We start from the raw sequence: 72,089 nt of genomic DNA, 5'->3' as shown, positions 1-72,089 counted from the left end.
TCTAATATTACAACTCCTAGTCGGCTAAGGCCTGCGTGATGCTCTCATATAGTTCGCGATCACAGTCACATTAGGAAGATTTCCTGCTCGTTCTAGGCCATCCTTGTACATGTGAGGGATCTTGTAGTCGTTGCCTCCACCTCTCTTCATGACCTCAATTAAGCAGCTTTGTAGTGTTAGGAAAATTCTGTTTATCTTATCGGCATCATAGGCATCATATTCATGATGCACATTGTTTATTAGCTCATCTAAATTGTTAGACACCAGCCTATCAGACATTGACTGTAGTGAAGAAAATAGGCCAAGGTCTAGGATATTCATATCCGGTGAGTTCGAGGGCTGTTGCATGAGGCGAATATCAAGCCTAGTTTGGGCAACAACATTAAGAAAACCTGGATCATTACTTGGGACATGTGAGGGCGCATTGTCTTGTTGGATCCATATGGTCTCACCTGCGAGCTCTTGAGGCCAAACTGCATGAATAGCTGGTAGCACCTTTTGAATCAAAAAGTGCCTGGACGTTTCTGTGTTAACTTGCAAGTTTGCCCTCGACTCCCAATTGGGTCCATAGTTTTGATGTTAGTTTTGTTTAGTTGTCCGATTGCAAGTCCACCCTTGACACGCAACTTGTATCATAGTTTTGTGTAGTTGTTCTAGTTATAAGTCCACCCTCAAGTCGTAACTAGGCCCGTAGTTTGTTTCATCCTAGTTGCAAGCCCACCCTTCACTTGCAACTCGACCTATGTTTTATATTTCATCTCATTTGCAGGTCCACCCTTGACTCGCAACTGGAATTCTAGTTTGAGTTAATCCCACTTGCAAGTCGTTCTTGAATTGCAACTGGGCTTGTAGTTTTATAGTTATCTCAATTGTAAGTCCACCCTCAACTTGTAAATGGAGCATTTGTTTTTGTTTTTCATCAGAGTTGCAAGTCCATCCTTGATTCGCAACCATGCTCATAGTTTGTTTCATCCTAACTGCAAGTCGATCCTTGACTTGCAATGGGACCCGTAGTTTCGTAGTTGTCCTAGTTACAAGTCCGCCCTTGACTCACAACTGGGTGTGTGTTTTGTTTTCATCCCAGTTGCAAGTCCACACTTGAATCGCAACTGGGCTTGTAGTTTTTTAACGTGTTAGTTGTAAGTTCACCCTCGACTCGCAAATGGTATCGTAGTTTTGTGTAGTTGTCCAAGTTGTAAGCCCGTCCATGACTCACAACTTGGCCCTAACTTTGTATTATCCCAGTTGCAAGTCCACCCTTGACTCACAACTGGGCTCGTAGTTTCCTAGTTGTCCCATTTGCAAGTCAAACCCTCGACTTACAATAGGGCCCATAGTTTTTTTGTTGTCCCAGTTGTTCATTGTTTTGTGTAGTTGTCTCAGTTGCAAGACCACCCTCGACTCGCAACGCATATAGTAGTTTTCTGCAGTTACCCCAGTTGCAAGTACACCCTCGACTCACAAATAGGACCGTAGTTTGTTTCATATCAGTTGCAAGCCCACTCTCGACTCGCATCTCGACATATGTTTTATTTTTCTTCGCAGTTGCAGGTCCACACTTGACTCGCAACTGGGCCTATAGTTTATTTCATCCCAGTTGCAAGTCGACCCTTGACTCGCAACTGGCCTCGTTGTTTTATAGTTGTCTCAGTTGCATGTCAACCCTCGACTTGCACCTGGGCTCGTAGTTGTCCCAGTTGCAAGCCCACCCTTGACTCGCAATTGGAGCCTGTGTTTTCATTTTTACATCACAGTTGCAAGTCCACCCTTGACTGACAACTAGGACCATAGTAGAAACATTATTTTCCTGTTACGATGACTTTCCACTTCACTTTGAAATTCCTTGAACTTTTCAAATGTTTCAGACTTGTGTTTCATTAAGCCCATATCTACTCAAATCATCAGTGAAAGTAAGAAAATAACGATATCCACCGCGTGCTTCAACACTCATCGGACTGCATACATTGGTATGTATTATTTTCAATAAGTCACTTGCCCGATCCATTGTACCGGAAAACGGGGTTTTAGTCATCTTGCCCATGAGGCATGGTTCACATGTTTTAAATGGTTCATAATCAAGTTACTCCAAAAGTCCATCAGCATGGAGCTTCTTGATGTGCTTTGCACCAATATGACCTAAGCGGCAATGCCACAAGTTTGTGGTACTATGATCATTAATTTTGCATCTTTTGGCATCAATATTATTGATACTTCCATTTTGCATCATGTTTTCCTACTGTTATTTATATTGTTTTTATGTAAAATAATGCCTTTTGGAGTAATTCTAATGCCTTTTCTCTCATAATATGCAAGGTTCACACAAGGAGGGAGAATACCGGCAGCTGGAATTCTGGACCTGAAAAAGCTATGTCAGGCTACCTATTCTACACAGCTCCAAATGAGCTGAAACTTCATGGAGATTTTTTATGGAATATATAAGAATTATTGGAGCAAATAACTACTAGAGGGTGCCCATGCCGGTGTCAAAACCGGCGGATCTCGGGTAGGGGGTCCTGAACTGTGCGTCTGAGGTTGACGGTAATAGGAGACAGGGAACACGATGTTTACCCTGGTTCGGGCCCTCTTGATGGAGGTAGAACCCTACGTCCTGCTTGATTAATATCAATGAGTATAGGGGTTACAAGAGTTGATCTACCACGAGATCGTAATGGCTAAAACCCTAGAAGTCTAGCCTATGTGATTATGATTGTCTCTACGGACTAAAACCCTCCTGTTTATATAAACACCGGAGGAGACTAGGGTTATACATAGTCGATTACAGAGAAAGGAATCTTCATATCCGAACGCCAAGCTTGCCATCCACGCCAAGGAGAGCCCCATCTGGACATGGGTGAAAGTCTTTGGTCTTGTATCTTCATAGCCCATCAGTCTGTCCCATGTCCAACAGGCCGGACGCCCGAGGACCCCTTAGTCCAGGACTCCCTCAGTAGCCCCCGAACCAGTCTTCCAATGACGATGTGTCCGGCGCGCAGGTTGTCTTCGGCATTGCAAGGCGGGTTCCTCCTCCGATTACTTCAAAGTCCCTGACTTAAAGAGCAATATTCGGCTTTCCATTTAATATCGCGCCCATCGGCTTCCACGCCTTCCCGACTTCAGCCTCCACGTGTCGAGCGAATATGAGAGGTCCACCCTGACCATACACCTATTTGAAGAGATTAGATCTCAGATCCATTCCACACCCTATGAAAAAAATCCTCAGAGCTTGCTAAGAGAAACCACTCCAACATGGCTAGCGCTCCCAGCTCTTCCTCTGGCCTCCACGGCTCTGAAAAAGGTGATTGGGAGAGATGTTCTGTATCTCACGGTCAGCTGACGAAGCTGCAAAAATAGGGATTTCTTCCCCCCGCGGATCTAGTCCCCATCCGAGCAGGATCGACGTCCTTCAATGGCGGGGTTCAGGCGGAGAATTTCCCCAATCCATCCGGGGGGAACGAGTGTGCTTCGTTCCCTACTTGCTAAGAGGCGTCGGATTTCCAATCCACCCAATCCTCCGAGGACTTCTGGAGTATTATGGCCTCCAAATGCACAATTTTACTCCTGCCTCCATCCTGCACATTCCGGGTTACATTGCTCCTTGTGAGCTATTTCTGGGTTGTGAGGCCCATTTTGAATTATGGAGGAAATTGTTCTGCCTCGTCCCTCGTAACCAAGGGGATCAATATTCGAAGTGGGGGGAGCCGAGGTATGGCGCATCGCCAGGACCGGATACCTGTCCGTCACGCCGAAGAAGGCATCCGAAGAGTGGCCTTCTGAATGGTTCTATATTGACGACGCCGCTCTTCCCGACCCAGTCTGAATGGGTCTCCCTGAATTTTCAAGTGCTCCATTGAAGAAACGCCACAGCTGGCGCCCTCGGAGCCTCGAGGAGGAGGATAGCACGGAAGTCAGTCAGTTGATGGGCAAGATTAAGATGCTCGCCCAGTCCGGATCATCAATAATTGAGGTAATGGCGATTTCTATAGTGCGGGGGGTCCAACCACTCCAATACAGAGGGCTTCCCATGTGGCACTATAATGGGGAAGATGACGCCTCACGTTGCGGTTGGAAGGGTCCGAAAACCCCCGCCGCTTTGGCCAAAATATTGGCCGAACTGTACAAAGGGGAGAAGGAGGAGTTCACTCGTCTCCAATGTCGAGATGGATTTTCCATGTATAATCCTCCTAGCTGGGTAAGTTCCACTCCCACCATTTTACTCAATCCTCTCCCCGAATCATTTTTAATGGATAGTAACATATCCACTCGCAACAGGAATGGCGAAAGGCTACCGAGGGGATCCATAGCCCCGCCCCCAGTCGAAGGGTCACAATCGGGACCTTGACCCCAGATTCGAAGAAGATCCAGACATATTTGTGGAGCTCGAGAATGGAGTATTCTACTAGATGAGCTATGATGGTACGGAAGTGCCCATCATTGCCGATTATCGGCCTCCTTCCTGCTTCGCATGTAAGTAATTTTAAGAGACACCTTCTTCGAAAGAGCTTCCTTATTATGCCTCACCCACCGCACCGTTTCATGCTCCAAAGGGGAGGCACTTGACGCCGCAATGCGCACGAGAAGCATCTCCAAGGAGAGCGGTGCCTGCGCCGAGCACATCTTTGAAGAGAAAGGCAAACAACGATACGGCAGGACCTTCATCAAAGAGGTAAGGCTTTCTTTTAAAAATATGCCTCCTGGTCGTCATATCAAATCATGATGTCATCCGCCGCATTCTATCAGGAAAAGTGTCCGCCGGACTATGTCCGGGGATCCTGTCGATCATGCCTCCACTAGTCAGGTTCGAGATCCTGCCCTAAGGACGGGGGTTGACACAAGAGTGGTGCCGGACTGTCCTTCCGTAGAGGATTCAAACGATATGTCCGTCATGAACTCTGAAGTGGAGAGCACCATGAATCATCGTCGTCGGAGGTCCGCTCTCCGTGACCCCGACTTTTCAAAGGAGGCATTTGATGCCTTCAGCTCGGCCGATGCGTGTACATCCAAGCTGCTCAGGATAGACTTGCCAGAGCCACGGACCAACATCTAAAAGATATGCGGGTAAGCGTAGATTTAATAATCATATACCAGTAGCCCCCGAGACTTAAAGCAGTTGATACAACTGATTTAAGGATCATTGTATAATCAGGCACTTATGGAGAAGAATAGCCTGTTGTCTCAAGAGATGGCAAAATGTCAGACTCAGCTAACTGCGGCTACCTCCGAATTGGAAAAACCAAGGAGGCACTTCCTGGTAATGCTTATTCCCGTCAGAAAAAAAGTATAATCATATACCAGCTGTATTAATACTATTGTGTTTCTGCTGACAGAATCAGTAGAGCAACTGAGAGGGAAACTGAAGGAAGCCCAAGCTGGTGAACAAGAGGCCAAAAGGCAACATGCGGCAGGCAAACGTGTGCTGACGCGGGTCAGGGATGAAAAGAACAAGCTGCAGGATTCCCATACCCAACTGGGCGAAGAACTAAAAGATGTTTGAGCCCAGCTAGCTGATGCCGTCAAGGAGAATAGGAGGCTACAAGGCGGCATATTCAGTATGCTTTTCAAACTTGCCTCCCTATAATTAGGTGAGGGCTGAAACTGACAGATTTACGTCCGCAGGTATGTTGACTGGCCGCCCCAAAGAGGAAATGTCCGGATCTCAAGGTGACCTGCTACAAGAGCTGTTCCAGATGCACAGGCGAGTTCGGCAAGCAATGTGGAGTGTTGCCAAGGCTTTATGGCCATCCGCCTCTCCTCTAGGAGGTATGGCGGAGCTCGTGGAGCTGTTCAAAGGGGCACATCGGCGTATTAGATTATGGAAGATATCAGCCTGCCGGGAAGGTACGCGAGAGGCCCGGGACATGGTAAAAACACGGTATACCAAGCTTGATCCAAATCATATGGCCCAGGTCGGACCTCTAGGGTCAGATGGGAAAGAAATTCCTGTTAATTTGGTATATGACCAAGTAGAAGTAGCCGCCAAATATTTCCAACAGGATTGTAAGCTAGACAGCCTGTTAGACGGTATAGAGGAGGAAATTTTTGAGTCCAAGTGACTATGTACTTTCCTTGACATATTTGTCCCTAGCCAGATTGTAAAACGATTGTCATGGCCGACCTTTTCGCTTCGACCTTTGGACCCGAAGGTTCGGAGTGTTTCCGAATACCTGAGCGCAAAATAGACCGAGGTATGCGTGGAAACCAGGCGTAGGGGTCATAATTGCTTGAACAGACAAGTTGTATCCAGCTAGCTATGTTATATTACATTGTGATTGTAAGAAACATCTTCCAGAGAGAATAGTTCCGTTAAGGGTTTGTTTCCCTGGGTGTACATGCGTTGATGTGCATGTCCAAACTGTGATTGAAAAGATCGTAGTATACGTAACATCCGGGGGTTCATAGTGGGAGAAATATAAAAACATCTTTAGTCCGCCGACCGAATATTCCCTTAAGAATGCTTGCTTTGGGCTTCACCCAGTCTGAGGTACACATCCGGATGACCCGGCAGTAGCAATCGCAGAGGTGCTCCCTTTATGCCCTAGCCGAACTAACGGGAACGTAGGGCATAAGCACAGGAGCCAGGCAACCCAGCTTGGCCAAAATTTAAGTCATATCGATGCATATAATAGCGAAAAAGTACATATGAGGAGAAAACACATATGTGATGGGCTTGATGCTCAAAAAATAACAATAATAAGCTTCTGTGCAAGAAGCCCCCAGGTATAATGGACGTTTACATTTGAATATGTGTACGTCATATGTGCATGTTTTGGTCGTACAAGAGCTTTAAGGCTAAAAAAGAACAAGCGAAAAGAGAGGAGAAGAAATAATGGAGACAATAGGGAGAAGGAGACGAATGAAGAGTTCGGCGCTAGGCATAGAATCTTCGGAGTCTGGCCACGTTTCAGGGGTTCGGCTCTAGGCGATTGTCTGATGCATCACACAGGCGGTACGCTCCTCCAGTGAGAACTTCGTCAATGATGAAGGGACCCTCCCACTTGGGCTTGAGTTTGTCCTTTTTCTTCTCCGGCAAGCGTAGAACTAATTCGCCAACATTATAAGTCTTGGCCTGCACCTCTCTGCTTTGATATCTGTGGGCCTGCTGTTGATAAAATGCGGAACGGGCTTTTGCAACGTCGCGCTCCTCCTCCAGGGCATCTAAGTTGTCCTACCGATCAAGCTCGGCCTCTCTCTCTTCGTACATGCGCACTCGAGGTGTGTCATGAATAATGTCGCAGGTTAGCACAGCCTCTGCGCCGTACACCATGAAAAAAGGTGTATATCCGGTAGTACAATTAGGCGTGGTCCGCAGCCCCCAGAGTACGGAGTCTAGCTCCTCAACCCAGTGCTTGTCTGATTCTTTCAAAGACCGCACTAGTCTGGGTTTGATGCCGCTCATAATTAGACCATTAGCCCGTTCGACTTGACCGTTTGTTTGCGGATGATAAACGGAGGCGTAATCGAGCTTAATGCCTAGATTAGCGCACCAAGCTTTCACCTCATCGACTGTAAAATTGGAGTCGTTGTCGGTGATGATACTGTGTGGGACACCATAACGGTGCATGACACCGGATATAAAGTCTATCACAGGTCTGGCTTTGGCCGTTTTAACTGGTTTGGCCTTTATCCACTTAGTGAACTTATCTATCATAACCAGCAGATATTTTTTCTTATGGCCGCCTCCTTTAAGGGGTCCGACCATATCCAGCCCCCAGACCACAAAAGGCCAAGTAATGGGGATTGTTTGTAGAGTGGTGGGCGGCATATGGCTTTGGTTGGTGAAAAGCTAGCATCCAAGGCAACGTTGGACAAGGTCCTGTGCATCTGCCCGGGCCGTCGGCCAATAGAAACCTGTACGGAATGCGTTGCTTACAAGGGCCCGAGCTGCAGCATGGTGACCACCTAGACCAGCATGAATTTCAGCCAAGAGCTGCCGCCCCTCTTCCTCGGAGATACATCTTTGAAGTACTCCGGTAGCGCTTTTCTTGTAGAGCTCTCCTTCGTGGACCTTGTAGGCTTTTGAACACCGAACAATGCAACGAGCCTCATTCTGATCCTCAGGGAGCTCTCGCCTGTTAAGGTAGGCCAAGAAGGGTTCAGTCCATGAGGCAATGACTGCCATGATAAGATGGGCCGACGGTGTTATTTCGATGGCCGAGCCTCCGATTATATCAGTGTGTTTGGAATCTGGGGTTATGGTCGGATCCGGACTGGTGTTGCCGCTCTCCCCTTGCCACACCACATATGGCTTAAAAAGCCTTTCCAAAAAGATGTTAGGTGGGACGGGGCCGCGCTTAGCACCGATGCGAGTAAGGACATCCGCCGCTTGATTACTTTCTCGAGCCACATGGTGAAACTCGAGCCCTTCGAACCGAGCCGACATTTTGAGAACGGCGTTATGGTAAGCCGCCATCTTCGGATCTTTGGCATCGAAATCTCCATTTATTTGAGATATTGCGAGGTTTGAGTCCCCGCGCACTTCCTGGCGTTGTATGCCCATGGAGACAGCCATCCAATGACCGTGCAATAAGGCCTCCTATTCGGCTGCATTGTTGGAGTTTGTGTATAATATTTGGAGTACGTACTGAACTGTGTCTCCGGCGAGGGACGTTAAGACAATGCCCGCCCCTAAGCCCGACAGCATTTTAGAACCATCGAAGTGCATGACCTAGTTGGAATATGTGCCGTACTTTTTAGGGAGTTCGGCCTTTGTCCATTCGGCGACGAAGTCCGCCAGTACTTGTGATTTGATGGCTCGGCGTGGCTTATATGTTATGTCGAATGGAAGGAGCTCAATGGCCCACTTGGCAATCCGGCCCGTGGCGTCGCGGTTGTTTATTATGTCATTCAGTGGTACTTCGGAAGCCACTGTGATCGAACACTCTTGGAAATAGTGTCGTAGCTTCCGGGATGCCATGAAGACCGCGTATGCTATCTTTTGATAATGAGGGTACCGGGATTTGCATGGAGTTAGGATAGTGGATACGTAGTATACCGGCTTCTGGAGCGGGAATTTGTGTCCGTCCTCTGCTACCTCTTGAGCATGCGTTGGTTTTCCCTTGAAGAGGAAAGGGTGATGCAGCAAAGCAGTGTAAGTATTTCCCTCAGTTTTTGAGAACCAAGGTATCAATCCAGTAGGAGACCACGCGCGAGTCACCTCGTACCTACACAAACAAATAAGGACCTCGCAACCAACGCGATAAAGGGGTTGTCAAACCCTTCACGGCCACTTGCAAGAGTGATATTTGATAGAGATAATAATAATAAGATAAATATTTTTGGTATTTTTATGATATAGATTGAAAGTAAAGATTGCAAAATGAAATAGATTGGAAAATAGACCCGAGGGCCATAGGTTTCACTAGTGGCTTCTCTCAAGATAGCATAAGTATTACGATGGGTGAACGAATTACTGTCGAGCAATTGATAGAAAAGCGAATAATTATGAAAATATCTAGGTATGATAATGTATATGGGCATCACGTCCGTGAAAAGTAGACCGACTCTTGCCGACATCTACTACTATTACTCCACACATCGACCGCTATCCAGCATGCATCTAGAGTATTAAGTTCATAAGAACAGAGTAACGCTTTAAGCAAGATGACATGATGTAGAGGGATAAACTCATGCAATATGATATAAACCCCATCTTTTTATCCTCGATGGCAACAATACAATACATGTCGTTTCCCCTACTTTCACTGGGATCGAGCACCGCAAGATTGAATCCAAAGCTAAGCACTTATCCCATTGCAAGAAAGATCAATCTAGTAGGCCAAACCAAACTAATAATTCGAAGAGACTTGCAAAGATAACCAATCATACATGAAAGAATTAAGAGAAGATTCATATATGGTTCATAGATAATCTTGATCATAAACCCACAATTCATCGGATGTCAAAAAACACACTGCAAAAGAAGATTACATCGAATAGATCTCCAAGATAATCAAGGAGAACTTTGTATTGAGATCCAAAGAGAGAGAAGAAGCCATCTAGCTAATAACTATGGACCCAAAGGTCTGAGGTAAACTACTCACACATCATCGAAGAGGCTATGGTGTTGATGTAGAAGCCCTCCGTGATCAATGCCCCCTCTGGCGGAGCGCCGGAAAAGGCCCCAAGATGGGATCTCACGGGCACAGAAGGTTGCGGCGGTGGAATTAGGTTTTCGTGGTGCTCCTCGATGTTTTCAGGGTACGTAGGTATATATAGGAGGAAGAAGTAGGTCGGTGGAACTACGAGGGGCCCACGAGGGTGGAGGGCGCGCCCAGGGGGTAGGCGCGCCCCCCTGCCTCGTGGCCTCCTCATTGGTTGCTTGACGTCCACTCCAAGTCCTCTGGATCACGTTTGTTCCAAAAATCATGCTCCCGAAGGTTTCATTCCGTTTGGACTCCGTTTGCTATTCTTTTTCTGCGAAACACTGAAATAGGCAAAAAACAACAATTTGGGCCGGGCCTCCGGCTAATAGGTTAGTACCAAAAATAATATAAAAGTGTATAAATAAGCCCATTAAACATCCAAAACAGAATATATATAATAGCATGGATCAATCAAAAATTATAGATACGTTGGAGACGTATCAAGCATCCCCAAGCTTAATTCCTGCTCGTCCTCGAGTAGGTAAATGATAAAAACAGAATTTTTGGTGTGGAATGCTTCCTAACATATTTCTTAATTTAATTTTCTTTATTGTGGCATGAATGTTCAGATCCGAAAGATTCAAGATAAAAGTTTAATATTAACATAATAATAATAATAGTTCAAGCATACTAACTAAGCAATCATGTCTTCTCAAAATAACATGGCCAAAGAAAGTTCATCCCTACAAAATCATATAGTTTGGTCATGCTCCATTTTTGTCACACAAGAATGCTCTCATCATGCACAACCCCGATGACAAGCCAAGAAATTGTTTCATACTTTAGTAATCTCAAACTTTTTTCAACTTTCACGCAATACATGAGCGTGAGCCATGGATATAGCACTATGGGTGGAATAGAATATAATGAAGGGGGTTATGTGAAGAAGACTAAAAGGAGAAAGTCTCACATTGACGTGGCTAATCAATGGGCTAGGGAGATGCCCATAAATTGATGTCAATGCAAGGAGTAGAGATTGCCATGCAACGGATGTACTAGAGCTATAAATGTATGAAAGCTCAACAAAAGAAACTAAGTGGGTGTGCATCCAACTTGCTTGCTCATGAAGACCTAGGGCACTTGAGGAGGCCCATTGTTGGAATATACAAGCCAAGTTCTATAATGAAGAATTCCCACTAGTATATGAAAATGACAAAACAAGAGACTCTCTATCATAAAGATCATGGTGCTACTTTGAAGCACAGGTGTGGAAAAAAGGATAGTAGCATTGCCCCTTTTTTTGGCCTTCTTTTTTTATTTGGCCTTTCTCTTCCTTTTTTGGGAAAATGCTCTATTAATGATGATCATCACACTTCTATTTATTTACAACTCAATGATGACAACTCGATACTAGAACAAGATATGACTCTATATGAATGCCTCCGGCGGTGTACCGGGATGTGCAATGACTGATGAGTGACATGTATGAAAGAATTATGAACGGTGGCTTTGCCACAAATACTATGTCAACTATATGATCATGCAAGGCAATATGACAATAATGATGCATGTCATAATAAACGGAACGGTGGAAAGTTGCATGGCAATATATCTCAGAATGACTATGGAAATGCCATAATAGGTAGGTATGGTGGCTGTTTTGAGGAAGATATAAGGAGGTTTATGTGTGATAGAGCGTATCGTATCATAGGGTTTGGATGCACCGGCGAAGTTTGCACCAACTCTCAAGGTGAGAAAGGGCAATGCGCGGTACCGAAGAGGCTAGCAATGATGGAAGGGTGAGAGTGCGTATAATCCATGGTCTCAACATTAGTCATAAAGAACTCACATACTTATTGCAAAAATCTACAATTCATCAAAAACCAAGTATTACACACATGCTCCTAGGGGGATAGATTGGTAGGAAAATACCATCGCTCGTCCCCGACCGCCACTCATAAGGAAGGCAATCAAATAACACCTCATGTTTCAAATTTGTTACACAACGTTTACCATACGTGCATGCTATGGGACTTGCAAACTTCAACACAAGTATTTCTCAAATTCACAACTACTCAACTAGCACAACTTTAATATCACTATCTCCATATCTCAAAACAATCATCAAGTATCAAACTTCTCTTAGTATTCAATGCACTTATATGAATTTTTTTATAGTATCAAAGGCAAATTACCATGCTGTTCTAAAGGACTCTCAAAATAATATAAGTGAAGCATGAGAGATAAATTATTTCTATAAAATTAAACCACCGCCGTGCTCTAAAAGATATAAGTGAAGCACTAGAGCAAAAACTATATAGCTCAAAATATATAAGTGAAGCACATAGAGTATTCTAATAAATTCCAATTCATGTGTGTCTCTCTCAAAAGGTGTGTACAGCAAGTATGATTGTGGTAAACTAAAAAGCAAAGACTCAAATCATACAAGACGCTCCAAGCAAAACACATATCATGTGGCGAATAAAAATATAGCTCCAAGTAAAGTTACCGATGAATGAAGACAAAAGAGGGGATGCCTTCCGGGGCATCCCCAAGCTTAGGCTTTTTGGTGTCCTTGTATTTTACCTTGGGGTGCCTTGGGCATCCCCAAGCTTAGGCTCTTTCCACTCCTTGTTCCATAATCCATCAAATCTTTACCCAAAACTTGAAAACTTCACAACACAAAACTTACAGAAAATCTCATGAGCTCCGTTAGCGAAAGAAAACAAAATACCACTTCAAGGTACTGTAATGAACTCATTCTTTATTTATATTGGTGTTAAAACTACTTTATTCCAACTTCTCTATGGTTTATAAACTCTATTACTAGCCATAGATTCATCAAAATAAGCAAACAACACACGAAAGACAGAATCTGTCAAAAACAGAACAGTCTGTAGTAATCTGTAACTAACGCAAACTTCTGGGACCCCAAAAATTCTAAAATAATTTTTTTCACGTGAGGAATTTATATATTAATCATCTTCAAAACGAATTAACTAAATATCACTCTCCAATAAAAAAATGGCAGCAATTCTTGTGAGCGCTAAAGTTTCTGTTTTTTACAGCAAGATCAAAAAGACTTTCCCCAAGTCTTCCCAACAGTTCTACTTGGCACAAACACTAATTAAACACGAAAAACACAACCAAAACAGAGGCTAGATAAATTATTTATTACTAAACAGGAACAAAAAGCAAGGAATAAAAATAATATTAGGTTGCCTCCCAACAAGCACTATCGTTTAACGCCCCTAGCCAGGCATAAAAGCGAGGATAGATCTAGGTATTGCCATCTTTGGTAGGCAATCCATAAGTGGCTCTCATAATTGATTGATATGGTAATTTAAGTTTATTTCTAGGAAATTGTTCCATGCCTTTACTTAACGGAAATTGGAATCTAATATTCCCTTCCTTCATATCAATAATTGCACCAATCGTTCTAAGGAAAGGTCTACCAAGAATAATAGGACATGAAGGATTGCAATCTATATCAAGAACAATGAAATCTACGGGCACATAATTACTATTTACAACAATAAGAACATCATTAATCTTTCACATAGGTTTCTTAATGGTGGAATCCGCAAGGTGTAAGTTTAAAGAGCAGTCATCAAATTCACGGAAACCTAGCAAACCACACAAAGTTTTTGGGATCGTGGAAACACTAGCACCCAAATCACACAAAGCATAACATTCATAATCTTTATTTTTTATTTTAATTGTAGGTTCCCACTCATCATAAAGTTTTCTAGGGATAGAAACTTCCAACTCAAGTTTTTCTTCATAAGATTGCATCAAAGCATCAACGATATGTTTAGAAAAGCTTTATTTTGACTATAAGCATGAGGAGAATTTAGCACGGATTGCAACAAGGAAATACAATATATCAAAGAGAAATTATAATAATTAAATTCTTTGAAATCCAAGATAGTGGGTTCATTTCTATCTAAAATTTTGACCTCTCCAATCCCACTTTTATCAATTTTTGCATCAAGATCTAAAAACTCTGAATTTTTGGGACGCCTTCTAACTAAAGTTGACTCATCTCCAGTCCCATAATTATCAAGATTCATATTGCAAAACAAAGATTTAATTGGGGACACATCAATAACCTTTAGATCTTCATCATTATTATCATGGAAACTAGAAGAACACGCTTTCACAAAGCAATCTTTTTTAGCACGCATGCTAGCGGTTCTTTCTTTGCACTCCTCAATGGAAATTCTCATGGCTTTGAGAGACTCATTGATATCATGCTTAGTTGGAATAGATATAAGTTTCAAAGAATCAACATCAAGAGAAATTCTATCCACGTTCCTAGCCAACTCATCAATCTTAAGCAATTTTTCTTCAACCAAAGCATTGAAACTCTTTTGCGAACTAATAAATTCTTTAATACTAGATTCAAAATCAAAGGGAATCTTATTATAATTTCCATAAAAATTCTTGTAGGAATTACCATAATTATTAGAGGAATTACTAGGAAACGGCCTAGAATTAAAATTACCTCTATACAAGTTGTTACCAAAATTGTTCGTACCAACAAAATTCACATCCATAGATTCATTATTATTCTCAATCAAAGTAGACAAAGGCATATCATTAGGATCAGTATGAGCACTCTTATTAGTAAACAATTTCATAAGTTCATCCATCTTTCCACTCAAAGCATTAATCTCTTCAATTGCATGCACCTATTTACTAGTAGATCTTTCAGTGTGCCATTGAGAATAATTAACCATAATATTATCTAGGAGTTTGGTAGATTCTCCTAAAGTGATTTCCATAAAAGTGCCTCCCGCGGTGGAATCTAAAAGATTTCTAGAAGCAAAGTTCGACCCGGCATAATTTTTTGTTATAATCATCCATAAATTCAAACCATGTGTATGGCAATTACGTATCATTAATTTCATCCTCTCACAAGATTGTGCAACACGCTCATGATCAAGTTGCTTATAATTCATAATATTGTTTCTAAGAGAGATGATCTTAGCGGGAGGAAAATACTTAGAGATAAAAGCATCTTTGCACTTATTCCATGAATCAATACTATTTTTAGGCAAAGAGGAAAACCAAGCTTTAGCACGATCTCTAAGTGAAAACGGAAATAGCTTAAGTTTAACAATATCATTATCCACATTTTTCTTCTTTTGCATATCACACAAATCAGCAAAGTTGTTTATGGGTAGCGGCATCTTCACTAGGAAGGCCAGAAAACGGATCTTTCATGACAAGATTCAGCAAAGCAGTATTAATTTCACAAGATTCAGCATCGGTAAGATTAGCAATCGGAGTGCTAATAAAATCATTATTGTTGGTATTGGCAAAGTCACACAATTTAGTATTATCTTGAGCCATCATGACAAGAAAGCAATCCAACACACAAGCAAGCAAGCAAAGGAAAAGCGAACAGAAAGAGAGGGCGAAAGGAAAAAGGGCGAATAAAACGGCAAGGGTGAAGTGGGGGAGAGGAAAATGAGAGGCAAATGGCAAATAATGTAATGCAAAGGATAAGGGTTGTGATGGGTACTTGGTATGTCTTGACTTGGCATAGATCTCCCTGGCAACGGCGCCAGAAATCCTTCTTGCTACCTCTTGAGCATGCGTTGGTTTTCCCTTGAAGAGGAAAGGGTGATGCAGCAAAGCAGCGTAAGTAGTTCCCTCAGTTTTTGAGAACCAAGGTATCAATCCAGTAGGAGACCACGCGCGAGTCACCTCGTATCTACAAAAACAAATAAGAACCTCGCAACCAACGCGATAAAGGGGTTGTCAATCCCTTCACGGCCACTTGCAAGAGTGAGATCTTATAGAGAGAATAATAATAAGATAAATATTTTTGGTATTTTTATGATATAGATTGAAATTAAAGATTGCAAAATAGACCTGGGGGCCATAGGTTTCACTAGTGGCTTCTCTCAAGATAGCATAAGTATTACGGTGGGTGAACGAATTACTGTCGAGCAATTGATAGAAAAGCGAATAATTATGAGAATATCTAGGTATGATCATGTATATAGGCATCACGTCCGTGACAAGTAGACCGGCTCCTGCCTGCATCTACTACTATTACTCCACACATCGACCGCTATCCAGCATGCATCTAGAGTATTAAGTTCATAAGAACATAGTAACACTTTAAGCAAGATGACATGATGTAGAGGGATAAACTCATGCAATATGATATAAACCCCAACTTTTTATCCTCGATGGCAACAATACAATATGTGTTGTTTCCCCTACTGTCACTGGGACCGAGCACCGCAAGATTGAACCCAAAGCTAAGCGCTTCTCCCATTGCAAGAAAGATCAATCTAGTAGGCCAAACCAAACTAATAATTCGAAGAGACTTGCAAAGATAAACAATCATACATAAAAGAATTCAGAGAAGATTCAAATATTGTTCATAGATAATCTTGATCATAAACCCACAATTCATCGGATGTCGACAAACACACTGCAAAAGAAGATTACATCGAATAGATCTCCAAGAGAATCAAGGAGAACTTTGTATTGAGATCCAAAGAGAGAGAAGAAGCCATCTAGCTAATCTATGGACCCGAAGGTCTGAGGTAAACTACTCACACGTCATTGGAGAGGCTATGGTGTTGATGTAGAAGCCCTCCGTGATCAATGCCCCCTCCAGCGGAGCGCCAGAAAAGGCCCCATGGTGGGATCTCACAGGTAAAGAAAGTTGCGGCGGTGGAATTAGGTCTTCGTGGTGCTCCTCGATGTTTCCAGGGTACGTAGGCATATATAGGAGGAAGAAGTAGGTCGGTGGAGCCACGTGGGGCCCATGAGGGTGGAGGGCGCGCCTAGGGGGTAGGTGCGCCCCCTGCCTTGTGGCCTCCTCGTTGGTTGCTTGACATCCACTCCAAGTCCTTTGGATCACGTTTGTTCCAAAAGTCACGCTCCCGAAGGTTTCATTCCGTTTGGACTCCGTTTGATATTCTTTTTTCTGTGAAACATTGAAATAGGCAAAAAAAACAACAATTTGGGCTGGGCCTCCGGTTAATAGGTTAGTCCCAAAAATAATATAAAAGCGTATAAATAAGCCCATTAAACATCCAAAACAGAATATATAATAGCATGGAGCAATCAAAAATTATAGATTCATTGGAGACGTACCATCCTCCTCTCGCTCGACGACGAGTACTGCGCTCACCACTTGGTGTGTTGCAGAGATGTATAGTAACATTGGTTCACCGACGCTTGGCACGACTAGGATTGGGTTGCTCGCTAAAAGAGCCTTTATTTCTTCCAATCCAGCCGTTGCCGCATCCGTCCACTCGAAGTGGTCGGTGCATCGAAGAAGTAGATAAAGTGGCAATGCTTTTTCTCCTAGTCTGGAGATAAAGCGGCTTAAAGCCGCCACACATCCGGCTAGTTTTTGGACCTGTTTAAGGTATGATGGTGTAGCCAATTGCGATCAAGCTCGGATTTTGGCTGGATTTGCGTCGATTCCTCTACTGGAAACAATAAAGCCCAATAGTTTTCCAGAGGGAACGCCGAAAACACATTTTTCCGGATTGAGCTTAATGTCATATGTCCGGAGATTATCGAATGTGAGGCATAAGTCGTCTATTAATGACTCGACATGCTTAGTCTTGATGATGACGTCGTCCACATATGCTTCAACTATCTTGCCGATTTGTTTCTCCAGGCATGTTTGAATCATGTGTTGGTAGGTGGCGCCGGCGTTTTTAAGCCCAAAGGGCATAGTGTTGAAGCAGAAAGGACCGTATGGGGTAACGAATGCCATTGCGGCTTGGTCAGATTCCTTCATTTTAATTTGATGGTATCCGGAATATGCATCGAGGAAACACAGTGAGTCGTGTCCTGCAGTGGCATCAATAATTTGATCGATGCGGGGGAGGGGGAAGGGATCCTTAGGGCAAGCTTTGTTGAGGTCTTTGAAATCGACGCATAGGCGCCAGGATTTATCCTTCTTTGGCACGATCACTAGGTTTGCTAGCCAGTCTGGGTGTTTTATTTCTTTGATGAATCCGGCCTCAATTAACTTGGCTAGATCCTCCCCCATAGCTTGTCGTTTGGGTTCGGAAAAGTGCCGCAATGTTTGCTTGATCGGCTTATATCCCTTCAATATATTGAGGCTATGCTCGGCCAACCTGCGTGGGATTCCTGGCATATCAGAAGGGTGCCAGGCGAATATGTCCCAGTTCTCGCGTAGGAATGCTCGTAGTGCGGCATCCACCATTGGGTCCAGTTGTGCCCCGATGGAGGCTATCTTCTTTGGGTCCGTCGGGTGGACTTGAAATTTGACTATTTCGTCTGCTGGTTTGAAGGAGGTGTATTTGGAGCGCTTATCAAGGACTACGTCATCCCTATCCACCATCGAGTGCAGCACGGTTAACTCTTCGATCGCGAGGGCCTCAGATAGTGCCTCGAGGGCCAGGGATGCTGTTTTATTTTCGGCACGAAGGGCTCTATCCGAATCACTAGTGAGAATGATAATACCGTTGGGCCCAGGCATCTTGAGCTTCATATACCCGTAATGAGGTATGGCTTGGAAGCGTGTGAATGCATCTCGCCCCAACAGGGCGTGGTATCCACTGTTGAAAGGGGCCACTTGGAAGGTTATCTCTTTGGACCAATAGTTCTCCGGCGTGCCGAATACCACGTCAAGTGTAATTTTTCCCGCACATCGTGCCTCCCGACTGGGAATGATTCCTCGGAAGGTCATGCTACTTTGCTCGATATGGCTCCTGTCTATTTCCATTTTATTAAGGGTATCCTCGTAGATGAGGTTTAGTCCGCTGCTGCCATCCACGAGCACTTTGGTGAGCCGAAAGCCGTCCACAATTGGATTGAGAACCAGGGCGGCTGGTGTCCGGGCTGTCTAGAATTTTGGTTCATCACTTGCATTGAAGGTTATGGCCGTGTCGTTCCAAGGGTGTATTGCTGTGACTTGGCAGACTTCGGCGAGGTCGCGGAGGGCCCTTTTGCGCCAATTGTTTGAAGCATAAGTCTCAAAGACCGTCAATACCCTGAGGTCGTCACCTTCCGAGGGGCGTTGCTCTGAGGTATTTTTGGTGAGGATAGCCTCGCCACTCTTGGCCACTTGCCGGAGTATCCAACATGCTCTAAGGCCGTGGGTAGGTGTGGTATCCGGTGTTGTGTGTATTTTGCATGGCCTATCGAGCCATCCCTCTAGAACGGTTCCGCACCCCATAATGGGTTTAGATTTCTTTACTGGTGTGTCGGACGCCCAATGAGGGTGCATCCTTTTTGCCCAGACAAAGGGTTGAGTGGAAACTGGTGGTTCCCAGCGAGCTGCCTGAGTTTTCCAGGTGCTTTCCATTGCGCAATACTTCTGTACTATGGTTGCCAAGTCCGCGAAGTGTAACATGTGACGGCGGTTGATGGTGTTGAGGATTCCTTCGTCCGTACAATTACTGCGAAATATTGAGATCGCGTCTTTGTCGCGGCAATCTTTAATCTTATCCTTGACAAGGAGGAATCTGGCCCAAAAGCGATGGACTGTTTCCTGAGACTGCCGCCGTAGATATGTGAGATCATGTATATCTGGGTGGATGGGTGGATTTAAATCTGAATCCCAACCCAATTTGGGATCCGGAATTTGAGAATTTTCTGAGCTTGATAGTTCGGGCTCCGGGAGATCGACTGATTTTTTAGGTCTACCGTCTGATTCCGGGTTCGGAGAGCAAGGCATGCCGTTCGCGGACAGGTATCCGGTTCTTTGAGCTCGGAGATCCGAACATAGTTCGTTATCAGTATAAAGGGAGAGTTGTTATTTTGCTCCTCTACTACCGTTATCTGATGGGTGATCGGTGGAGATTTGATTTCTCTCTGATCGGGTTTAAGCCCAATCCGATCGTAGTCTGTAGCGACCCCCAAGGCGGCGATGTGGTCCAGGAGTTCATTCAAGGACGACAATTCCATTGGATCCATCCGTTTGGAGTATTCGGAGTCAATTCGGAGGCGATTTTCGATGACCCGAGAAGTCATCGTCGGCTCACCGGCCGAACGGGCGGTCATGATGAAGCCACCCAGCTGGAAGGTTTGGCCCGGGGCCAGAGCTCCTTCGGCGATGATATTGTGCTTGATCACAAGGCGAGCCATCAATCCTGACTTCGACGTCCCACTGGAACTCTCAATGAAAGCACCAATGTCGGTGTCAAAACCGGCGGATCTCGGGTAGGGGGTCTCGGACTGTGCGTCTAAGGTTGATGGTAACAAGAGACAGGGGACACGATGTTTACCCATGTTTGGGCCCTCTTGATGGAGGTAAAACCCTACGTCATGCTTGATTAATATCGATGAGTATAGGGGTTACAAGAGTTGATCTACCATGAGATCGTAATGGCTAAAACCCTAGAAGTCTGGCCTATGTTGTTATGATTGTCTCTAAGGACTAAAACCCTCCGGTTTATATAGACATTGGTGGAGACTAGGGTTATACAAAGTTGGTTATAGAGAAAGGAATCTTCATATCCGAACGCCAAGCTTGCCATCCACGCCAAGGAGAGCCCCATTCGGACACCGGTGAAAGTCTTCGGTCTTGTATCTTCATAGCCCATCAGTCCGACCCATGTCCAACAGGCCGGACGCCCGAGGACCCTTTAGTCCAGGACTCCCTCAGCCCACCAGGTGGGCACAACCCACTTGGGCACGCCAGGAAGCCTAGGTGCGCCCTGGTGGGTTGTGCCCTCCTCGGCCCACCTCCGGTGCCCCTCTTCTGGTATATAGGTCATTTTGACCTAGAAAAAAAATAAAGAGAGGACTTTCGGGATGAAGCGCTGCCGTTTCGAGGTGGAACTTGGACAGAAGCTTAAACCCTAGTTTATGCGCTACTTCGTAAGGGACTGATTTGGATCCAAAAGTTTAATGCTATGGCTAGATTTATTCTTAATACTTTTCTCGTAGTTGCGGATGCTTGCGAGGGGGTTAATCATAAGTAGGAGGTTTGTTCAAGTAAGAGCATCACCTAATCACTGGTCCACCCACATATCAAATTATCAAAGTAGCGAACACAAATCAAACCAACATGATGAAAGTGACTATATGAAATTCCCGTGTATCCTCAAGAACACTTTTTTTTTATCATAAGAGACCGTTTTGGCCTGTCCTTTGCCTCAAAAGGATTGGGCTACCATGCTGCACTTTTGTTACCATTACTGATACTTTCTCGTTACAAATTATCTTGCTGTCAAACTACTTGTTACTTATAATTTCAGTGCTTGCAGAGAATACCTTCCTGGAAACTACTTGTCATTTCCTTCTCCTCCTCATTGGGTTCGACACTCTTACTTATCGAAAGGACTACGATTGATTCCCTATACTTGTGGGTCATCAATTATGAACATGTGTATCACTACGATCGAGATTCAACAAGAATAAACCATTCACATTGGGTGCGTGACCATAAAAGGTAATATTCATATAAATAGAACAACCATTATTCTCTGACTTTAATGAATAACCATCTCACAATAAACACGATCCAGATATAATGTTCATGCTTAAAGCATGCACCAAATAACAATTATTTAGGTTTAAAATTAGTGGTTTCTATTTCTATGCCCACGGTTGCTTAGTACTCCTCAGTTTTACCCCACCTAATTAACACCCCTCACTTCTCCCCTCCACCACTCAAGAATGCCCAAAACAGAGTGTTTCCATTGGATCAATGCAGTTTACTATTACCTGGCGCATATACTAATGCGTGGGACACCGAGGTCCCACCCGCCAGTCTCTAGTTTATTTGGGAAAATAGTGAAATATAAAGACGCATGGGACACCCTAGGAACCACATGTCAATGTTTGATTTATTTGCAGAACACAGGGTGGAGTATAATGCCGCCCGTGGGGGTGGAACCTGAGAGCAACGGTTGAATATGCATCGTGCGAGCCATCTCAGCTGTGTGTGTCTGTGTGATTATGGGCAGACACTTGGCTATATGACCTAATATTTTCTACGTTACATAAGGGCCCACGAATCAGTGACCCTGGAAAGATAGAACACAGACACGGTAGTGTAAAACACAGCAGATTCAGAGATTCAAAATTCAGATGTGCTTAACAAGAATATTTAGATTTGTTCAACGCTAAAACAGAGCGAACAGACATAGTGACATTACACTTAGAGATTCCTTAAACTAATACAAAATAATAACTAGGGTGACAAAAGATGACTGGCCGGCGCCAATAGTTGGACGACTACTTGTCTTCATCGTTGAAGGGACGTTGGTGTTGTCGTCGTCATTGTGGTCTTCGTCACCGGAGGAGGATAGGACAACGTCGGTTCCCTCTCCTTCCGCCTCGACGGTGGCTGCTGCATGCAGGGTCACCGCCCTCCTCTGCTCTCGAGCTATGGCCTCTTCTTCAGCCACCTGACACCTGATAGCCTCTGCCTGCACCATGGACAGGGACGCGGCTAGCATCGCCTGGCCGAGCTGCTGCTGCTCCGCACGCAGGGCCTCCTTGGCTTGGGCAGTGAGCATGGAAGCCTCGTACCTGGATCCAGTGTGTCCTCCTCGGCCTCATCTTCCACGTCATGGACGTTGAGGTGCTCCTGCATCGCCTCGAACGCCAACTCCTCCTTGAGTTCCCTACGGTTATGAGATAGCTTGGACGACGTGAGCTCGAGCTCGGTGTAGTTGGAGTTGGAGCCCGAGCCCGCCGAGGAAGCGTCGTTCTTGGAGCCCGTGTCCGAGTTGGATCCGCTGCCGGTGTCGGGCACTGGCGCCCTTGGGCAAAGACCACCCATGGAGATCCTTGCGGTCTTTAGCTGCTTCACCATAGCGGCTGAAATAGATTTGGATTGCGTAGTGCGTGGGAGCAATGGAGTGAAGCGTTAGTGGAAAGATGCCTGATGTCGGTATTTAATAAGGGGAGTGTGGGGAGTGGAGCGTCGAGGGTGGGAGATTGTTTTCATGGCATCTAGTATTGGCGGGACTGCCCGGTGGCGGGAAGGGCGGTGGTGGTGGCAATGGCGCACCGCCGCATGGCTCTGCCCTCATGATGGCAGGCGTACGAGCCATCTCGGAGCAGAGAGAGCTATAACTTTTTCAAAAGACCCCTTGTTGACTGAACAATATATAACCAGAGCCTAGATAGACCGGTTACTTTTCAATGGCCCCCCTGGTTGTGAAGTATGTGCCTAAAATAAATTAAATTTGGTCTTGCCATTTTTCATCCAAAGTAGACCACATTGGATGCACACTGCCCAAGTTTCATGAATTATCTAGTTTTATTTCTATATTCCATCCATTTACTGAATTTCTAGAGATTTATCAGAACTTGGTCAAATTTGAACAATAGGTTTCATGTATCTTGGTCCTAAAAATTGGAAAAAAGTCATGTTTACTTTTGAATTGGTGGTATAGGCACCGGCCACAACCAAAGTTGAAATTCCTAACCATCTGCTAGGATTAGTCAACCTTGCAAGTTTGACCACATTTTAAAAAATCTAAGAAAATGAAAAAGCCTCAAAAAATGAAATCCTTGTGCATGGAGCCCTTTTGTGTGAACTAGTTACTCGGAAAAATCATAGACTTGCAATAAAACAAGTTTGAAAAAAAACTTCACAAAATGGCCTATCTACTTTGAACTTGCATGGATTTCAAGGCATATGCCCATGGTCATGGCCACATCCATGGCATAGTTCAAAACAACATGGCCAAATTTGGCACAACCATGGGCGTTACCGTGGTGGACAATGTTTGCATAACAATTATATAATTTTCGGAATAAAAACTTAATTTTCGTTTTTCAAGTGCTAAAAATGACTTCTATGAAGTGCCTGAAATATATTATAAAATTAGGTCTTGGCATTTTCATCCAAACTAGACCACATTGGATGCACACAGCCCAAGTTTCACAAATTATCCAGTTTTATTTCTATATTTCATCCATTTATTGAATTTCTAGAGATTTATTAGAACTTGGTCAAATTTGAACTGTAGGTGTCATGTATCTTGTTCCTGAAAATTGAAAAAAATAATCATGTTTAGCTTTTGAATTGGTGGTGTTGGCACTGGACACAAGCAAAGTGTAAATTCCCAACCATCTGCTAGGATTAGTCAACCTTGCAAGTTTGACCACATATTGAAAAAAAACAAAGAAAATGAAAAAAGCCTAAAAAATGAAATCCTTGTGCGTGGATCCATTTTGTGTGAACTAGTTACTAGGAAAAATCATAGACTTGCAATAAAACAAGATTGATTATTTTCACAAAATGGCCTATCTACTATGAACTTTTATGTATTTCTAGGCATATGCCCATGGTCATGGCCACATCCATGTTATAGTTCATAATAACATATCCAAATTTAGCCCACCCATGGGTGTTATTATGGTGGACAATGTTTGCATAGCAATTATATTTTTCGAATAAAATCTTACTTTTCCATTTTTCAAGTGCTCAAAATGACTTTTTTGTGAAGTAAGTGCGTGAAATTAGTTATAAAATTGGTCTTGCCATTTTTTATCCAAAGTAGACCACATTGGATGCAGACTGCCCAAGTTTTATGAGCTATCTTATTTTATTTCTATATTTCATCCATTTACTGAATTTCTAGAGATTTATCAGAACTTTGTCAAATTTGAACTCCAGGTGTCATGTATCCTGGTCCTAAAAATTGGAAAAATAACGTTTAGCTTTTGAATTGGTGGTGTAGGTACTGGGCACAACCAAAGTTGAAATTCCCAACCATCTACTAGGATTTGTCAACATTGCACGTTTGACCATATTTTGAAAAAATCAAAGAAAATTAAAAAGGACTCAAAAAATGAAATCCTTGTGCACAGAGCCCTTTTATGTGAACTTGTAGTAAAAAAAGTTTGAAAAACACCTTCACAAAGTGGCCTACGTGCTTCCCAAAAATTCTTTCCGAGTTAATTTTCTTAGTTTTATTAACCCGGGCAGCTCTTTATTATTGCTTTAAATTTGTAGTTCTTGTTTCTGTTTCAAGTTACAATTTTAAAATCTCTATTATTTTTATTATATTGATGCTTTATCACATTGCCTTTTATGATGTAATTCATAGACCATATATAGTGGAATCCTATATCTTATTTATTTCGTCTTCCTCCTTTCTATCATCCCCCCTTTATCCACATCCCTTTAGTTTTGCTTCACAACCTAGAATCCCTATTCTTTTTTAGAGAAAAAAATTGCAGTTGCTACAACTATATGACACATCTACTCATTTATGATAGAGGTATTTACTCATATAGTGACTGTTTCTTAGTTAGGATCTCGACAATACGAAGCAATAGGTTTGTTATTAGTTAATTTTCTATAATTACTAAGTTTTTTCTTAAAAAAAGAAAAAAAATAACGAGTCACACACTAAGCATAGCAATTATATTAAATGATTTATCAATTTTCATTAAATCTTATAGAAAGAGGTATAATTTCTTCTTTTTTGGGGATTTCAGGAAAAAAGTCTCTTGTCATTTTTCATTCTATCAATGGACAGAATCCGAAGAATAGATTACTTATTCTTCATCTACAAATATCCAAATTTTTACACCTAATACTCCATGATAGTCCGAATTGGATAGCAGCAATAAACAATTTTAGTGCGAATTGTTTGGAGGGGAAGTCTACCCTTTTTAATGGATTCGGCTCGTGTAATTTCTTTCCCTCCGAGACGGCCCACAATTTTTACTTTTACTCCCCTTATATCTGCTTTTTTAGTTAATTCAATGGATTTTTTCGTTGCCTTTTGGAATGAAACTCTATTTTTGGATTGGAAAGCTATATATTCTACAAGAATGTTAGGCTGTCTATAAGGTTCTTTAACTTTTTCGATAGAAATATTAAATCTCTGGTTTACAGAGTTAATTTCTTTTTGTAGATCTTTCTCTAATTCTTCGATTGCTCCTTTTTTCTTTAATAAATTTGGTAATCCAATATGGATTATGACATGGATCGTATCGTTTCCTTTTTGGATTTCTATATGTGTAATTACTTTGGAACTTGAACCTGAGTTCATTTTTCTATTATGTGTAATTACTTCAGAACTTGAGTATGATTCTATTTTTCTATTCGACCCCTTTTTCCTATTCTTTTGTATATAGTTCTTGATACATCCTTATTTTTTATCTTCCTATAGACCTACAGAATAATTTTTTGGTTGTGCGAAGCAAAAGGAATGGTGTTTTTGGGTTGTACCAAGTCTAAAACCGAGTGGATTTATTTTTTGTCCCATATTTTTCTATTGGGATTTTTATTTCTGTGCCCCTGGTTCCTTAGTTCTACTCATTCATCCCCACGCTCTTAACTTTTGCTCACTTTTCCCCACTCGCTTCCCCGAAACCCTCAGAACTAGTCACAACGAACGTTGCCGTCGGGTCAATGGCTTGATTGTTAACTCTGACGAGTGGGGCCGCGTAGGGCCGAGTCCACATTTTGATCATAATGTGCTAATGAGTGGGGTCATGAAACTGACACTGACTATAACCTGAATCAGACCGAGTCGCTTCCGCGCCGCCCCCTCCGCCGCCGTCGTGCCACCTTTGCCGCGTCTACCCTCTCTCCCCATCTAGGATTAGGAAGCAATGTCAGGGGAGCACCCCGTCTGGCCCATCGACCGCGGAGATGATTGGGTCGAGTAAGAGGCGGATAATTCATGGATTCCACCTGGGTAAGCATCATTTCCCTCTCAAATTGATTAGGAGATCCATAAATTAGGCTATATTTAACCACTGTTGGCGTGAATCAGTGCAATTTATCTAAATAAATTCAGCCTAACTGCACCCTTTATCTTATTTAAATCGAATTGGGTTGATCCTGCACTTGCTTTTCGGCTGGCGATTAGAATGGAAACTAGTGAGCTGCGTGGAACTAAATCGTGTTTGATTTCTGGATTTTTCTATCCTAAAGTGGTAGAAACCAGCGTTTAGTTCACAGATTTCCACAAGGCACTTTGTTGTGAGTATCCGTGGAGCCCTGCCGATGCTGTTGAACTGAGATATTTCGACAGTACCGAGTAGAGATTTGTGCCATTAACTTGTGATGAGCATCTGGGATTGCTATTTAGTTTGAATGCTGACAACCATTTTGGTAAAATCCATATCGGTGTGCTTCAAGTACGCAAACAACATATCCCGAAGGGGAAGGGTGTTCAGACATCATCTGTCTCTACTAATAGCGAGCATCCTCACACTCCTTCACTACTAGGGAAAATCTTATACACAGAGGTATAGCAGTAGCGCTGGTCAAAACTAAGCCCTACTGCTACTTAGTAGTAGCGCGTGTCATAAAAGCTCGCTACAACTATAGTTGTAGCAGTAGCGCGTCTTCCTAGAAAAGTGCTACTACTATAATTCCCACACTATTGCTGGTAGGCTAGAAATAGTAGTAGCGAGCCTAAGGGAAACGTGCTATTGCTAAGTGCCTTGTAGCAACGTGTTTCTGTTGTAGAGCGCTACTGCTAAGAAAAAGAAATTAAGTAGAAAAGTAAATGAAAATGAAAGTAATAGAAAAAGGAGAAATGAAAAAAATAAAAAGAAAAGAAAAAGAAAAATAATGGAGAAAGGCATAGCAGTAGCGCTTGCTCTCACAAGGCGCTATAGCTACCTTAGTAGTAGTGCGTTTTGTGTTCCCGCACTATAGCTAAGTTACTTAGATAAAAGAAAAAGAAAAAGGAAAATAAATAGCTACTTCCTGTAGCAGTAGTGCATTTTGGCCGAAAGCGCCATAGCTAACTTAGCAGTAGCGCTTTTCTCCTACCAGCGCAACTGCTAGTTTGACTTAACCGCTTGCGGGCTCAAAATTTTGCTAAGTCCTTTCCCCCCTCTCCCCCAACTCCCCCAACTCCTCTGTCACCGCCGTCGACCGCGCACGCCCTCGACCTCACTGCCGCCGCCCGAGGCCGCCCTCAACCTCACCACCGCCGCCCGAGGTCGCCCTCGACCTCACCGTCACCGCCCTCAATCTCATCGTTGCCGCCCTCGACCCCACCGCCGCCGCCCGAGCCCGCCCATGACCACTGCCGCACGAGCCCGAGCCCGCCCTCGCTATCGACTATAAGGCTCTCCCTCTCCTCTCCTCTCTCTCTCTCTCTCTCTGGTAGGGCAATTCACATGTTGCTGCTTGATGATGTTCATATATATGAACCCTAGGTGTTCATATGAACCCTAGATTTGTTTAGGGCAGTAGGCATTTTTTAGAATTTAGGAAAAAAGATGAGCAATTTTTTAGGAAATTAGCTAGGGCAAATTTTGATGAAAATGCCTAAACAGTAATTCCATTTAGCTTTAAATTAACAGAGGGTATATAAATTATAGCAGCATTTAGCTTTAATTTAATAGAGGCTATAAACCAAAAATAGTAGCATTTAGCTATAAAGAAATGTTTGGACTATGGATCTGAATCTGGTCGAAACTCCATTAAAATGAAATTTGAATTATTTGGACTATGGACCTGAATATTTTTGAAGAAATTGGGTGTAGGTACTAAGGTCTTGCTATGAAAATTTTGGTGAGGTCAGAAGGGTTAGAGAAAATGGAGTTGCTTTGCAATTTCTAATAAGGTCAAGTATTGTTGGAATATTTGCTCTAAAACAATTTGTATGAAAAGAAAACAGTGTGTGTGTGAGGAATAAGTAGAACAAAATTTGGGTTCTGTCGTAGGCAGAGAAGTGTTTAGTGAGGTCATTTTGCAAAGGTTTTGATTTTTGAAAAGACCACTAATTTTCAAGGAAAATAATTTAGGCAAGTTTTATTTTAAAGATGATTCCTTCCTAGACTTTTATTGTTGATTACATCTTTTCATTGAAGTGGTCATGTTATATATTTTTATTGAAGTGGTTCGATTGTGCCCAAGTGGCCTTTGTTGTTTCCAGGGAATGAAGCCGAGTGGCCTATGTTTTGCCGGAATGTTGATAAATTTCCGTTCCGGGAAATTTCAGGTGCTTGATTTGTCCACTTTCTAGCAAAAGGTCATGCCGAAATTTTCCATGAATTTTGGCATGACTTGTGCTGCAAACTAGGACATATCGAGTGCCCAGGATTTGGCGCACCGAGAAGTAATCAATGTTCCTGCAAAACATAGGCCTTTTTATGTCATTATTCATTTTATTAGGTCTACAGTTAATTGACTAGATTTAATCGTAGGAAACATGGCTAGCAACAATGAAGGACAGGGTTCTAGTGATTGTGATGACATCTACCGGGCGTCAGACGAATTTTTGAACCTTGCCGACGATCAACGATTGTTCTTGCTGGGCCCACCTATCGCATCAGAGACTGAGACCGACATCGAGACCGACGCTGAGACTGAGACAGGCACCGAGACTGGCGGAGTCGGTATAGAACCGAAAGCAAAGAGGCAATGGAGCCCAAACCACCTCATCACTACTAGAGTGGTGGTCATGGAGGTGGATGACGGCAATTTTGAGCCAAAAGAGCCCGCGGAAGCACGCGCGTGCTATGACAATAAAATAGGATGCATACTACGGGCTTGCGCCGCCATCAACGATGTGAAACTATGTAAGATGCCATATGTGAAGCAGACCCTCCTAACGAAGCTGCACCAGGTGTTCTTGTTCCTGGGCCGGGATGAAAGCAAATATAAAAAGCCAGATAGACCCGGCAATGAAGAAGATAAACAGACGCGCCATGGGCAAAATTAGCGGCGCGTTGTCCGCCTGGAAAGTAAGGGTGAAAGCATGGATCATTGAGAAAAAGGAGCCCTACTCCAAGATTGTAAAGGATAATCCGACAATTACGAAAGAGCAGTTTGAAATATTCAAGGCGGCTTGCATTGCCGAAGCTACCAAAGAAAAGTCAAAGTACATGAAGGGGATTCAAGAGAGGAACATGGGGTGCCACCACCTCGGAAGCCGCGGTTACGCAGGGAAGAGGTCCATATGGGCCAAGGAGGATGCAGAACATGAAAGTCTGGGCATCCCAGACCCCTTAGCGGAGTTCACCGTCCCGCAGGAGCGTGACGTCCTCAGGACCCGGTACCATTGGGACCCAGTCAAGAAGGTTTTTGAGATGGACCCGGTCACGACGGAGTTCATGAGACTACTGGTAATTTTAGTTTCTGATCAATTTGACTGCACATTTAGTCATATTTGTAAATGATCCTTGTTCCTTTTGTAGAGAGAGCAGCACAGGATTGCGGCCGAAAGCGACTCGCCATCTGAGGCATTGGCGAGGCCCAAGTGGGACACCCCATTCAACTGGGCATTGAACATATTGAAACGACTCCCGGTGGACACTCGGCCGTCGTATGGACACGTGCACGGTGTCAGAGATGGAGCCACGTGGAAGAAGTACTACCGTGAGACCACGGAGGAGAGAAAGGAAAGACAAAGGTTAACTGAAGAAAACATCAATAAGAAGGTTGAGGTTGCAGTTGAGAAGAAATCAGCTGAGACAGTTGCAACAGCGGTAGCTACCGCAAAACAGGCAATTGCAGATTTGTCTGGTGTCTTGGTTCCGGTCATTGTCAGTTGGAGCAGGCAAAATCCAAATAAAAATGCAGCGGACTTTCCCCTTGCCGGCTTGTTCGGGAGCAGCTCGACTAGCGTTGCACCAGAACCTGCACCGGCTCCCGCACCTGCTCATAGCAGCCCGTCCTCCGTCTCAGACGTGCTCGGCGGTGCTTCGTATTTGGCTGAGTCGACGCGCTCACGATACATGTCACACTGGCCCTCTTAAATAAATGTATAATCTCCCATTTCCATTGCCTTTCGGATGTCTCACATCACAGACATGTCTTTGCATGCCGGCGTAACCCCGTGCACCATATTGTACACCATAAGTGACCAGAAGGTGGACGTTGACATGTCTCCAATGTATTTATAATTTTTGATTGTTCCATGCTATTATATTATCTGTTTTGGATGTTAATGGGCTTTATTTTACACTTTTATATTATTTTTTGGACTAACCTATTAACCGGAGGACCAGCCCAAACTGCTGTTTTTTTGCCTATTTCAGTGTTTCATAGAAAAGGAATATCAAACGGAGTCCAAACGGAATGAAACCTTCGGGAACGTGATTTTTGGAATGAACGTGATCCAGAGGACTTGGAGTGGACGTCAAGCAATCAACGAGGCGGCCACGAGGTAGGGGGCGTGCCTATCCCCTGGGCGCACCCTCCCCCTCGTGGGCCCCTCGTTGCTCCACCGATGTACTTCTTCCTCCTATATATATCCATATACCCCGAGAACATCTAGGAGCACCACTAAACCCTATTTCCACCTCCGCAACCTTCTGTACCCAAGAGATACCGTCTTGGGGCCTTTTTCGGAGCTCCGCCGGAGGGGGCATTGATCACGGAGGGCCTCTACATCAATTCCATGGCCCCTCCAATGATGTGTGAGTAGTTTACCGCAGACCTTCGGGTCCATAGCTAGTAGCTAGATGTCTTCTTCTCTCTCTTTGGATCTCAATACAAAGTTCTCCTCGATTCTCTTGGAGATCTATTCGATGTAACTCTCTTTTTGCGGTGTGTTTGTCGAGATCCGGTGAATTGTGGGTTTATGATCCAGATTATCTATAAACAATATTTGAATCTTCTCTGAATTATTTTATGTATGATTTGTGTATCTTTGCAAGTCTCTTCAAATTATCAGTTTGGTTTGGCCTACTAGATTGATCTTTCTTACAATGGGAGAAGTGCATAGCTTTGGGTTCAATATTGCGGTGCTCGATCCCAATGACAGAAAGGGAAACGACACGTATTGTATTGTTGCCATCGAGGATAAAAAGATGGGGTTTATATCATATTGCATGAGTTTATCACTCTACATCATGTCATCTTGCTTAAGGCATTACTCTGTTCTTATGAACTTAATACTCTAGATGCATGCTGGATAGCGGTTGATGTGTGGAGTAATAGTAGTAGATGCAGAATCGTTTCGGTCTAGTTGTTTCGGACGTGATGCCTATATACATGATCATGCCTAGATCTTCTTATAATTATTCGGTTTTCTATCAATTGCTCAACAGTAATTTGTTCACCCACCGTAATACCTATGCTATCTTGAGAGAAGCCACTAGTGAAACCTATGGCCCCCGGGTCTATTTTCCATCATACAAGTTGCCAATCTATTTTATTTTGCCATCTTTACTTTCAATCTATATCATAAAAATACCAAAAATACTTATCTTATTATTATCATCTCTATCGGATCTCACTCTTGCAAGTGGCCGTGAAGGGATTGGCAACCCCTTTATCGCGTTGGTTGCGAGGTTCTTATTTTTTTGTGTAGGTACGAGGTGACTCGCGCATGGTCTCCTACTGGATTGATACCTTGGTTCTCAAAAAATGAGGGAAATACTTATGCTGCTTTACTGCACCACCCTTTCCTCTTCAAGGGAAAACCAACGCAGTGCTCAAGAGGTAGCAAACGTGGGGAAGACGACGATAATGAAGCCGAAGGAACAATTGTTCCGCAGCCGGCCGATCCCCCCTGACGTCTTCAAGGTTTCCGTGGCCAGTGTCAAATTGGGCCACGAGAATTTGGCTCCTCCAGTACTAGGGGGATAACGATGAGACCCCGCGGCGGTTTGGCGATTGCAAGGGGTGGGTCCTATTGTGGCCAAAGAGTCTGCTTCATCTGGAGGCGGCCGGGAGCACACCCACGACCACGCAACCTCAGTAAGGTATGAACATCAACACCCCACCTACCCAATTAGCGTCGCCTATCGTGTTGGGTGATAGCGGACAAGATGAGGAAGAGGCTCCATTAGTCGCTGATGACGTCACCATAGATGAGGATGAGGATGAGGATGACACTCGACAGATCTCAATACTGGTAGATATGATGATGGAGGATTGATGGCTCAGCAGTATGAGTACTCAGGGTTTGAGCGTCATGTCTCGGTTCCTGAATTGCCGCCTCCGGAGGCTGAACTATTATATACGACCTTACGGTAGCAAAGAAGCATAGGAAGAGACAGAGGAAAGGCAACAAAGTTGCTTCTATGATCCAGCCGCCTCACCAGCCTCGGGTTCAAGACCGTATACCTATCCCTGGTACGGCAAAATGGCATATCCCCGGTGAACCAATCCTACCTAAGGCAGCGGTACAGGACACATACGGCGATCTAAGGAGACTTCATGACAATGTGCCGCGGAGAGAGAAAAGCCTCATTGCCTCAGAAAATCCAGGATACCCACTCTACGTGGTTAACATACCGCGGCAAAGGTCGTAGGTCGACACATTCCTTGCGGAGAAGTTCTTCCTTGATTTGATTACATCTTCGACATGTTTCACTTGAAGAAGCTGGATTTTACGCTTGTCCGCCTTTATGCCTTGTACATGAACTACATCATCGGGATTGAGCAGATACCTTATATTTGTGTCGCTGACCCGTACTTCATGCACGAGGGCTTCTTGGCAGTCTGCACAGAGCATCGTGAATACTGCTTTGCTGAATCTTGTCATGAAAGATCTGTTTTCTGGCCTTCCTAGTGAAGATGCCGCTACCCATCTAAACAACATTGTTTTTTTGTGTGATATGGAAAAGAAGAAAGATGTGGACAATGACATTGTTAAACTTAAGCTATTTCCGTTTTTGCTTAGAGACCGTGCTAAAGTTTGGTTTTCCTCTTTGCCTAAAAATAGTATTGATTCATGGAATAAGTGCAAAGATGCTTTTATCGCTAAGTATTTTCCTCCCACTAAGATCATCTCTCTTAGAAATGATATTATGAATTTTAAGCAACTTGATCATGAACATGTTGCACAATCTTGGGAGAGGATGAAATTAATGATACGTAATTGCCCTACACATGGTTTGAATTTTGCTTCTAGAAATCTTTTAGATTCGGCCGCGGGAGGCACTTTTATGGAAATCACTTTAGGATAAGCTACCAAACTCCTAGATAATATTATGGTTAATTATTCTCAATGGCACACTAAAAGATCTACTAGTAAAAAGGTGCATGCAATTGAAGAGATTAATGTTTTGAGTGGAAAGATGGATGAACTTATGAAATTGTTTGCTAATAAGAGTGCTCCTACTGATCCTAATGATATTCCTTTGTCTACTTTGATTGAGAATAATAATGAATCTATGGATGTGAATTTTGTTGGTAGGAACAATTTTGGTAATAACGCGTATAGAGGTCATTTTAATTCTAGGCCGTTTCCTAGTAATTCCTTTAATAATTATGGTAATTACTACAACAATTCTTATGGAAATTATAATAAGATGCCCTCAGATTTTTAATCTACTATTAAAGAATTTATTAGTTTGCAAAAGAGTTTCAATGCTTTGATTGAAGAAAAATTGCTTAAGATTGATGAGTTGGCTAGGAACGTGGATAGAATTTCTCTTGATGTTGATTCTTTGAAACTTAGATCTATTCCACCTAAGCATGATATCAATGAGTCTCTCAAAGCCATGAGAATTTCCATTGATGAGTGCAAAGTAAGAACCGCTAGGATGCATGCTAAGAAAGATTGCTTTGTGGAAGCGTGTTCTTATAGTTTTCATGACAATAAAGATGAAGATCCAAAAGTAATTGACGTGTCCCCTATTAAATCCTTGTTTTGCAATATGAATCTTGATAATGATGGGACTGGAGATGAGTCAACTTTAGTTAGAAGGCGCCCCAAAAATTCAGAGTTTTTAGATCTTGATGCAAAAATTGGTAAAAGTGGGATTGAAGAGGTCAAAACTTTAGATAGCAATGAACCCACTATCTTGGATTTCAAGGAATTTAATTATGATAACTGTTTTTTGATAAATTGTATTTCCTTGTTGCAATCCGTGCTAAATTCTCCTCATGCTTATAGTCAAAATAAATCTTTTACTAAACATATCGTTGATGCTTTGATGCAATCTTATGAAGAAAAACTTGAGTTGGAAGTTTCTATCCCTAGAAAACTTTATGATGAATGGGAACCTACAATTAAAATTAAAATTAAAGATCATGAATGCTATGCTTTGTGTGATTTAGGTGCTAGTGTTTCCACGATTCCAAAAACTTTGTGTGATTTGCTAGGTTTCCGTGAATTTGATGATTTTTCTCTAAACTTGCACCTTGCGGATTCCACTATTAAGAAACCTATGGGAAAGATTAATGATGTTCTTATTGTTGCAAATAGGAATTATGTGCCTGTGGATTTCATTGTTCTTGATATAAATTGCAATCCTTGATGTCCTATTATTCTTGGTAGACCTTTCCTCAGAACGATAGGTGCAATTATTGATATGAAGGAAGGGAATATTAGATTCTAATTTCTGTTAAGGAAGGGCATGGAACACTTTCCTAGAAAGAAAATTAAATTACCTTATGAATCTATTATGAGAGCCACTTATGGATTGCATACCAAAGATGACAATACCTAGATCTATTCTTGCTTTTATGCCTAGCTAAGGGCATTAAACAATAGCATTTGTTGGGAGGCAACCCAATTTTATTTTTATTCCTTACTTTTTGCTCCTGTTTAGTAATAAATAATTTATATAGCCTATGTTTTGGTTGTGTTTTTTGTGTTTAATTAGTGTTTGTGCAAAGTAGAACCGTTGGGAAGACTTGGGGAAAGTCTTTTTGATCATGCTGTAAAAAACAGAAACTTTGGCGCTCGCGAGAAGTGCTGCCATATTTTTACTGGAGAGTGATATTTAGTTAATTATTTTTGCAGATGATTAATAGATAAATTCCTCACGTCCAGCAGTTTATTTTAGAATTTTTGAGGTTCCAGAAGTATTCGAAACCTATAGATTACTACAGACTGTTCTCTTTTTGACAGATTCTGTTTTGCGTGTGTTGTTTGCTTATTTTGATGAATCTATGGCTAGTAATAGAGTTTATAAACCATAAAGAAGTTGGAATACAGTAGGTTTAACACCAATATAAATCAATAATGAGTTCGTTACAGTACCTTGAAGTGGTGGTTTGTTTTCTTTTACTAACGGAGCTCACGAAGATTTTCTTTTAAGTTTTGTGTTGTGAAGTTTTCAAGTTTTGGGTAAGGATTTGATGGATTATGGAACAAGGAGTGGCAAGAGCCTAAGATTGGGGATGCGCAAGGCACCCCAAGGTAAAATCCAAGGACACCAAAAATCCTAAGCTCGGGGATGTCCCGGAAGGCATCCCCTCTTTTGTCTTCGTTCATCGGTAACTTTACTTGGAGCTATATTTTTATTCGCCACATGATATGTGTTTTGCTTGGAGCGTCTTGTATGATTTGAGTCTTTGCTTTTTAGTTTACCACAATCATCCTTTCTGTACACACCTTTTGAGAGAGACACACATGAGTTGGAATTTATTAGAATACTCTATGTGCTTCACTTATATCTTTTGAGTTATATAGTTTTTGCTCTAGTGCTTTACTTATATCTTTTAGAGCACGGTGGTGGTTTTATTTTACAGAAATAATTGATCTATCATGCTTCACTTATATTATTTTGAGAGTCCTTGAGAACAACATGGAAATTTGCTTTTAAGCATTATAAGAACTTTCATATAAGTGCATTGAATACTAAAAGAAGTTTGATACTTGATGATTGTTTTGAGATATGGAGATGGTGATATTAGAGTCATGCTAGTTGAGTAGTTGTGAATTTGAGAAATACTTGTGTTGAAGTTTGTGATTCCCGTAGCATGCACGTATGGTGAACCGTTATGTGATGAAGTCAGAGCATGATTTATTTATTGATTGCCTTCCTTATGAGTGACAGTCGGGGACAAGCGATGGTCTTTTCCTACCAATCTATCCCCCTAGGAGCATGCGCGTAGTACTTTGTTTCGGTAACTAATAGATTTTTGCAATAAGTATGTGAGTTCTTTATGACTAATGTTGATTCCATGGATTATACGCACCCTCACCCTTCCACCATTGCTAGCATCTCTAGTACCGTGCAACTTTCGCTGGTACCATAAACCCACCATATACCTTCCTCAAAACAGCCACCATACCTACCTATTATGGCATTTCCATAGCCATTCCGAGATATATTGCCATGCAACTTTCCACCGTTCCGTTGTTATGACACGCTTCATCATTGTCATATTGCTTTGCATGATCATGTAGTTGACATCGTATTTGTGGCAAAACCACCATTCATAATTTTTTCATACATGTCACTCTTGATTCATTGCATATCCCGGTACACCACCGGAGGCAATCACATAGAGTCATATTTTGTTCTAAGTATTGAGTTGTAAGTAAAAAAGAAGTGTGATGATCATCATTATTAGAGCATTGTCCTAGTGAGTAAAGGATGATGGAGACTATGATTCCCCCACAAGTTGGGATGAGACTCCGGACGAAAAAAAGAGGCCAAAAAAGACAGCAGGCCCAAATAAATTAAAAAAGAGAAAAAATAAGAGAAAAAGAGAGAAGGGACAATGTATATTCCAATGATCTTCATGATAGAGAGTCTCCTATGTTGTCACTTTCATAAACTAGTGGGAATTTTACATTATAGAACTTGGCTTGTATATTCCAATGATGGGCTTCCTCAAATTGCCCTAGGTCTTCATGAGCAAGCATGTTGGATGCACACCCACTTAGTTTCTTTTGTTGAGCTTTCATACACTTATAGCTCTAGATGTATTCTTCTCTCTCTTTGGATCTCAATACAAAGTTCTCCTTGATTCTCTTGGATATCTATTCGATGTAACTCTTATTTTTGCGGTGTGTTTGTCGAGATCCGATGAATTGTGGGTTTATGATCCAGATTATCTATGAACAATATTTGAATCTTCTCTGAACTCTTTTATGTATGATTGGTTTATGTTTGCAAGTCTCTTCGAATTATCAGTTTGGTTTGGCCTACTAGATTGATCTTTGTTGCAATGGGAGAAGTGCTTAGCTTTGGGTTCAATCTTGCGGTGCTCGATCCAAGTGGCAGAAAGGGAAACGACACGTATTATATTGTTGCCACCGAGGATAAAAAGATGGGGTTTATATCATATTGCATGAGTTTATCCCTCCACATCATGTCCTCTTGCTTAAGGCGTTACTCTGTTCTTATGAACTTAATACTCTAGATGCATGCTGGATAGCGGTCGATGTGTGGAGTAATAGTAGTAGATGCAGAATCGTTTCGGTCTAGTTGTTTCGGACATGATGCCTATATACATGATCATGCCTAGATCTTCTTATAATTATTTGCTTTTCTATCAATTGCTCAACAGTAATTCGTTCACCCACCGTAATACCTATGCTATCTTGAGAGAAGCCACTAGTGAAACCTATGGCCCCCGGGTCTATTTTCCATCATACAAGTTTCCAATCTATTTTATTTTGCCATTTTTACTTTCAATCTATATCATAAAAATACCAAAAATACTTATCTTATTATTATCATCTCTATCAGATCTCACTCTTGCAAGTGGTTGTGAAGGGATGGACAACCCCTTTACCGCGTTGGTTGCGAGGTTCTTATTTGTTTATGTAGGTACGAGGTGAATCGTGCGTGGTCTCGTACTGGATTGATACCTTGGTTCTCAAAAACTTAGGGAAATACTTACGCTGCTTTACTGCACCAACCTTCCCTCTTCAAGGGAAAACCAACGCAGTGCTCAAGATGTAGCAGACGTGGGGAAGGCCACGATAATGAAGCCGAAGGAACAATTGTTCCACAGCCGGCCGATCCCCCCTGACGTCTTCAAGGTTTCCGTGGCCAGTGTTAAACCGGTCCACGAGAATTTTGTAACATCCCAATTTTTATTAAATTTGGATGTTAATAGAATCATTCAATGCATATCATATTTCTTTGCATTTTGGAATTTTTAAAATATTCAAAGAATATTTTTCCACTCGAGAAAAAAAACAAAAGAGAGGGGATAAGATGACTTCCTCAAAATATAAAAGAGTGGGAAATTTTATTTTGAATATTATTTGAAGTTTTGGAGTTTATTGGCATTTATTTTATTTGCAAAAGTGCATTAATTGCATTAGGAAAAATATTTTCAAAATATTATGTGCTTTAGTTAATGTTCATTAGGCTCTAAATATTGTATAGTTATTTTAGAAATTATTGTGGTGTTTTTATTAATTCATTTGAATTATTTACGGCCAATTTAGTCTCCTGTTAAAAAAACACACACACACACGCACGCAGCCTGGACCGAAACCGGGTTCGGCCCAGGAGCGCCCGACCGGCCTAGCTGGCCATTTCGGCCCAAGGCCGTCCGCGTGCCCGAAGCCCCCCCCCCCGCACCGGTCGACCGCTCCGCGCCTGCCCTCGCTCGCCTCCTCTCGCTGCCGCTGCCAGGCGGGCCCCACCCATCAGGCCGTCCCCAACCTCCCGCACCGCGTGGGATAAACACTCGCCCCTCGCCGTCTGCAACCGCCGAACGCCTCTCTCGTGGATGAGGCCTTATCCGTCGACCCCGAGCCCTCCGATTGCGCCTATAAATGCCCCCGAACCCCCTCTTCCGTCCTCGCCGTCCCGCTTCTCCCCACGCATCCATAGCCGCCGCTGTCGCCGTTCGCATCTCGCCAGAGCCACGCTGCTCCGTCGTCCTTTCCGTTGCCAATAAGCCACCGTGGCCTCCACTTTCCTCGTCAAATGATTTCCCGCGGCAAGGCGCATCTGTTTGACATCTTTTCCTCGCCTAGGTCCCGCCGGAGACGACGCCCCGACGACGCCCGACCTTGCCGGAGCGCACGGAGCGCCGCCCCTTCACCTCGCCGACCCCGATGCCCCTGAGGAGCCCCGACGCCACCATCCGGACGCCCAAGCCGCGCTGCACCTCCCCGTCTTCTTCCCCGACGCCGAGGACCACCGTAGCCGCTGCCCCTCCATCGACCGCCGCCGCGCCGCCGTCCTCTGCTCGTCGCCGACGCCGCCAGCCGCTGTAAGCCGCCGCACCTCCTCTGGTTCGTTAGATCGAATATCAATGGCTTAGATTAGATTGGTTAGGTTGTTTTTTTAGTCGAACCGGTACACGATTAACCGCGGGTTTTATTTTTAAAACCGATCGGTTTTTGCTTAAGTTAGCCGCCGCCGCCGTTTTGGTTAAATTGTGGCCATCCGCTGTTTAAGCTACGCGGCGAACACCTTTCGGCCAATAGGAATCTGCCAGGCGCCAGGGACCTGTTTGTGATAGTTTTTCTTCAGTGTTTAGTCCCTTTTATAACAGGTTAGTCCCTGATCTTAGATTAGCCATAACTTTTAAACCGTAGATCCAAACTCGATGAAACCAGCGTCAAATTCTTCGTATTGTTTAGATCTATCCAGTGGTATACTTTTTACAAACTTTTGTCAGGTTCAAATTTTAATTTATTCAGATTCGAAGTCAAACTTCAAATGGCCATATCTCCCAAACCGTAGCTCCGATTAAGTTGATTCCTTTTGCATGCTGTCACCGTAGCAAAACCCTATCACCTGGACCTTTGTCACAGTAATCTACCCTTTAATATTTTTACTAGTATGCATAGTATGCACTATATTTCACATCACTCTTTGAACCATAGGCCTATGTTGTTTTGCACTTAGAACATTTCTGTAGTAGCTTAGTTTGTTATATGTTCATTTGGTTTTTCTGAGACTTTTTGCTATGCATGTTATTTTGGTTCTCTAGAATGTTTGCTTATGGTTGTTTACCTTCTTTGCAATAGATTGCCCGGAGTGCAAAGCAGAATATTATCAGTCTTTAGAATTCAACCAGCAGTACCAAGGCAAGTTGCATCTTAATCATGTTTCATTACCTATGTTTTTATTATGCACTTAGTTCTTTGCGGTAGGACTGCATGGTAGGAAACTGATAACGCATGACTATGCTTTTCACCCAGTAGTTCATTGAGGTAGGTCTGAACCATATAACCTTGTCGCCATCGTTTTACGTTATGTTGCTACGCTAAGTAGATGTGGATTGGGGAGTGATCATTGTAAGGTTTGAATGACAATGTAGTAAATAGGACCTAAGATAATTAATGAACTACCTGGGCGGAAACTTGTTGGAATGGTGGCGAAGTACAGTGGGGCACGCATGGGAAATCCATGGTGGTGCACCACTAGTGGACCGTCCTCTCAGGTTCAAAGAGATCAATCGTATTCCCATGTCTAGAAGCTTACGTGTGCAGCCACAAGCCAATATGGGCTCTGGCTTAGTTGAGTAGTTAGTGTGACCCCTTCCGGGATGGGCTAGCAGATGTAGAATGATGTAGGTGTACCGGCCTATCCGTGCGTTAAGGGGGAACATTTTCGAAAGGCTATGTCTCGATCTTTCGATCATGGAGGTGGTCGAGTCTTATGGGGAAAAGTGCGCAACCTCCGCAAAGTGTCAACCTAATCGATTAGCCGTGTCCCCAGTTACGGACAACTTGAGCATCTTATAGTGGAAATGCCGGGAGATCTCCTCACCTTTAATTAAACAGTTGGGTTTTAAATGAAACTTGGGAATGGATGGAGTTGGGTTTGCCAACTCATCCTATGCAAATGTGTAGTAGTAGAATAACATCTTTTCTAATAGGGAAAAACTAGCTTTATGCAAAAACTAAATTTAGAGCTTTCCACCAGCCAAATTGCATGTACAAGTAGGTTCATTACACTTATGATGTGACTTTCCAGTACATTCAATGTACTGACCCATTTGGCTGCAACTTATCACGTTGCAGATATATCCAACGAGGATTAAGGTGCGATAGGTCGATGTTCTACACTCAACCTTGCTCGTGGAGTTGGACTCATTTACTACTTTGCTTCCGCGGTATTTACTTATTGGCTCTATGCCCTATTTTGTAATAAATGTATTGCTCCTGGACTATCGATGTAATAAAGGGATGTGTGTTATTTTCTGTTATTTCATCGAGTACTGTGTGTGCTAGCAAGTCGATCCAGGGACTAGCACGGTAAGCATAGAGACTTTGACTCTTACCGAGTCGGGTCGCTACAAGATGGTATCAGAGCACACATTGACTGTAGGACGTGATCCCTAGAAATGGAGAAAAGCCATAGGATAAAAACTATATATTTCATTTTTCGTATATATCCTTTGGTCTCGTACCTTCTCTGCTTCAATACTAATTTATTCTCCTTTTGAAAATGTAGATGCCGTCCGCCCTTGTTGAGTTCGAGCAGCCCAATGAGACCATGCCCATTGGACGGCAGCTGGTGAAGATCACGAAGCACTTAAAGATTGGGCTTCCCACATTCACTGGAACCTTCACAACCACCCTGCCCGAGGAGATACGTTGGAGGATCGATGCTCATATCCCCGGACGCATCCTCGGAAACCGCACCAAGCCCATTGACTTCCATGTGGATACCGCAACATGGGGCTTGGGCAGGATTATCGCTGCTCACATTGCTCTCGAACGCATTCAAGAGGTGTATGACGAAGACCTCAAGAAGACCTCCTTCGTGATGTATGGACGCCGCGACGCAAATGGAGATGTGGTGCGTACCCTGGAGGACGAGACGATAGCATCCAAATCCAGGACATGGATGACACATTCGCATGATGGAGGTGGAGCTGTCCGACAACATGGTCGTCATCAAGAGCCTAATGACCTGCAAGGCCGAGCTAGAGGAGGAGCTCCAGGATGCTCGCATCAAGCATGAGGGAGAGCTGGACTCACTGCAGGAGAAGATCGACGACCTGAAGCTTGAGTTTGAGGAGGCCGAGGAGAAGCTCGATGAGGGAGAAAACATCCAGGAGGATCACTCGTATGGTGCCTATGTTAGCCAGGAGAGGGACTAAAATGATGATCTCAGAGATGACGACATGGAAAGCGATGCAAGGACACCCGATGTCGACATGGTTGACTGGTCCTCATCTGATGAGAGTTCGATTTTATACCACCATGCGAGCTTAGAAATTCGATTTCGTTATCCGATTAGTTTCATTTCATTTGTAAGACCTTGTCAAATCTTGTGACATGGCTTACCTTAGGTTTGATTATTCATGTGAACCTCTTCGAAATTGTATTGGAGTGATTTGAAGTTTATTGCTATCATGTGCATATGGGTAGTGTGATTTTACTCACTAGGCCTTGTTCTATTCTAACTCCTCATCCACTCTGAAACCCATCAGATGCCTCCAAGACGTGACCCCGGATTCAACTTTCCGCCAGAGCTTACGCAATTGATCTAGCAATAGAATGCTCTTATGCAGATGCTCATTTAGAACCAGAACCAGAACTAGAACAACAACAACCCACCGCCACCACCCCCGGCTGACAGTCTTACCCGTTTTCTAAGGCTGAACCCACCCGTGTTCTCCAGCAGCACAGAGCCGATCATCGCAGATGACTGGCTCCACAAGATAGGAAGGGAGCTGGCCACGACAGGATGCAATGATGCTGAGAAGGTGAAGTTTGCTGCCCACCAGCTAGATGGACCGGCAGCTGCTTGGTGGGAGAACTACACCACCACATACCCCATGGAGAATGTGACTTGGGCTCAGTTCCAGCGGGCGTTCCGCACTGCTCATGTCTCAACTGGAGCCATGAGTCTGAAGAAGAAGGAGTTCTGCAGCTTGCGCCAGGGAGGACGCACGGTATCTCAGTTGAGTTCAGTAAGTTGGCCCGTTACCCCCCCCCAGAGGACGTGGCCACTGATGCAGCCAAGCAGGAGAAGTTTCTGGAGGGACTGAACGATGAGTTGGGAGTTCAATTGACTGTGGCAGCATTTGCGGACTATCGGGAGCTGGTTGATAAGGCTACCATTCTTGAAGGCAAGCACCAGCAGATGGAGAATCGTAAGAGGAAGTACGGTCATGGGAAGTATAACTCTGGAGTTCAACAAAATCCCGCTACAGCCCGTACTCAGGAAGTTCTAGATCAGGCACTAGAAAGTTTGGAGGGAATCACCATAACCATGGAGGCCACATTCATCATGGAGGAAATGGACACAACCACCATGGTCACAAGCAGGGCAATGGCAATGGAGGAAATGGCAATCAGCATCATTCCAACTCTTCCACACCGATGAAGGACCTGAGTCACATCACCTGCTTCAAGTGCAAGAAGACATGTCACTACTCCAATGAGTGTCCTGAGGCGCAGAATGGAAATGGAAATGGCAATGGGAATTCTGGAGGCAAGAAGCCCAATCCTTTCACTAAGGGGCATGTGAATCATGTCAATGTGGAAGAGGTTTATGAGCAGCCTGACGCAGTGATTGGTAAGATCTTGGTTAATTCATTTCCATCACTCATTCTTTTTGACACTGGTGCATCACATTCATTCATATCAAGGGGGTTTGTGGATAAACATAAGTTGCCTACCATAGCTCTTAAGTCACCCATTCTAGTGAGTTCCCCAGGAGCCGAGTCTATGGCTAGTCAGGGATGTTTCCAATTGCCTTTGAACATAGGGGGACATGTTTTTCCCACAGATATGATTATACCAGAGTCGCAAGGGTTGGATGTAATCCTAGGGATGGATTGGATGTCCAAGTACGAGGGACACATTGATTGTGCTAGTAGATCTATTTTTCTCACCACCCCAGAGAAGAAGAGGATCAAGTATGTATCTAGGCTTAAGCCTAAGAGGATTCAGGTGAACTCTCTTACGGGAGTTGTCCAGGAAGAAGTACCAGTGGTGAAGGATTATCCCGATGTATTTCCGGATGAGTTACCGGGTATGCCGCCAGATCGGGAGATTGAGTTTTTGATTGAGTTTCTGCCAGGCACAGGGCCTATCTCCAAGAGGCCGTATCGAATGCCTGCCAATGATTTGGAGGAAGTCAAGAAACAGATTAAGGAGTTGCTAGAGAATGGATATATTCGCCCGAGTTCATCACCTTGGGGAGCCCCAGTACTCTTAGTGGAGAAGAAGGATGGAACCTTGAGAATGTGTGTGGATTACCGCTCTCTGAATGAGGTGACCATCAAGAACAAGTATCCCCTACCGATGATCAATGACTTGTTTGACCAGCTAGAAGGAGCTAGTGTTTTCTCCAAGATCGATCTTCGATCGGGTTATCACCAATTGAAGATCCGTGAGAAGGATGTACCCAAGACAGTTTTTACCACAAGGTATGGGCTTTATGAGTATACAGTCATGTCCTTTGGTTTGACTAATGCCCCTGCCTATTTTATGAACATGATGAACAAAGTATTCATGGAGTTCTTGGATAAGTTTGTTGTGGTATTCATTGATGACATATTGGTTTACTCCAAGAGTGAGGAGGAACACGCTGAACATCTGCGCTTAGTTTTGGAGAAGCTCAGAGAGCATCAACTTTATGCCAAGTTCAGCAAGTGTGAGTTTTGGCTCAAGGAAGTCGGATTTCTTGGACATGTAGTGTCAGGTGAAGGGATTGTAGTGGACCCTACCAAGGTAGAGTCAGTCACAGAATGGAATGCACCCACCACAGTTGGTGAGATTCGTAGTTTCCTTGGACTTGCAGGATATTACCGGAGATTTATTGAAATTTTCTCCAAGATTGCAAGGCCCATGACAGCGTTGTTGAAAAAAGACACCAAGTTCATTTGGACTGAAGAGTGTGAAGCCAGTTTCCAAGAGTTGAAGAAGCGTTTGGTTACAGCCCCAGTGCTAATCCTGCCTGACGCACACAAGGACTTTCAGGTGTATTGTGATGCTTCACGTCAGGGACTTGGAGGTGTTCTTATGCAAGAGGGGAAGGTTGTAGCTTATGCTTCACGACAGCTTCGACCTCATGAGTTGAACTATGCCACACATGATTTGGAGTTGGCAGCCGTAGTTCATGCACTCAAGACATGGAGACACTATCTTATTGGGAATCGTTGTGATGTTTACACGGATCACAAGATTTTGAAGTATATCTTCACGCAGAAGGAGTTGAATCTCAGGCAAAGGAGATGGTTGGAACTTATAAAGGATTATGACATGAGTCTGCATTATCATCCAGGAAAAGCCAATGTTGTGGCAGATGCTTTGAGCTGTAAGAGTTATGTTAATACCCTTACAGCAGGAGGTTTACCTCAGGAGTTATGTGATGAGCTTAGAGACCTACAGTTAGAAATAGTTCCAAGAGGTTATGTTGCCGCACTCGAGGCGCAGTCCACCTTGTTGGGGAGAATCAGAGAAGCCCAAAAGTTGGACCAAGGTATTGCTGAGATCAAAGAAATAATGAGCAAATGGAAAGCAGACGGATTCCGTGAGGATGAACATGGAACCTTATGGTTTGAACAACGAATTTGTGTACCCAATGACCCGGAGATCAGGAAGTTGATTCTTAAGGAGGCTCACGACTCACCATATTCGATACACCCAGGCAATACCAAGATGTATTTGGACTTGAAGGGAAGTTTTTGGTGGGCCGGTATGAAGAGAGAAATTGCCGAGTATGTGGCAATATGTGATGTATGTCAGAGAGTAAAGGCAGAACATCAGAAACCAGCAGGATTACTTCAGCCGTTGCCGATACCTGATTGGAAATGGGATAAACTTGGTATGGACTTTATCATGGGGTTACCCAGGACCCGTTCAGGTTATGATTCCATTTGGGTGATAGTTGATCGTTTGACCAAGGTTGCTCACTTCATTCCAGTGAAGACCACCTATACAAGTGCTAAGCTGGCAAAGATATATATGACCAGGATCGCATGTCTGCATGGAGTTCCAAGGAGCATCATATCAGATAGAGGGACATAGTTTACCTCAAAGTTTTGGAAACAGTTACACGAAACCTTGGGTACCAGGCTAGAGTTCAGTACAACCTTCCATCCACAGACTGATGGGCAGACAGAGAGAGTCAATCAGATTCTAGAGGACATGTTGAGAGCTTGTGCGCTAGACTATGGGTCTAGTTGGGATGATAACTTACCCTACGCAGAGTTCTCGTACAACAACAACTACCAAGCCAGTTTGCAGATGGCCCCTTTCGAGGCATTGTATGGAAGGAAATGCAGGACACCTTTGATGTGGAATGGAGTTGGAGATCGCAAATTGTTTGGACCTGATTTGATCAGGGATTCTGAGGACAAGGTCAAGTTGATTCGTGACAGACTTAAGATAGCTCAGTCAAGGCAGAAAAGTTATGCCGATGCTAAACGCAAGGAAGTGATCTATGAAGTGGGAGATAGAGCATATCTTCGAGTGTCTCCACTTTGAGGTGTTAAGAGATTTGGAGACAAAGGAAAGTTGGCACCACGATTTGTGGGACCATACAAAGTTCTGGAACATAGAGGAGAGGTTGCATACTAGTTGGAATTACCATAGGCTCTGTTGGGAGTTCATGATGTGTTTCATGTTTCCCAGCTGAAGAAGTGTCATGCAGAGATGGCGGACATTCCTTTGAGAGATACAATGCCACTGGAGGCAATTTAGTTGGAGAATGATCTGACTTATGAGAAGCCTATTAGGATTCTTGAGACTGCAGAGAGGATCACTCGTACCAAGATCATCAAGTTCTGCAAGGTTCAGTGGAGTCACCACACCGAGGAAGCTACTTGGGAACGAGAAGAAGATCTTAGACAGGACCACCCGCACCTTTTTGCTGGCCAACCCGAATCTCGAGGACGAGATTCATCTTAAGGGGGTAGGTTTGTAACATCCCAATTTTTATTAAATTTGGATGTCAATAGAATCATTCAATGCATATCATATTTCTTTGCATTTTGGAGTTTTTAAAATATTCAAATAATATTTTTCCACTCGAGAAAAAAACAAAAGAGAGGGGATAAGATGACTTCCTCAAAACGTAAAAGAGTGGGAAATTTTATTTTGAATATTATTTGAAGTTTTGGAGTTTATTGGTATTTATTTTATTTGCAAAAGTGCATTAATTGCATTAGGAAAAATATTTTCAAAATATTTTGTGCTTTAGTTAATGTTCATTAGGCTCTAAATATTGTATAGTTATTTTAGAAATTATTGTGTTGTTTTTATTAATTCATTTGGATTATTTACGGACAATTTAGTTTCCTGTTAAAACACACACACACACACACACACACGCACGCAGCCTGGACCGAAACTGGGTTCGGCCCAGGAGTGCCCGACCGGCCCAGTTGGCCATTTCGGCCCAAGGCCGCCCACGCGCCCGAAGCCCCCCCCCCCCCCCCCCCCCGCACCGGTCGATCGCTCCGTACCCGCCCTCGCTCGCCTCCTCTCGCTGCTGCTGCCAGGCGGGCCCCACCCATCAGGCCGTCCCCAACCTCCCGCATCGCGTGGGATAAACACCCGCGCCTGGCCGTCCGCAACCGCCGGCCGCCTCTCTTGTGGATGAGGCCTTATCCGTCGACCCCGAGCCCTCTGACTGCGCCTATAAATGCCCCCGAACCCCTCTTCCGTCCTCGCCGTCCCGGTTCTCACCACACCGCCCATAGCCGCCGCTGTCGCCGTTCGCATCTCGCCGGAGCCGCGCCGCTCCGTCATCCTTTCCGTCGCCAGTAAGCCACCGTGGCCTCCACTTTCCTCGTCAAATGATTTCCCGCGGCAAGGCGCATCCGTTTGACATCTTTTCCTCGCCTAGGTCCCGCCGGAGACGACGCCCCGACGACGCCCGACCTCGCCGGAGCCCACGGAGAGCCGCCGCCTTTGCCTCACCGACCCCGACGCCCCTGAGGAGCCCCGACGCCACCATCCGGACGCCCAAGCCGTGCCGCACCTCCCCGTCTTCTTCCCCGACACCAAGGACCGCCGTAGTCGCTGCCCCGCCATCGACCGACGCCGCGCCGCCGTCCTCTACTCGTCGCCGATGCCGCCAGCCGCTGTAAGCCGCCGCACCTCCTCTGGTTTGCTAGATCAAATATCAGCGACTTAGATTAGATTGGTTAGGTTGTTTTTAGTCGAACCGGTACGCGGTTAACCGCGAGTTTTATTTTTAAAACCGATCGGTTTTTGCTTAAGTTAGCCGCCGCCGCTGTTTTGGTTAAATTGTGGCCATCCGCTGTTTAAGCTACGCGCGAACACCTTTCGGCCAATAGGAATCTGCCACGCGCCAGGGACCTGTTTGCGATAGTTTTTCTTCACTGTTTAGTCCCTTCTATAACAGATTAGTCCCTGATCTTAGGTTAGCCATAACTTTTAAACCGTAGATCCAGACTCGATGAAACCAGCGGCAAATTCTTCGTATTGTTTAGATCTATCCAATGGTATACTTTTTGCAAACTTTTGTCAGGTTCAAATTTGAATTTATTCAGATTTGAATTCAAACTTCAAATGGCCATATCTCCCAAACCGTAGCTCCGATTAAGTTGATTCCTTTTGCAGGCTGTCACCGTAGCAAAACCCTATCACCTGGACCTTTGTCACAATAATTTTCACACACTAGAATCTGCCCTTTAATATTTTTACTAGTATTGTCGGTGTCAAAACCGGCAGATCTCGGGTAGGGGGTCCCGAACTGTGCGTCTAGGCCGGATGGTAACAAGAGGCATGGGACACAATGTTTTACCCAGGTTCGGGCCCTCTTGATGGAGGTAAAACCCGACGTCCTGCTTGATTAATATTGATGATATGGGTAGTAGAAGAGTAGATCTACCACGAGATCGGAGAGGCTAAACCCTAGAAGCTAGCCTATGGTATGATTGTATGTTGTGGTTGTTGTCCTACGGACTAAAACCCTTCGGTTTATATAGACATCAGAGAGGGTTAGGGTTACATAAGGTCGGTTACAAAGGAAGAGATATCCATATCCGTATTGCCTAGCTTGCCTTCCACGCCAAGTAGAGTCCCATCCGGACACGAGACGAAGTCTTCAATCTTGTATCTTCGTAGTCTAACAGTCCGGCCAATGGAGATAGTCCGGCTGTCCGGAGACCCCCTAATCCAGGACTCCCTCAGTAGCCCGTGAACCAGGCTTCAATGACGATGAGTCCGGTGCGCAGTATTGTCTTCGGCATTGCAAGGCGGGTTCCTTCTCCGAATACATCACAGAAGAATTTGAATACGAGGATAGTGTCCGACCCTGCAAAATAAGTTCCACATTCCACCGTAGAGAGAATAATATTTTCGCAGATCTAATTTGCTGACTTGTCTTAACAGTATGACGTCATGCCATGGCCCGGTGATTATTCGAACCGTTCCCTTTAACCAGCCCCGCACATAACGCGAGGCAGTTTTTCGACACGTCTTGTCAAAGCAGAGATCATGTCCCCTTATTACGGGATTCTCATCAATACGGGCGTGGGTAACCCAACCGCGCCATCAACTGCGGTGCTTGGGGGATAAGCGAGTTTTACTAGGCAAGTGGGGACGCTTAGCTCCGTCCGCCCATATAAAGGGATAAGGATTCACCTTTCTATCCACGCCCTCTTCCTCCTTTGCTCATCCGTTTCCGCACACTCGAGCTCTAGCGCCCAAGTCCACACTTCCCACCTCAACCTGCTCCAACCATGTCCGGAGCGGGAGGTAGGTGGATGGTCTCCTCCGTCACGGAGGGAGACATCAAGAAACTGAGGAGAGCCGGATACCTGCCCGACGACATCGCGCACCGGCTCCCAGATGAGGGGCAGCTCATCCCCACACCCAGGCCCCATGAGAGGGTAGTATTCCTCACCCATTTCCTCCGCGGACTAGGATTCCCTCTCCATCCATTCGTCCGTGGGCTCATGTTCTATTACGGCCTGGATTTCCACGATCTGGCCCCAAACTTCATTCTCAACATCTCGGCGTTTATCGTCGTGTGCGAGGCCTTCCTCCGCATCAAGCCCCACTTCGGCTTATGGCTGAAGACCTTCAATGTCAAGCCGAAGGTGGTGGGCGGCCGCCAGGCGGAATGCAGAGGTGCCATGGTGGGCAAGATGCCCAACATAACATGGCTCGAGGGCTCCTTTGTGGAAACCATAAAGGGGTGGCAATCGGGGTGGTTCTACATCACCGAGCCGCGCGACCCTGTATGGGCAGCGGCCCCCGAGTTCCGATCTGGCATCCCCATGCGGCTCAGCTCCTGGAAAGAGAAGGGCATGTCCTGGGGTAGTTCGGAAGAGCTGACCGGACTCCAAACATGTATTCAAAACATGGTGAACAAGAAGGTCAAGCTTGTCAACATAGTCCAAGTTATGCTCATCCGCCAAATCCTCCCATGCCAACAACGGGAGTTCAACTTGTGGGAGTTCGACCCGGCGCAGCACCAAACTCTGAACAGGCTCTTCAACACGACTCATGAAGATGCCTGGAGGGTGTTGTTCAAAAGTGCCGAGGTCCCCCCTCCTATTACTGAGGATCGCTGATTCAGCGCGAAGCGCCAAGCCAGTGCGGTAAGCTGCTTTACCTTTCACAGGATACTTATATTTTTTTTATAGATTGATTCTATGCGGGATCTAAACTCTCGTACCTTTGACATGACTAGCAAAAGATGGCCGGACAGATCGACTGCCCGGCTCCTTTGCCCGAAGGCCCCACAGACGCTCTTGTGGCAAAGATGTTGACTTCGGCCCCTTATACGGTGCCGGAGAAGACCAAGAAGGCCAAGGGAACCCGAAAGAGTTCCCGACGCCAGGCGTCGTCGGACTCACCGTCCGATGACTCTGCGGCGCACTCTTCCCCCCAAAGACAAGGAAGAAGAAGAAGATGCTCCCCCACCAACTGGGGGAGATAGGAAAAGGAAGGCCGCCCCAACTGGGGGGCCGAAGGGTCCAAGAAGGGAAGGACTCTCCTTCCGGACAGCTCCACCGCCGCCGACGAAGGCGAAGACGAGTGGTTGCCCAGGGCCAAGCCCCCGGGGAGATCGTAAGTATTCGGATACCAGAGTAACCCATAGGATTCCTTTGTCACACTGCTTTCCCTAACGCCGAACACAATTATGCAGGCCGCCACGAGCCAGTATCGATGTATCGTCGGACGGCTCCTTGGGCTTGTCGGACATGGATAGCGATCCAGTCCCGACCGCCACCTCCCCTCATCCTGCCGATGACACCGAGGCGTTGTCTCAAGAGGCACCGGATCAAGGGGAGACAGTCCCGGAGGCGCCTCAAGGCGACCTTCCGGACTCCGGGAGCCAAGGGGACGGGGCCCCTGAGAGCTCCGAGTTCGGCCCTCAGCCGAACACTGTGCCGGAACCTCCAACGGTTCCAGGCTCGGGCAGGCGGCCTCCTTCTAAGAGGGGCAAGACGCCTGTGCCGGTGACCTTTGTCCATCCAGAGGCGCCGGACAATCTGCTGGAAGCGCTTCGCAACGCTTCCATCGATGAGGAGCACCGCACTATCATGAGTGCGGTGATCCAGAAGGTTCAGTCCGCCAAGAGCGGATTGACTGAAGCCTGCGCCAGCTTTCTAACAGGCTTCGAGGTAAGTGTTTTAAAATGTAGTAGAAATATTACCGCATAGACAGTAGCCCCTGATGCTTTGTTCGGTGTTCACAAAGAAAAGCCGAACAGAGGATCAAATAATATCGCAGGAGTCTAATATAAGTGTGTCAATATTCATATGCAGGCTTCGCTGTTGGCGTCCGCCACACTGACTGCGGAGGTCGCCGTACTGAAGCAGGACCTCGAAGGGTCCAGGAAAGAGCTCGGCCTTGCCAAGAGGCAGCTTGAGGAGAACAAGGGTAAGTAATACCCTGTCTATTAACTTGCCGGCCTGCTTGAACACCCAACAATCCCTGTTGGTGTGATTGGCTGGCTTGTCTAGGGTGCCGTGTATTTGACACGAGCGATCGAGTATACGGTCCAAGCTGGACGGACCCGGCGTACTTTGTTTGAATGGCTTTTTCCGCTAACCGGGTTTAGAGCCTTTGAATCCGGCATTGACTTCCGTATCCTCAGTATTTTTGCTGTTAATGTGGCGCTTCTGTTTGTTGCGACGTGACCTGCTATTGCCATGCTTGGTATCTGAGGTACCATGGTTCTTTGATATGTTATTACTGCGAGCCAGCCAGCTGTCTTCTCCCGCACAAAAGCGGGTCATGAGCGTCATGAGAGCTTCCATAGATTTCGGCTTTTCCTGACCAAGGTGCCGAGCTAGCCACTCGTCTCGGATGTTGTGTTTGAAAGCCGCTAAGGCCTCCGCATTCAGACAGTCGACGATTTGATTTTTCTTTGTAAGGAACCGAGTCCAGAATTGCCTGGCCGACTCTTCTGGCTGCTGAATTATGTGGCTCAAGTCATCGACATCTGGTGGTCGCACATAAGTGCCCTAAAAGTTTTCGAGGAATGCGGCTTCCAGATCTTCCCAATAGCTAATGGAGTCCGCTGGCAAGCTGTTAAGCCAATGCCGTGCTGGTCCTTTGAGCTTTAGTGGGAGGTATTTGATGGCGTGTAAGTCATCACCGCGGGCCATGTGGATGTGGAGGAGGAAATCATCAATCCATACTGCGGGATCTGTTGTGCCGTCGTATGATTCAATATTTACAGGTTTGAAACCTTCTAGGAATTGATGTTCCATTACTTCGTCTATGAAGCATAAGGGGTGTGCGGCGCCTCTGTATTGGGCTATATCGCGACGCATCTCGAATGGGTCTTGTCCGATGTGTTTGGTCCGGCCGGATTTGCTTTTACTGTATCCGGCGTGACGTTTATCGTCTCGTAGAGTGGTGCGCCGTCGTGATCCGTAGATCGATCTTGCATGCTTTGCTTTGTCCTCCAGTATGTCTCGCAGGCCTGGCGTATCTCCCCATGCCTTTTTATTTGAATGGCGTCGGGGTGGAGGCTGAGCTTTTGGCTGGAATGCCTCTCTATCGTGGCCACGAGGTGGCCGATCAGCCGTATCATACGCTTCTTCCTCCAGTCGGGGTAGTAACCTGCACTTTGGGTAATTCTTGGAGGGGCGCTCAAGTTTATATTCCTCGGTCGCGAGGACTTCAGTCCATCTGTCAGCTAGCAGATCTTGATCAGCTTGAAGCTGCTGCTGCTTTTTCTTTAGGCTATTTGCTGTGGCCATAAGCCGGCGCTTGAAGCGCTCTTGTTCGACGGGATCCTCTGGTATGACGAATTCACCATCGCCGAGGCTTGCGTCGTCTTTGGAGGGGGCATGTAATTGTCATCCTCCTCCTCTTCGTCTGCCGCTCTCTCAGGAGAGCTGGCTCCTCCATCCTCCTGCTCTAAATCATGCTGGAGGGGATTGTTGTTGTCTTCGGCACTATCCAGAGTGTTATTATCTCCTGTGCCGGTATCACCACTTTTGCTTTGGCGGGACTTAGAGCGGCGCCGCTGACGTTGGCGCTTGGGTTGTTTCTTGGAGGGGTCATCCTCCGCTATCTCGTCGCCATTGCCTTCTTTGGGTGTATCCACCATGTATATGTCATATGACGAGGTGGCTTTCTAGTGCCCTATAGGCGCTGGTTCATGTTCGTCTCCTACATTGTCGTCCATACCGTCGATGTCTTCGGAGTAGAAGTCGAGCATGTCAGTTAAATCATCGATAGTGGCTACGAAGTGGGTGGTGGGTGGGCATCGAATTTCTTCGTCGTCCGCATCCCAATCCTGTTGGCCATAATCCGGCCAGGGCTCTCCTGACAAAGAGAGAGACCTTAGTGAATTCAGAATGTCACCAAAGGGCGAGTGCTGAAAGATATCTGCGGCGGTGAATTCCATGATCGGCGCCCAATCGGATTCGATTGGCAGGAGCGTGGGCGGTTCGGAGTCAGAAAAAGAGTCCGGCACCTTGGAGTCATGGGCTGCGTAGAGGGTTAGGCTGGTGTTCGGCTCGATCGCCGTTGAGACTACAACCCCTGAGGCGGTGTCTAACCACCCGTCCTCGATTGGTGCAGTGGGCTCCGGGCTAAGGGTCGGAGCTGATGCGGGCGTGGCCTTTGGGGTACTGTTCGGCGGCAGAGCTAGGTCATACCCATCGTGACAGTGCAGCGCACCCGGCTGTGGCTCGAATTCGTCAAAGATCAAGTCTCCACGGATGTCGGTCGTGTAGTTCAAACTTCCAAACCTGACCTGATGGCCAGGGGCGTAGCTTTCAATCTACTCCAGATGGCCAAGCGAATTAGCCCGCAGTGCAAAGCCACCGAATACGAAGATCTGTCCGGGGAGAAAAGTCTCACCCTGGACCGCATCGCTATCGATGATAGTAGGAGCCATCAAGCCTAATGACGACGTCACAGAGGAACTCTCAATGAAATCACCAATGTCGGTGTCAAAACCGGCGGATCTCGGGTAGGGGGTCCCGAACTGTGCGTCTAGGCCGGATGGTAACAGGAGGCAGAGGACACAATGTTTTACCCAGGTTCGGGCCCTCTTGATGGAGGTAAAACCCTACGTCCTGCTTGATTAATATTGATGATATGGGTAATACAAGAGTAGATCTACCACGAGATCGGAGAGGCTAAACCCTAGAAGCTAGCCTATGGTATGATTGTATGTTGTGGTTGTTGTCCTACGGACTAAAACCTTCTGTCGGTGGGAACGACACCTATGGGATCACAAGAATCCCTACTACGGTTGCAGGGCGAGGGGTCGTGAGAAGAGCGGATCAAACAGATAGCACACGGTTCGTTTATCCAGGTTCGGGCCACGGGGATGCGTAAAACCCTACTCCTGCTTTGGTGGATTGTATATCTGTGTTCTTGAGCTAGCTATGGGGCGCGAGGAGCTCCAAAAAGCCGAATCCCCCTCCTGGTCGCCTCGGGCCTCCTTTTATAGGGAAAGGGGTTGCCACAGTAGCACCAGGAGGTGGAAAGGGAGCAGTGATGTGAGGTTATCCCTCGCATTACATGACAGGGCGCATTTAATGCGTCTTGCCCAGGTGTCCTTGCTTTATCGGGGATGGGGGAGAGCCCTGTCTCGTCCGTCGCCGCTCCCTCTCGCGTCGACACGCGCCCTGGCCAGCGGCGCCCGCGGTGCCATGTAGGAAAGCAGGCAGCTGAGGTGGCACAGTGCCGGGTGTCCACGAAGATCTGCATGCCGCCACTCAGGTGCCTGCCCAGTTGGTTGGGTCGGCAGCTGCATGCGAACGGCGGTGGAGGTTTGACTGGCGTGGGCCTGATGGTGGCCCTATGGGTGTTCTTGGCAAGGGCCTTGCCGGGGCCCCGGCAAGGGTCTTGCTATGGCGCCTGCTGTCATCCCCGGCAAGGCTCTTGCCGGGGGCCTTGCGGTCCTCTTTGGCTGGGATCCCGCCAAGGATCATCATCTTCTGAAGGGTGTATCTGATCTCGAATGTCTTCACAAAGATCTGCATGCCACCACGGGGATGTCTCCCGAATCCTTGCCCCATGGGGGCACTGGACTCAAGGGTGACTCACTCCATAGGTGTGGGGCGAGCCGCCACGGCAAGGGTCTTGCCGGTTTTCCTAAAACCGCCTCCCGGCAAGGATCTTTCCGGGGGGAGTCCGCTTTGTCCCCTTTGCTCTTTGTGGTCTTGGTCTTAGCGTCGTCCTGCTTGTCCTGTGCTTCGGCCTTACCTTGGCTCACCTCCCTTGCCTTGCTCAGTGTGATGGTGCCCGCGGCTCAGATTGCCCGTGCACAGTTATAGGGGTACAAAAAGCGTACCCCTCTTTATGTACACCGACAGGAGCCCCCGGGCCTGGGCCACACGTAAGCGCAATCGCGTCATTGGGCTAGGCCCAAAAACGGTGCGCGGGCAGGCGGGGCAGTTTTTACCGTGGTAAGTCTCTTCGCGTGCTGCGCTTCCCATGCTTCCCGTGCGTGGCGCGGCGTGGGGAGGCGTGTGGGACATGGGCGGCATGCGTGGGGTTGCTTCCCGCGGGCCTGTGTCACATCACAGTTAATGTGAAAGGAGGCGGCCCGCGTTTTTCCCCCATAAGAAGGAATAATCGTGGGCGCGCTCCTCACTTTCTCCTCTTCCCTCGTGCCTTTTCCGATCTCAGAGCCGACATTCCCTTTCTTCCTTCCTTCCTAAGATTTCGCTGTCGCCCGCCGCCGCTGCTTTTCCATCCCCCTTCCTCAGCCCTCTGAACTTCTTGGTCGCCATGGCTCCCAAATTTGCCAAGGGCAAGGGGGTGGCTAAGGGCGCCGGGACGGTGGAGCCGCCGGAGTGCGCGCTGTCGGGGACCGTACGAAGTCCGCCTTCTTATTCCCCTCGACGGTTGATGTTCAAGAGCTCCGGGCCTCCTTCAAGCCCCTATGGGGAGTGAAGACAGGTAGAGAGGGTTCGGGACACCCGGCGACGCGCATCATTCCTGCCGCTTGCGCTGATCCTGCCTCAAATCGGTACCCCTTCTTTGTTGATTACTTTTCTTGCGGGTTATGCCCTCCTTTCTCTGATTTCTTCTGTGACGTTATGCGCACCTTTGGCTTTCGCCTCTTGGATTTTACTCCAAATGCGGTAGCGTGCATGGCTTTCTTCGCGCATCTTTGCGAAGGCTTTGCCAGGGTGCAGCCCAAAATGGCACTCTTCCGCCATTACTTCTTCCCTCGAATCCAGCCGAGAGGAGCCGTCTCTGGTTGCGTCACCTGGATCCCAAGATCCAAGGGGGCGTACCCAGACGGTGCCGTGAAGGAGAGGTGGGAGGAATGGTGTGGCCGGTGGTGCTGGATTGAAGATGAGAACCCGCCGGAATTCTGCAAGGTCCGCTGAGTGCCGCCGGTCCGCAGCAGCGATTGGAGTGATGTCGACGCCGCCGATGGGAGGCTCACCGTCGCCACCACCAGGATTCTCCGGCTCACCCAGGCCGGACTCACCCTTGAGATGATCGGGGCGGACTTCATTCGCCGCCGGATTGCCCCGTTGCACAGCAAGGGGAGGCCAGCTTGGCTCTTCACGAACCCGGCTGACATTATGCGACTCCGCCCCGGCCTCGATCACAACTTCACAGTGCTGGCGCATGCCCACTTCTGCCAGCGGCTTTTCCAGCTTGATGTGTGTCGCGATGGCGAGGTCGAGCGGACCGGCAAGGCCGCGAGGGCTGCCGCAAAGGTTCGCAAGGCCCTCAAGGGGCCATTTTTCAAGCTGCCAGCGGGGGTGGTCCCGTTGTGCAACAATTCATGTCGGTCCGAGATCATCGCCATGATGCCGGACTGCAATGCGCACGGCCCTGTCTCGAGCTGGGACGAGCCGAAGGACGAGGATGTGCAGCAATTCTTTGACACCCTGATCGAGGTGTACGTCAATGCCGACGCCGAGCGGTGGCTTATCATGGACACCACCCAGGCAGAGCTGGACTACATCGCCACTAGGGCAAGGGAGGCACAGCTTGCCGTGGAGGCCGGCAGCGCAGGGGGCGTGTAGGACAAGGCCGCAACGGCGGCAGAGGAAGAGGAGCTCACCCGGTGGGCGGCAGCCTCCGAGGAGGTCAGCAGCGCTGACACCGGAGCTCCGCTTGTCGAGGACGCGGCCGACGAGTCGTCGTCGGAGGAGGGCGTGGCGGCGGGCTTGACGGCAACCAGGGGAAGAGGGCGAGTCCCGCAGCGGGCTGGCTCCGGTGAGCCAGTCCAGCCCGGCAGGGCTGCGTGGCCTCAATTAACCTTGGAGGGGTCTGGGCGCCACAGGAGGGCCACGACAGCCAAGAGGCTGACGAAAGCCGCTGAGAAGAAGAAGACAACAGCCCCTTCCTCATCCGGGCGCGCACAAACCCCGCTGCCTCCTTCGCCTCCTCCGGCAGGCGTCGACTCGGATGATGATGAGCAGCTCCCTTTTGATCTCGGGCCTCTCAGCCCGGAGAGGAAAAGGAAGCTGGTGGAAGAGGAGGAGACGGATGACGAGTAAGTTCTCCGTTCTTTACTGTCATGTCCATTTCCTCGAATTGGGTCGCTTGTCTTGATCCATTTTTGCTTCCGTAGGGAGACAGAGACGTTGGCCCAGAGGGCGAAGAGGGCGAGGACCTCGGTGAACAGCCAGCCCCTGGCTGGGGCTTCAAAGACACCACTAGTGGTGCTGAGCAGCTCGGACAGCAGCCCCCGACGCAGCCCCCAACGTAAGTTCGTCATCCTCTTCTTACTCGACATGTGGTAGGTGCTCGATGCTATGATGCTGACCTTGCCGGGTTTGTAGGAGGGGAGCGGCAGCAGGAGGAGCCACAGAGGGCTACTCCTAACACATCACCCCCGTCGACTACGCCGCCGCAGGGGGCGTCCCCGGCAAGGGCATCAGGCACGGAGCCTACACCCATGGAGGAAGAGGGGAACTTGGGCGCTGGTGGCTCTGCCACGGCGCCAAATGCTCGCGGAGAGGGGACTTCTGCTTCACAGCCTGGCACTGGTGAGTCGCCTGTCCTTCATCTGTGTTTTTCCCTTACTCTTTTCTTGGCTTCATTGCTCCCGTTGCTGCCCAGGCCCTCCTTCAACATGTATGGAGGACGTGGATACCGCTGCTGGGAACATTGCTGAGGAGGCCGCCAAGGATGCTGCCGAGGACACCACGGTGGGGGCCGCCAAGGCGACCGGCGAGGCTTCTGCCAGCGGTGGACCTGCCGGTGAGGCCGGCAAGGCCTCCGCCAAGGAAGAGGTGGTGGGTGACCAGCCTCCCTCCTCCTCAACCTCGGGCCCCGGCAGATATCTGAAGGTGGGCGACGACCTCTTCGTCCACCTCCCAGGGGCGTCAAGCCGGGCGCCCGCTGAAGGGGAAGTTTTCGACGGCGAGGTGCTTTCCGCCACTGGGCTCAAGGTGGTTGATGAGCCGGGCATTGGCGGCGACGGTTCTCCAGAAGAGCAGCTCTTCCGCGCCATGGGGGCCAATTTCCAGAAGCTCCAAGTGCTCTACCGTGCTCGCCTGGACAAGGTCAAGTCCAGGATGGCAACGATGGACAACATGGAGGTGGACTTCAAGGCGCGCGTTGCCGAGACACGGACCTGGTTCCACCAGGCTCGCGAGGAGTAGAGGGCCTTTCAGGAGAAATTGGCCGAGCACGATGTGGAGCTCACCATGAGGATGGCCGACATCGAGAAGGCCCAGGAAAAGGCGGCGAACTTGGCTGCCGCGGCCGAGGCTGCCCGGAACCAGCATCAAGCCACCTTGGATTCCCAGGAAGAGGACCTCACCGCGCGTTAGGCGAATCTTGCCGCAGTGCTCCGCGGCAAGGATGAGGAGCTCGAGGCCCTTGTCGCGCGGCGGACTCGCGAGCTGGAGCAGAGGCACAAGGAGGCACTCGATGCCCAGGCTCTGGCCCATGCCGGCAAGGTAAGGGAGTTGGAGGTGGCGCAGGACGAGCTGAAGGAGCAGGCCCTCAAGCTATCCAACGAGAAGAGCACGCTCAACAGCGCCTTGGTGGAGGCGCAAGGAGCGGTCATCGGCAAGGCTGGGGAGCTCTCCGAAGCGCAAAACTCCGTCAGAGACCTCAAGCTGAAGCTGGAGGATCTCGAGAAGACGCTGTCGGAGGGTAGAGCTCGGGAGGAGACCTTGACCAGGAGCCTGGAGGAGGAGAAGCAGCTGCGGGCGGACGAGGCCGCCTCCCACCAGGATTATGTGGCGGGCGAGAACAGATGGATCAGCCGTTTGGAGGAGGTCGCCGACAGGGTCACCTCACAGTTGGCCACCATGGGGATGCCACACGTGAGGTACGCCCCAGAGCGCAGCGGGACCGTCAACACCAAGTTGACCCTGTTCTTCGAGGGCGTCCTCGGAGCCCTGGCTTATCTCCACTCCAATAGGACGGCCACGCTGGCCGAGGAGGCCCGGCGACTTTGCCGGAGGGTCGTGACCAAGGTCCTCACCAAGATGGCGTACTGGAATACCGATCTTGACTTCGCGGCCGCGATGAAGAGCTTGCCGGATGGTGCTGACATCACGGTGCTCAAGGAGCGCATCAAGCCCATCACCGACTGCATCGACGAAATCAAGAGGGTGGAAGGCTAGCGCCGGGATTAGGCATCCCATTCTTCTTCGCCGCTGCTGGTTCCCGACCAAGACAAATTTTATCTTTAGTTAGAACCACAGCAATGATGTGATATAATATAACTTTGCAGTACTCTTAATTTTCATGCATGTTATTTCCCTGTTCAATTCCTCTTTGTATGCGCGCCCTACGTCGATTGGGGAGGCTTCTCGGCGTGGAAGCCCCTAGCGACGCTTTGGGGACGGATCCCCATGGCCAGCCGGGTACGCGTGCTGTCGGACAAGCCACCTTTCCGTTCTGAACGCGGCCGCTCGAACTGTCGAGTTTGACTCGAGTCAGAATCGGGGGCGTTGCAGATCACGGAAGGCTACTCTGCCATTCTCGACGCAGCCGCTTGAGCTGTTGAGCGGACTCAAAACAGGGCAAGGGCGTTGCCGATCGTGGTAGAGCCCCCTGGCGTGCAGGTTTCTCATACAAAGCAAATATCTCCAGGGGGAATAACCTCAAATAAGAAGGGTAGCATAAATAAGGGTTTAGTGCAACTTAGCTTCTGTTTGCGATCGCTCGAGTGTCGATCTTCTAGACTCCTTTCTTCTTCAAGGGTCACGAAGATGAAGGAGTGCCGGGCTAACTGCTAGAGCCAATTCTCACAATTGCGCCCCCTACCTGGCGCGCCAAAGATGTCGGTGGGAACGACTCCTATGGGATCACAAGAATCCCTACTACGGTTGCAGGGCGCGGGGTCGTAAGAAGAGCGGATCAAACAGATAGCACACGGTTCATTTATCCATGTTCGCGCCGCGGGGATGCGTAAAACCCTACTCCTGCTTTGGTGGATTGTATATATGTGTTCTTGAGCTAGCTATGGGGTGTGAGGAGCTCCAAAAAGCCGAACCCCCCTCCTGGTCGCCTCGGGCGTCCTTTTATAGGGAAAGGGGTTGCCATAGTAGCACCAGGAGGTGGAAAGGGAGCAGTGATGTGAGGTTATCCCTCGCATTACATGACAAGGCGCATTTAATGCGTCTTGCCCAGGTGTCCTTGCTTTATCGGGGACGGGGGAGAGCCCTGTCTCATCCGTCGCCGCTCCCTCTCGCATCAACACGCGCCCTGGCCAGCGGCGCCAGCGGTGCCATGTAGGCATGTAGGCAGCTGAGGTGGCGCAGTGCTGGGTCTCCACGAAGATCTGCATGCCGCCACGCAGGTGCCTGCCCAGTTGGTTGGGTCGGCAGCTGCATGCGAACGGCGGTGGAGGTTTGACTGGCGTGGGCCTGATGGTGGCCCTAATGGTGTTCTTGGCAAGGGCCTTGCCGGGGCCCCGACAAGGGTCTTGCCATGGCGCCTGCTGTCATCCCCGGCAAGCCTCTTGCCGGGGGCCTTGTGGTCCTCTTTGGCTGGGATCCCGCCAAGGATCATCATCTTCTGAAGGGTGTATTTGATCTCGAATGTCTTCACAAAGATTTGCATGCCACCACGGGGATGTCTCCCGAATCCTTACCCCATGGGGGCAGTGGACTCAAGGGTGACTCACTCCGTAGGTGTGGGGCGAGCCGCCACGGCAAGGGTCTTGCCGGGTTTGCTAAAACTGCCTCCCGACAAGGATCTTGCCGGGGGGGGCAGTCCGCTTCGTCCCCTTTGCTCTTTGTGGTCTTGGTCTTGGTGTCGTCCTGCTTGTCCTGAGCTTCGGCCTTACCTTGGCTCACCTCCCTTGCCTTGCTCAGTGTGGTGGTGCCCGCGGCTCAGACTGCCCGTGCACAGTTATAGGGGTACAAAAAGCGTACCCCTCTTTTTGTACATCGACACCTTCGGTTTATATAGACACTGGAGAGGGTTAGGGTTACATAAGGTCGGTTACAAAGGAGGAGATATCCATATCCGTATTGCCTAGCTTGCCTTCCACGCCAAGTAGATTCCCATCCGGACATTAGACGAAGTCTTCAATCTTGTATCTTCATAGTCTAACAGTCCAGCCAATGGAGATAGTCCGGCTATCCGGAGACCCCCTAATCCAGTACTCCCATGTAGTCCTACCACAAAGAACTAAGTGCATAATAAAAACATAGGTAATGAAACATGATCAAGATGCAACTTGCCTTGGTACTATTGGTTGAATTCTAAAGACTGATAATATTCTGCTTTGCACTCCGGGCAATCTATCGCAAAGAAGGTAAACAACCATAAGCAAACATTCTAGAGAACCAAAAGAACATGCATAGCAAAAAGTCTCGGAAAAACCAAATGAACATATAACACCTAAGCTACTACAGAAATATTCTAAGTGCAAAACAACATAGGCCTATGGTTCAAAGAGTGATGTGAAATATAGTGCATACTATGCATACTAGTAAAAATATTAAAGGGCAGATTCTAGTGTGTGAAAATTATTGTGACAAAGGTCTAGGTGATAGGGTTTTGCTATGGTGACTATGCTTTTCACCCAGTAGTTCATTGAGGTAGGTACGAACCATATAACCTTGTCGCCATCGTTTTACATTATGTTGCTACGCTAAGTAGACGTGGATTTGGGAGTGATCATTGTAAGGTTTGAGTGACAATGTAGTAAATAGGACCTAAGATAATTAATGAACTATCTGGGAGTAAACTTGTTGGAATGGTGGCGAAGTACAGTGGGGCACGCATGGGAAATCCATGGTGGTGCACCACTAGTGGACCGTCCGCTCAGGCTCAAAGAGATCAATCGTATTCCCATGTCTAGAAGCTTACGTGTGCAGCCACAAGCCAATATGGGCTCTGGCTTAGTTGAGTAGTTAGTGTGACCCCCTCTGGGATGGGCTAGCAGATGTAGAATGATGTAGGTGTACCGGCCTATCCGTGGGTTAAAGGGGAACATTTTCGAAAGGCTATGTCTCGATCTTCCGATCATGGAGGTGGTCGAGTCTTGTGGCGAAAAGTGCGCAACCTCTGCAGAGTGTCAACCTAATCGATTAGCCGTGTCCCCGGTTACGGACAACTTGAGCATCTAGTAGTGGAAATGCCGGGAGATCTCCTCACCTTTAATTAAACAATTGGGTTTTAAATGAAACTTGAGAACGGATGGAGTTGGGTTTGCCAACTCATCCTATGCAAATGAGTAGTAGTAGAATAACATATTTTCTAATAGGGAAAAACTAGCTTTATGCACAAACTAAACTTAGAGCTTTCCACCAGCCAAATTGCATGTAAAAGTAGGTTCATTGCACTTATGATGTGACTTGCTAGTACATTTAATGTACTGACCCATTTGGCTGCAACATATCACGTTGCAGATATATCCGACGAGGATTAAGGTGCGATAGGTCGATGTTCTACACTCAACCTTGCTCGTGGAGTTGGACTCATTTACTACTTTGCTTCCGCAATATTTACTTATTGGCTATATGCCCTATTTTGTAATAAATGTATTGCTCCTGGACTATCGATGTAATAAAGAGATGTGTGTTATTTTCTGTTATTTCATTGAGTACTGTGTGTGCTAGCAAGTCGATCCAGGGACTAGCACGATAAGCATAGAGACTTTGACTCTTACCGAGTCGGGTTGCTACAAATTTGGATCCTCCGATACTAGGGGGATGACGATGAGACCCCACGGCGGTTTGGCGATTGCAAGGGGTGGGTCCTGTTGTGGCCAAAGAGCCTGCTTCGTCTGGAGGCGGCCGAGAGCACACCCACGACCACGCAGCCTCAACAAGGTATGAACATCAACACCCCACCTACCCAATTAGCGTCTCCTGTCATGTTGGGTGATAGCGGACAGGATGCGGAAGAGGCTCCATTAGTCACTGATGACGTCACCATAGATGAGGATGAGGATGACGATGACACTCAACAGATCTCAATACTGGCACCTATGATGATGGAGGATTGATGGCTCAGCAGTATGAGTACTCTGGGTTTGAGCGTCATGTGTCGGTGCCTGAATTGCCGCCTCCAGAGGCTGAACGTATTATAGATGACCTTCTGGTAGCAAAGAAGCATAGTAAGAGATCGAGGAAAGGCAACAAAGTTGCTTCTATGATCCAGCTGCCTCACCAGCCTCGGGTTCAAGACCATATACCTATCCCTGGTACGGAAAAATGGCATATCCCCGGTGAACCAATCCTACCTAAGGCAGCGGTACAAGCCACATATGGCGACCTAAGAAGACTTCATGACAATGTGCCGCGGAGAGAGAAAAGCCTCATTGGCTCGGAAAATCCAGGATACCCACTCTACATGGTTAACGTGCCGCGGCAAAGGTTGTACGTCGACACATTCCCTGTGAAGAAGTTCTTCCTTGATTCGATTACATCTTCGACATGTTTCACTTGAAGAAGCTGGATTTTACGCTTGCCCGCCTTTATGCCTTGTACATGAACTACATCATCGGGATTGAGAAGATACCTTATATCTGTGTCGCTGACCCGTACTTCATGCATGAGGGCTTCTTGGCAGTCTGCACAGAGCATCGTGAATACGCGAGGGACTAAATCGTCGATTTCATGGTCGCCAATAAGGACAAGTTGACGATTCTCGTGCCTTATCATCCCATGTAAGTCATCTACGCGGATATCCTTCCTTCGATTTCAATCATTCATTTGCACAATGGAGGATAATTAATATGAGGTGTACTTATTTTGCGCAGCGGCGGGTGCGCTTTCCTCATCATTTTTTACCCCCGATACTCCCATGCTCTTTACTTGGACTCATCGAAGAACATGAAAAAAAGGATTACACCCACATCAAGTCTATTCTCGACAGTGCTATCTTTTACTATGGTGTACGGGCTGGAGAGATCAAGACCAAGAAGGAAAGGAACGGCAGGCCCGCCTTCGGCCATAAGACCGACTTCTGCTGCATCCAGCAACCGAGTGATACCCATATCCTGCAATGGGCAAAGAACGTAGGAGATATCCCAGATCATCGACTTCGAGCTGAGTTCTATCACAACCAGCGTGAACTTGCCCAAATCATCATGAAGGAGGTCCTAAAAATAGGGATGTTCTACGAGGAAGGGGAAATGTCATGAGAAGACGTTTGAACACGCCTAGCCGCTCGACGTCTCAACCTGAATCCTTTCACTAAGCTCGGGGACTATCTCCCAAACTTGGATGGATGGCGCTACATGTTGGAGTGATTGTTGATATATGACAATGTGTCTGTTTAGTCCATACTTTTTGAATGACGAAACTTTGAGTTATGCATGATGGAACTTTATTTGTGATGTAATTAAACTGTCCTCCTCAACTAGCGAAGATCACTCTAATCATGGCATTTTGGGTACGATGAACTTTGTTATGTATGCTTATGATATGTTGCTTCTATTTTTGCCAAGTCTGTCTCTTTCTGTTGCTCAACTATATATGTTGCATATCATCGACTCATGTGGTGATGCAGGTGCATAGATCATCGATGAGGAAGAAGTGCTACACCAGGAGTATACGACAAGTGGCCGGATTGTCAGGCCCAGGTGTACCGGTTTCCAGTTTCCGAGAGACAGCCAGTAGTTAGTTTAGGTTCACGCTAGTGCGAGAGAGGGATACGAACTCATATACTGCATAGTTCCGCTCTCACTCATAGTGATAGCTCTTCTCGCGTATATCATTGTTTAGATGGATGGCGATGTAGTTGCAAGTAATCGATACTTGAATCGCTATTTTCGAGATGATGACGCGAGACCACTTTGTGTTGAATGATGATTATGATGATGACATGATTTGATGCTATGATTATATTTGTATGTGTATGATATGCTAAAGATTATTGTATAAAGCCTGTTCAAATACAAAACAAATATGCAGAAAAAACAAAAACTAATAAAGCTAACAATAGCGAGGGGTTAAAGTTAGCAGCAGCACACTCTTACAAGTAGCGCACCCTACTTAAAAGTGCTACAACTATTAGCAGCAGGGCGTTGAACTAAACCTCACTGCTGCTAGCCATGTATAGCAGTAGCGTGGGCCAACACGCATTACTGATACATGTTAGCTGTAGCGTCGTATCAGTAGCGTGGGACCCCACGCTATTGATACACCAAATACCCGCGCTACTGCCAGGCTTTTCTAGTGCTTGTAGGTCGAGACCAAGTAAACCTAGTGGTTCTGAAAGGCACAACATGTCTGCTGCCGCTAATTTTGCCACTTCTCCTATCCTTTCTACACCTGATGTAGAAGTAGATGCAGAGCCTGACGAGGAAGTGCCTCGACATGATGATGAGGATGAGATTCTATTCCCTGAACTGGTAGATAGAGTCAATCAACAGGCAGTGGTAGATGAATATCTAGAGGAGCCTAGCAGCCGTGCTAGATTTGATGACATTGACGATGAAGAGAGGGATGAGAACATCGACTCCTTAGTTTTACAAGAATATGATGGTGAGGACATGCCAACAATTGAGTGGAACATGGAGAATCCTGAGCTTACTCTAGGAACCGTATTTGAATCGATGGCAGACTGTCGTAATGCAGTGACTACATATTGCATTCTCACTAAAAACTCCTATGAGGTTGATAGGAGTGAGCCATGAAGATTCATTGTTCATTGCCCTTATGACAGGTGTAGGTGGAGGTTGCATGCATCCACTATGCTAAAGAGCAAATTGATTCAGGTAATACAATTGAACCTTTTTATCAGATTATTTATCCATTCTATATTCAGATCATGTATACTGTTTCTTAATTGTATTTGGCATCATTTTCATTTTATTTCAGATAAAAAGCAACCCACACAGGCACACTTTCCCACCAGGAGGGGGAGGGGGAATGGAAAAATCAAAGCTTGCAAAGACTAGGTGGGTGGTAGATGCAATCTTGGATTGGGTGAGGGAAACACCAACAATTGGTCCAACAACACTCCATGGGAAGCTATTTGAGAAGTACAAGATTAATATACCTTACATGAGGATTTTCTATGCTAAGGAAAGGGCTCTTGATAGGATTAATGGTCCATGGAGTGAGAGTTTTCAGTTGCTTTACACCTTCAAAGCTGAAGTGAGGACGGCTAGTCCAGGGAGTGTTGTAGAGATTGACAAGCATACAGTTAAGTACAAATTAAAATGGAAGGCATTGGAGAGGGAGTGCTTCAGGAGGGCTTTTGTTTGTTTCAAGGCTTGCTGCAAGGGTTTCTGAATGGTTGTAGGCCCTATTTGGTCGTCGATGCAACTGCTTTGAATGGAAGATGGAGAGGCCAGCTAGCAGCAGCTTCTGTAGTTGATGGACACAACTGTTTTGCTATTCCCAGTTGCATTTGGTGTGTTGGAGGTAGAGTCCAAGGAGAGTTGGATCTAGTTTTTGCAGCAGTTGCACAACATTATAAGTACACCCTCAGGTTTAGTTATACACCCAGATGCTTGCAAGGGTTTAGAAACTATAGTAGAAATTGTATTCCCTGGAGTGGAACATAGGAATGTATGCAACACCTAGCACAGAATTTTAAAAAGAAATTCAAAGGCAAAGTTTATGATGAGAATCTATGGCCAGCATCATACACATGCAGCTTGAGGAAGCATGAGCACCATTTGAGAGTGTTGTATGCTCATAATCCTTTGGTGAAGGAGTACATGCATGAACATCATGGAAAGGTGTGTTCAAGAACCAGATTCAATGCAATCTGCGAAGTAGACTATGTGACCAGTAACCTCGCTGTGTGTTTCAATGCAAAGTTCAAGTCAGTGAAAGGGCTTTTGTTGTGGCAAGCATTTGATAAGATCAGGCAGATGAACATGATAAAGATGGCTCTTCGTAAAAAGAATTGCAAAAACACAATATGTTGGCCATGTTATGCTCCCATCTCTGATTAAGGCATTGCATGCCAAGGCAAGAGGAGTAAGGATGAAATGCATTCGACCATCGACATACGAGGCTGAGGTAACATACACTGACAGTAAAAATAGGGAATGGAGATATCTAGTGAACCTTGCAACTAAGGAATGCAGTTGTAAGCAATGGCAGATCCGCGGGAAACCGACATACATATGATGACCCACAAGTATAGGGGATCAATTGTAGCTCTTTTCGATAAGTAAGAGTGTCGAACCCAAAGAGGAGCAAAAGGAAATGACAAGTAGTTTTCAGTAAGGTAATGTCTGCAAGTGCTGAAATTGTAAGTAGCAGAGTAGTTTGATAGCAAGATAATTTGTAACGAGCAAGTAACGATAATAGTAAGAAAAGTGCAGCAAGGTAACCCAATCCTTTTGAGGCAAAGGACGGGCCAAAGCGGTCTCTTATGATAAGCAAAGCGTTCTTGAGGGCACACGGGAATTTCATCTAGTCACTTTCATCATGTTGGTTTGATTTGTGTTCGCTACTTTGATAATTTGATATGTGGGTGGACCGGTGCTTAGGTGTTGTTCTTACTTGAACAACCTCCTACTTATGATTAACCATCCCGCAAGCATCCGCAACTACGAGAAAAGTATTAAGAATAAATTCTAACGATAGCATTGAACTCTAGGATCCAATCGGTCCCTTACGGAATAGCGCATAAAGTGGGGTTTAAGTTTCTGTCACTCTCGCAACCCACCATCTAATTGCTACTCCACAATGCATTCCCTTAGGACCAAATATGGTGAAGTGCCATGTAGTTGACGTTCACATGACACCACTAAGGGAATCACAACATACATACTATCAAAATATCGAACACATATCAAGTTCACATGATTACTTGCAAAATGATTTATCCCGTGACCTCAAGAACAAAAGTAAATACTCACAAATAATAAACATGCTCATGATCAGAGGGGTATTGAATGGCATCATGGATCTGAACATATAATATTCCACCAAATAAACCATATAGTAATCAACTACAAGATGTAATCAACACTACTAGTCACCCCTAGCACCAATCTATAGTTCCGGTAACAAGATTAAATACAAGAGAACTAGGGTTTGAGATGAGATGGTGCTGGTGAAGATGTTGATGGAGATTGCCCTCCCCAAGATGGGAGAGTTGTTGGTGATGATGATGACGATGATTTCCCCCTCCGGGAGGGAAGTTCCCCCGGCAGAATCGCTCCGCCAGACGGCAAAAGTGCTCCTGCCCAAGTTCCGCCTCGAGGCGGCGTCGCTTCATCCCGAAAGTCCTCTCCTTATTTGTTTCTAAGTCAAATGACTTATGTACCATAAGAAGGGCACCGGAGGTGGGCCGAGGTGAGCCACAACCCACCAGGGCGCGCTTGGGGGGCCTGGCGCGCCCAGGTGGTTGTGCCCACCTGGTGACCTCCCTCTGGTAGTTATTGGCTCCAATATTTCTTAAATAATCCATAAAAATCTCTGTGAAGTTTTAGCTCATTTGGAGTTGTGCAGAATAGGTGGCCTGACGTAGCTTTTTCAGGTCCAGATTTCCAACTGCCGGAATTCTCCCTCTTGGTGTGTATCTTGCAAATTATGAGAGAAAAGGCATTAGAATTATTCCAAAAAGCATTATTATGGATAAAAACATTATAAATAATAGTAATAAAACATGATGCAAAATGGACGTATCAACTCCCCCAAGCTTAGACCTCGCTTGTCCTCAAGCGAAAACCAAAATCGAAAAACATGTCCACATGCTTTGAGAGAGAGGTGTCGATAGAAACAAAATACGGACATAGAAGTATCATGTTGATTATTATAACAACAACAAAATTAAACATAGGACTGTTATCATAGAACTGGCATCATATACTTCCCATGAATAAGTAATAGTTCATCACACAATCGAAGTATAAAGCAAAAACTCTATTAGAAACCAACAAACTATGTTCTTAGTCAACTTTGCAATTACAATTCATCAACTTTTCAGGAAGGGTCACGTATCGGAGCCTTTAGGCAAGTCCACATACTCAACCATCATATAGTCTTCTATGATTGCTAACACTCACCTTGTAGCCATGAGCAAAACGTTTCAACTGGACACATAAAAAGATAGGGGCTTATAGTTTTGCCTCCCAACATACTCACCTCAAGGGTGATGTCAACAATAATAACTCATGCTATCTATATTCAACTGGACATATGTGCCTAGATCTTTCCTGACCACATGACGCTTGCCAAAGCAGAAAAATAAAAAGGAATAGAAGGAAAACTTTGACTCTTTGCATAAAAGTAAATACATAATAGTAAAAGATAGGCCTTTCACAGAGGGAAGCGGAGGTTGCCATGCGCTTATTTGTATGTATGCTCAATCCCTTAGTGCAAAAGAACATCACGTTACATTGCCCCTTAAGATGACAACCTTTATTATGCAGTCTGACACTTTTATTCTTTGTCATCCAAGTTCATGGAACGCTCAATTTTCTCTTACACTAAACAATCTCACACATTTAGAAGCAATTTTTATTGCCTTTTTGCACCGATGACAACTTACTTGAGGGATCTTTCTCAACCCCTAGGTAGGTATGGTGGACACTTGAAAAAGATTTGGGTTTAAGGGTTTTTGGATGCACAAGTAGTATCTCTACTTGGTGCAGAATTTTTGGATAGAAAATATAGGGGGCAAGCACCACATGTTAAAGGATCTATGACAATATGACTTCTGTGTGAATATGAACAAACATAAATCATTAAGTTGTCTTCCTTGTCCAACGTCAACAATTTTGGCATATAATATTTTGATGAGGGCTCACAATCACAAAAGATTTCTAGGATAGTATATTTATATGTAAATCTTCCCTTCACTTATTAATTCTTTCACGAGTTGCATCATTGACTACTGCTATGTTTGTCAATCTCTAATAAAATTTTCTTACTTATACTTTTCCTTATGTGGTGCCATCACCTACCATAGGATTAGTATATAATATTTTCATTATTTGTATCCTTTCTTTTATTTGATTCCTTTCCCTTTTCCTTTATTTATTTCTTTTCTTTATTTGCAACATGAAAGTAAAGAAAGCAAGAACTCAAACTAAACTTTATTATATAACTTGCACGCAATTACAAGGATAGATAACTAAGCAAACCCACAAATAGGAAAGGATCGAACTAAACTTTTATTCATCTAAAGCGAAAGGATCGAACTAAGATAAGTAAAAGTAAAAATATAGTGGGATGATAGGATACCAGGGCACCTCCCCCAAGCTTGGCGGAAGCCAAGGGGAGTGCCCATACCCGATAGTCAGTTCTCCTTTGGTGGTGAAGAAGATGGTGGTGGTGAAGAAGAAGATGCCTTGTCCTCGGATTTCCGTGGCAGTGGTCCACCATCATATGAGGAGGACTGAGTCTCACTGGTCCTGCAACGGGCAGCCAAACTCATACCTTTAAACCTCGCCTCATATTCAAAGACTTGGTTCTGGAGGTCATAGATCTGGCTTTGGAGAAAGTTGATTTGCTCGTTGAAGGTGAAGACGATGTCCTTAATGGGATTGCCATCCACTTTGATATCACGAGAGAGGTCCGTCATCATAAGGTGATTGGCATGGAGTCCAGGCTCCACCATCCCCTTGCACCGGAAGACATCTTGCTCCATATCTTCAAGCCTGTCCTCCATGGTTCCCGTCCTCTTGGGGCAGGGCACATCGCGAAGGTGAAGCACTCCCTCATGCATGTCAATGACCTGAGAGTGCTGCACTACCTCCCGCAGG

This window comes from Triticum aestivum, chromosome 1A, assembly GCF_018294505.1.
Source record: "Triticum aestivum cultivar Chinese Spring chromosome 1A, IWGSC CS RefSeq v2.1, whole genome shotgun sequence".
Lineage (NCBI taxonomy): Eukaryota > Viridiplantae > Streptophyta > Magnoliopsida > Poales > Poaceae > Triticum > Triticum aestivum.
Note: the sequence above shows the minus strand (reverse complement) of the source record.